We start from the raw sequence: 65,759 nt of genomic DNA, 5'->3' as shown, positions 1-65,759 counted from the left end.
GACATCGCCCGCTCCTCGGATCAGAAACCCTACAAAATCCCCTGAAAATCTCCAGCAAAATTGGGGAGCCATCGATCAGTCCAAGAGAGGAGGATGTATGGAGGTGTTGGTCTGCGCGGAGGGAGGAGGAGGGCTTGGAGTACCTTGCGAGAGGTGGTCGCGGCGGCGTCGGCGGCGGCGGCGGCGGCGACGGCGAGGGGGGAGGAGGGGAGGAGGGAGGGAGAGTGGCGATGGAGTGGGATATGTATTGTTGGTGTTGAATTTGTTGGTGGTATTTTGCACTTTGGTCCTCGGATTACTCTCATTTTGTGCATTCGGGTTTCTGTTTTCTGTTTCTATCTACGTCGAAAAGGCGATTTTGTTTTTCAAGTTTATTTATGATTCAAAGTTGATTTTTGGGGTTCCCTCTGGTGGAACATAATGTGGACTTCTTGATTATAATAATTTGACTGTTGTATGAGAGCGCTCTATCTCAATTTTTCTTAAGAACAGAACATAAACTCACACTATCACAACACGTGTGTACACCTACCCATATGAGCATACACATGTACACCCTACCTCTACTCTAAAAAATTATGCCGGTGTATTATGAGATCGGTGAAGTCATCGTGAATGTATTGTTAACCCTTTCAAACTATTTCATATAAGTATAATTTACCGACAAACTCTCTATTCCTCCAATAATTGATAAATGTATATTATGTAAGTTTAAACTTTGACCGCTTTTATTTTTTAAAAAAATAAATACTTAATATTTTATCTTATTGAAATGTAGTGCTATAAATATAATTATACAACTTTTATTCATCATAATATAATCATTTAGAGGTATTTTGTGGTGATGGTCGTCAATAATTCTAGAAGGGGGAGTAAAATTTTGGAACTAGCCAAATAACCCCTCAACCACAGTCCCAGTCTCCTAGATGAATTTGCCTTTGCCACCCATCATGGTTGTATGACCTAGCATTATACGTCTTCTCTAAACACTACATAGTCCCAATTGCTTACCTTTAATAGGCGAAATTTCATTCTCTTTAATACCCCAAATCCTCTTTACGACTTCATATAATTGTAAAGGCAGGACACCAACTAATATTACCGTAATATGTCATGACAACATGGAGAACCTTAACCAAAACCAATCTGCACTGCAATTGTGTAAATCAAAGTCTCGCTCCTAAATCAGTAGTCATCGTTGGCTTTTATCTCATCTCGTATGACAAGCTTCTTTCAAATTATGGCAACCTTTTAAATAACACGAGCGATTCAATAAAATTGCATGCATTAATTTTTACCAATTAATTTTTTTGGCAACTTTGATTTTTTTAAGATAATGGAATAAACATCTCGGCCTTTGCTCATCAGAGCTATAACTAATTATTACAAAGTATCACTCTAACAAAAAGTGTAGTTCAAACGAAATTAAACACACCTAACAAAATAAAAAGACCAAACCAAGATAAGGAGAACGCATTTATTCAAGTCTGTTTGTGAATCTCCATCCATAGTTTACAAAGAGTTGCATAAACGTCGTCTCAAGCCTACGACATACAACCTTCATAAGCTCTCCATCATCTTCACACTTTTGCAGCTGTGCCCAAAACCGGAGCTAATAAGTTACCCTGAAAATTACCTGCATATATGAGATATATGGTGATTTGTCAAAAGTCATATCATTCCTACTCAGCCACATAGCCCAACATATGGCAGATGCTCCTACAAGTATGAGTTTGGTTGGTTACCAATTTTCGTCCACACTAGTACAAATCCTATGCCACCAAAATTACCGGTGTCAATACTTGCTAGGATTTTGACACAACCAAAATATTGGCAGAACGAAAATTGGCTCCGAACCAAATAAGCCATATAACCTCTATCGACTCTCTTTTGCATAATCCAAGTAGACGGAGATGGTGCGGCGATGGCAGCATGGACTAGTTCTGATTCTCCCCTTCCACTCTCTCGTGCTGCGACGAAAAAATAGGTCATCAATAGAGTTAAAAGTTTAGTCTTCCAGTATTTTTTTTGTGTGTTATTATGTTTTTCATCTGCATGTGGTTTGAAGTCAATAACTCGTGTATCATGGCTGTGGCCGGATTAATTAAGAAACTGTTATTAAGAAAAGGAAAAAAAAAAACCCTACAATGTGCTTGTTACAACTTTGACGGTCAAAACAAAAAGTGGAAGCAAGTTACTTATGGTCGATGTAATTTATCATGCAGGAAGGGGTGCATGTGCAAAAAAATGTAGGCGAGGCGAGAGGGGCTCAAAAATATCTGGGGCGCGACGGCGTGAGGAGCACGTGGTGGGGTGGGGGGGGGGGGGGGGAGGGGGGGGGGGGACAAAGCCGGTCGCGGCGCCGCCGGACTCCACGCCGCGCCATCAAATCCCGCGGAGCGCGCGGGGCTCTCGCGTCCGCCGCCCGATCGGTCGCCGTCCGTCCATCCTGGCCGTCCATCCCTCCTGATTAGGCACGGGTTCCTAGGAAGTGTATACTCCCTTCGTATATGGCCCTGTTCAGATCGCTGGCAAAATTTTTCACACATAGAATATTTGAACACATACATGAAGTATTAAACATAAATAAAAAAATAACTAATTATACAGATTACATGTAAATTGCGAGATAAATCTTTTGAGCCTAATTGCTCCATGATCTGATAATGTGGTGCTACAGTAAAAATTTTGCAAATGACGGATTAATTAAGCTTAATAAATTCATCTCGCAATTTACACGCGGGTTCTATAATTTGTTTTGTTATTAGTCTACGTTTAATACTTCAAATATCTGTCCGTATAGCCGATGTGACACGCCAAAAACTTTACACCCATAGATAAACACAGCCTATGTCCCAAAATATAAAATCAGAGAAAGATTCTATCTTTCTCCCGGCAACTCGCCCGGCCACCACGCGTCACCCCTCCTCACTCACGCAGTCACGCCTAGATAGAGGAGAGGGGATAGAGAGGGATGAATGGAGGGGAGTTGGCCGGGAGAGGGGAGGAAGAAGAGGATGGTGAGAATGACATGTGGGGCTTATATGGGCCTCATCATTTTTAAATTAAATTTTAGTGTAACTGACATGTGGGCCCATAATTTTTATTATTTTCCAAATCAAAATTTCCACGTAAGCATCACGTCCTATGAAGACCGAGTCAAATTAGGTACGTAGGCGCCACGTTAGCGAAACTGCCGTCCAACCTATATTTTACCGGTTTTGACAGTTGAGGGACCCGTTGTATCTGTTTTTTGGTTGAAGGATAAAAATCGGATTTTCGTTGACAAGTTAAGGGATGAACTTATTCCCAACATAAATGTTTCTTCTCTCATCCTCCCGCGCACATCAAGATCGCGTGCCCCTGCCCACGCCGGTCTTATCCCACGTGTGACCTGGTCGACGCCAATCTTCCTCACGCCATCCATGTCCTGAAGTCGATCTCCCCAATCCTCCTTCCCTTTGTCCCCTACACTCGTCTCCCACTTCCGATGCAGCAATAATCATCGACATCATCACCAAGCAGCAGCAGCAGCAGCAACAATAATCAGGATCATCACCAAACCACCGCTAGCAGCACAACCACACAACATCATCAAATTCCAGCAGCAAACCACACCAAAAGGCGGGAATCACCTTGACTCATGACCAAGTCAGCGACTGGAACACTGAAATTGTTTCGATGGTCCAAGTCCTCTTCTTCACCAATAGACCAACCGTGGCTCAAATCGATGTCGAGTGAGTCGAATCCACAGTTGCCATCCCTTGGACATATGGGAGTGGAGTTTCCTGCTCACCTCTTGAAGCTCCCTCGTCTAAAGGTTATCGGCCAACGGCCGGCTCGGACGGGGAGGTGCCAACCCTACATCAGGGCTGGGGAGGGCGGGGGACGCGAGGGAGTGCCGGGCCGATTCAACCTGTACGTGTTGGACCTTGGGGAATCAGCCACGGAAGACCACCGAACTGTGACAAAGACTGTCAGTGGGATCAGCGATGTTGACGAGGGTTGAAGATGCTCCAGATGAATCAGAGTATGTGGAGAAGATGGAACCAACGCCAGAAACCCTCTACATGTCGACATGAGAGACAGTCCGGGTATGGGCGCCAAGAATCACCGTGCAGGAACATTTTCGCCTCTAGCGTGGAAATGAGAGGAGAGAGACGGAGGCGCGAGATTGGGAACGGGAGAGGAGCGTGAGAGCATGATAAGAGAGGTGCAAAACAGATCCCTATCCAAATATTTAGGAATTATGTTAAAAAAATAGATACCATAGTGACCCTAAACAGGAATCTAAAAATCGGCATTCCCTTCACCAGGTTTATCGCTCTCCATAAGTACAGAAGAAGTCTCGCTCCCAATTAGCCTCCTGCGTGCTCATCACGGGGTGCGAACGATTGTGGTGGGAAAGGGAGAAACAACCGAGATTTGTGTGGGTGGATAAACATGTGACCCTACTTTTTAATTGGAGGAACTTGATTTAGGTGATCTCTCGAAGAGATCAATATATTCAACACCTCAAAGCCGATTTACAAATCCCAAAAACAGAGTTTCAGGGATAGAGTTTTAGGCCTCTCTTGGCTCCGAGCGAGACTTATGTTAGCGGAACACACACACATATATATATATATATATGCGCGTGCGCATTAGAACAAAATGAAAACGGAGGTACTACGATGTATGTGCATCTTACATATATTCAAGGGGGAGCAAAAATAGTCTCTCCAATTGTAAAGTATTTAATGATCCGGACAATATTTTGGCCGAATTTCGACCATTAAATTTATGTTAGTGTAAATCATAAAATCCAACAAGCTTATCATATTACGTTATGGTAGTACTGTTTAAAACAAAACCGATATATACCATCATTTTGTTTTTACCGGAACACATTTTACAAACAATTGATTATCAAAGTTATAAAAAAGTCTAACCAAATTTGTCCTTACACATAAAATATTTATAGCTATAGAGATAATACTAAGTCACAGAAGATCATGTTAGCACTCCACATGTATAGCCACAACATCAAGCACCGAAGATAACTTTAATCATAAGTTCAGTTAGTTATGGACACACTAAATGTTAGCTATTGTATCATGCTCCTAACTAGTACTCTCTCTGCTTCATAATATAAGGTGCGATAAAAATTAGCACGGTCTTTAAAACTAATCTTTACCTTATAATTTCTCATATACTATAAGAAAGTCTGTAGTAACAAAATTATAACCATATGAAAGTAAATTTAAATCTCAATCTAATAATATATCTTTTAATAAATAAATTTATTTCATATTATATTAAGTGTTAGTTAAATGTTTTAACGGTTGAATCTTAGGGTGGAGGGAGTACTCCACTAAATAATATATTAGTGGATCACCAATAATGAATTAGTCTATCCAGAGAGTTGATGACACGACGGGGTGGTGGCGCAGTTGGCTAGCGCGTAGGTCTCATAGCTAATATTGTGAGTGATCCTGAGGTCGAGAGTTCGAGCCTCTCTCACCCCAACCGTCCATTCCAGCGATGATGAAATTTGCTCCTGGCAACTTGGGTCGCCAGTGTTCATCTGACTTTGAAATGATGTGAGCATTCCTTGAGCTGGATTTTTTTAAAAATTCTCTTCCCAATATATATAGCTTTTTTTTTGTTATAGTTTTTTAAATTTTTGTTCTCTTCCCACTCTTATATATAGGTTGAGCCATATTACTCTAAAAAGTCTTAGGCTCTTAGCTCGTGCAAAAGTGAAGATTCCAAGGCCTTTAATTCTCTTCTGTTCCTTTGAAAAAAATAATTCAATCCTAGCTGTGAATCATGACACAACACGTGTTTAAGTTCAGTGCTTGTCGACGTTCATAGTTAGAATTGAGTTTTTTATAAAACGGAGGTTACACTTTATCGTTGTATTTATGTCACGTTTATTTAACTTAAGAAACTTTTAATTGTAATTAAAAGACTATTTGTCTCTCCGGCCATGCAACTAGAAAGTTCAAATCCTATTTTTCTCTCTTTTTTTTTGAGCTTACATATATTTTAAAATTCGTTTATCTGTATATGTATATAATCATCCCGTAGCAAAGCACAGGGATATTATCTCTTGTAATTTTACTCTCTTAAAGTAACCATTTTTGTTGTATTAAAGAGTACCAAATTCAAAGCAACTCAGTTTGAAAGGGCAGGAGAATGGAAGCACACTCAGCTGTCGAGAGATTCGGTTCCTTTCTCAAATGGTTCCATTTATTCTGCTGAATACAAAGCAAGAGTACCTCAGGTAGAAAAATGCAATAATTTCGTTTTATTAACCGGTAAGATGCCACAAAAGAATAGTTAGCTACACATTAGCATTATGATTTATGAGGAGCATACATCATTACATCATACAACAGATACATCTTTCTCGTACAAGTAGCGAAAAGTACAGATATGCTTCAACTTTCAACTGCCTGAGGTTTGCAACTGCTACTATTTCACAAGTAACATTTTTATATCTTGAACAAACTGTATGTATTGCCCTTTGAAGTTTTGAGTTCCTCACTTTACCATCATATCAAGGTAAGATCATGTAAATCTTTGTTTTGTTTTTTTATCATGTTGATAGTTCGTCACAGTCGTCGTACGGAGGAGCCAAGGTACTTTCAGCTGGTAAAACTGATCTGAAACAAGTTGTAACTGATAGGTAAGACAACCACGGATAATAGTAAGTCCTTACATTGTAGCCAGTTATAAATATTGCTTGTTGCACCTACAGTTTGTAACCTAAAAGAAAGAGAATTTTCTCTAAAAGAAATTAGTGCCAGACAAGATCACAAGAACACAGGCATAACGAACTGACAACAGTATGTTTATTCAAGATAGAGATAATTCATAGCCATGGAGTTAATGAAATTGTATATGCTCTTCGCTAGATTTCTGAGCAAACCACAAAGCAATTGTTGCTCATGACAATATTCTACCTCTAATTTATAACAGGGAACCAGCATTTTGGTTATAAAATTTGCATCTGGGAGTTCTGTATTATGAATACAAACACACAGAGGGATTCAAACATTCCAATAGAATGTTTTTGAGCGAAGAAAATGGGTAATGTTCAAAGAAATTATCAATTCTTTCCTTAATTAAACAACGAATAGAAGCGGTGTTAAGAAGATACCTCAGCCACCAATGTGAATCATAGGTCTATTTGCTGTCTTAGCAATATCAAACATCCCAGCGTGTTTAGCTTTCTTCCTTTTAACCTGGGTAAAATAAGTTGGCGATTATGCATGATAAAAAGGCTAGTATGCAAACATTGTATCTATAATATAACTAATGATACACTAAGTGACGTCTGTCCCGAAATGTAGCTATTTTTAGCTATGAACATAGACAAAGTTGAGTAACAAATAACAGTAGAACCCTATTTGCTGTCCAAAGGAACAATTGCCGCAGGTGCAGGCAGAGCAAGAGCCACCTGCTGATGGAGGCAAAAGGCACTGGCAAACATTAAAAATATTCCAGCATCTCAGGTCACCTAGTAGAGCAAATTTTCATAGAAACCTAGGATATATTGCACAGTTTCTACCAGGAACAGGATAGTTCGCCTCTGCTTTTCTTATACCTAATGCGGTCCAAACCAACCAAAAATGCATGCTCTTCCTTCCTCAAGGGAAATCCCAGAAGCCAAAAGAGACTACTTCTGTTTTGAACTTATTTTTTTTATGCTGATTTTTTTTTGGGGTCAACAAAAGCAGCCTTTTAACTAGAACAATCATTTTCTTGTAAAACAAATTAATTAAATCCATATGTTCTTAAACTGCTCACGAGAGAGAGAGAGAGAGAGAGAGAGAGAGAGAGAGAGAGAGAGAGAGAGAACAGTTCAAAATCTTTTGGTATCATGTTCTATGAAAGGAAAAGGAGTGTTGAAATAGGTGGTGCAAGATTGTTATTTGACAAAAGGGATAAATGGTCTAGATTACTCCTTTTGTCTTCCATACATAAGGTGTCAACCAAGTGAATTTCTACACTTACCGCAGCGCTTATTATTTCTCTGAGTCCAGCATCATCAACACCAGCTCGGATAGGCTCTCTCAAGCTCACCTGCACAAACCAGAATGTCTGTATTCATTTATTTCCTTTTAGCATTTTGCACAGAGGACTTGTTTCTCCCTTTATTTTATCCATCCTTGTCCAATAGTAAAAATACAACATGTAGAACTGCACAATGAGATTTCACTTTTAAAGAGGCAAATGGAATTAACAACCAAAGTTTCAAATGTACAGTGAATTTAAATAATGAGCAATACTACTTGCAAAAAGTCAGTCAAATTTTACTCTGATTACGGTTTAATATATCATGGACACTAGAACGGCCCCGTACTGAACTTTCACTTTCAGACCTAAGGCACGGCACACCTAATCCTTTACAACAGAAATTCCAAAAGCAAGAGAAGGAAACAAAGCACATGAATACCGTTCAACCATCCAATTACTCATTCAAATTATGTTATGATAAAAAAAAAATGATGATATAACATGTTTGGAACATCATGGGCATTTATAGCTCTATACAGAAATATGTTTTTTTAATCTGTTAAATAGTTCACAATTGCAAAAGAAAATTATTTACTACATATGGTATAATTTTGCATGATTATGCATGACACATTAAAACTAATTGAGTTATTCAAAACCAGTGACCACAACATCAGTGAAAGCACAAAAATTGTCCCTCATAGAATCCAAAGTAGAAAATTTAACATATTGGCTCAAAATATGGTACAGAAATTTGCTGAAATACAAGTCAAAGGATTCACAAAACGTCTGGTTAGCATACCTCAGAGGGGCCAAATAAGCACACTTTCAAGTTGCCATCAGCCAATAATCGTAATCTATTGCAACCAGCACAAAAATGCTGTGTCATCGATGTAATAAACGAAATTGTTCCAGCATGACCATCAATCTTGAAATTCTTCGCCGTCTCTGACGGATGATCTTGAAGTCTTTCTACACCGTTAAAACGTTGGCGCTGATCCACAAGGGTGCAAATTAAATAAATTATTTGTAGCTTGCATAATAAAAATAAATACCACATGCACATACCATGGCTAGGATGCTAGATGCTGTCAGAAGAAAATAAAGGTATAATGTACAAGGAAAGTGAACTTTTCCGAGGTGTACCTTACCACTTTATCCATTATCTCTGCATAAGGAACCAACTTCTTGACATTCCAAACATTACCATCAAACGGCATAAATTCAATAAATCTGACATTGACAGGCTTGTCTCTCGTCATTTCAACAAAATCACAGATCTCATCATCATTCATTCCACGCATGACAACACAGTTGACCTGGCAGCAGAAAAAGGGAAAGAGAACCAATTAAATTAAACTAATGATAAACGCTCATTATGATGTGGATATAGCTCCACTTTGAGGAATGTTGGAAAGAAGGCAAACTGCAGAAATTTTACATATACGAAAATGTGCATACCTTGACAGATTGGAATCCAAGTTCAATAGCAGCATCTATCGATTCCATGACTCTGGAGTGCCCTTTACGCCTTGTCATGAACTCAAACTTTGCAGGGACCAACGTGTCCAAACTAATATTTAGAGCATTGAGCCCACACTCTTTCAATCTTGGGAGCTTCTTAGAAAGAACAAGCCCATTCGTGGTCATCGCAAGAGTTTTCAGTCCCTTCAAGCCAGAAAGATGTAAGCAGATATCTTCAATATCCTTTCTAATGGTTGGTTCTCCACCAGTCAACCGGATCTTATCCACACCAGAAGTAACAAAAAGATCGGCAACTCGAATGATCTCGTCGTGCGACAGGAGCTCTGCGCTTGGCGTGAGCTCAACTCCTTCTGCAGGCATGCAGTACTGGCATCTCAGATTACAGCGCTCTGTCAAGGAGATCCTCAGGTAGTTGTGAAATCTCCCGAATGAATCGACGAGCATGTCTGACAGTGGCGCCTCGCTTGGTGCTACCTCTGGCAAATTAGCACAAGAAGTTGCATATGTGTTGGAGAAACTATGATTATCAGTAGCTTTGGTTGAGGAGCAAGTGCTCATCAAACATTGGAGCCCAGTTCTCATCGCATCAACCTGAAAATTTCAGTTTACTGTTACAGCACAAAAAAAGCAAGCAATTCGTTTTGGACTGAAAATCAAAATCATTCCTCTGATGTGATATGATACTGCATCAATACATTACTTGATAACTACTACTAGTACTACCCAACGCAAAATTACAGAGACCCAATGCATAATTAGTTAATTACAGAGACACAGTGAGGCGCTTAGCTGAATGAATGATTCATCCAAGGAAAGGAAAGGGAGGAGAAGCTCACCGCGTGATCAGGCCGGCAGCAGCCGCGGCGACGGCGGGCCAGCTCGGAGAGGCAACGCAGCGGCATCATCATCGTCTGACACAAACTACCTATCCCCTCTCCTCCTCGTAATCCAGCGACTGGCTTAATAACCAAAATCGTCACTTTCTCCAGGAAGTAGAAACAAGAAACTGCTGCTTTTAGCCCTGCAGGAGGAGGAGGACGCAGGCATCAAAACGGAACAAAAGAAACAAGAAAAAAAAGGTACGAATCCAAGAAAGCTCGAATCTTTTCTGTTCCGCCACCACCATGGAAGAGAGAGAGAGAGAACCTAACCCCAAGTCCAATCCAATGCCCGCCCCCCGGCGGCTCACGCGGCGGCGGCGATGGATGGAGAGGCGGAGGCGGAGGCGGAGTGGCCTTTCCGAGCTGGGCAGGTCAAGGGTTGGTGGTTACTCGGTGCAGCCCACCCGGCGTGGATGTGGGACCCACGGTGCCTCTCTTTTTATATATTATCCAAAATTCTCTCGTATCCTACACCTCAGAAGTCAGAAGAAGTGTAGTAGTACCTCCTCCCTTTCAAGCACTACACTTCTTCCTCTATATTTGCTCTCGTTTAGCTTAGGCTGTGTTTAGTTCACACTAAAATTAAAAACTTAGTTGAAATTGTAACGATGTGACAGAAAAGTTTAAAGTTTATGTGAGTAGAAAAGTTTGATCGTTTAGCTTAGGCTGTGTTTAGTTCACGCTAAAATTGAAAGTTTGATTGAAATTGGAACGATGTGACAGAAAAGTTTGAAGTTTATGTGAGCAGAAAAGTTTGGTGTGATGGAAAAAGTTGGAAGTTTGAAGAAAAATTTGGGATCTAAACACGGTGTTAATGCGGTGGAGCACAAGAAATGTTTATGGGACCACCTATACATTTGTCGACAAATTTTCTCCTAAAAATTTGACAGATGTAATTACAGTACAACCGTAGTGTAATTACACTGTAACTTGTATGTAATTACAGTGTAACTTGTATGTAAGTTTCACGTAATTTTAAATCATTAGATCTATTATAAAGATTTGTTTTGGTGAGGAAGAAAAAAATCACAGTACACACATATGTGAAAAAAATTGTTCCCACAACCTTCATTTTACCAAAATAACATGTTATGGAGAGATTTTTGAAAGTTACATACAAGTTATATTATAGTTACAGTGTACTTACATGTAAGTTACAGTGTAATTACACTATGATTATACTGTAATTACATCTGTTAAATTTTTGGGGGAAAACTTGTCGACAAATATATAGCAAAATTGAATGTTTATTGTTTAGACAAATCTATCTATATTGAAAACTTATCTTAAAAGCTAAAATTTAAATTTCAAGACTTCATTTTAAAGTTGATTTTTCGGTTCTTTTAATTGTAATTTATTTTATAGCATTTGCTTTGTAAAGAACAAAGGCACGTGTACAAAAAATTTCACCCGCAAATTATTTTTTGTTGCTAATAAACAGTACAAACAAAAAAGCATTAGTTAAAAATTTCTATATTTGTTGATCAATTTTAGTTAGCCAGCATTCCTTAACACTTGTTCCATTAGCAACGGAAGAATGTGGTCCATGTAGGTACACTAAGTTTCACTTCTCCTATTTTTCATGTGCACGCTTTCTAAATTGTTGAACATATATTGTTTAAAAAATATATAAAAAAATTGCTCTAAAAATTATATTAATTTATTTTTAAAATTTTTTAAGCTAATACTTAATTAATTATACGTTATGCGTACGTGTTTCGTTTTACATGTCGGAGAAACCCTCCTCCCGAACACATCCTAATACGCCCACTAACTTGCCTCCGAGTGCTTTGTTGTAAAGTGGTAAAGTAAAATAAGTAAAATTTAATTTACTTCATTAATTTCACAGTGATACGTTGGATGGTTCTGAAAATAAAACATTTTTAGTTGGCAAAAAGAAATTAGACACGTGCCTATTCAGCCGTTGGATGGTCGTTGGATGGTTATAGTACGTATAAAAAATGGAAGAGGTTTTATACGTTGGCACGTGAGCAATTGGATGGTAATACGAATTAGGAACATCAATAATATTTTTGGTTGGTACTAGAAGGCGTGAACGTGTTCGTATCATACAAACATGAAATTCCGATTGGAACAAGACGTGCATTGTGTCCGTAAATCTGATTTTTCTTTTTTTTTTCTCGTCTAGTAATATCCACTTTATCCTCTCGTATCTGCCAAATAAATGGCTCACACTTCACATCACACGTGCAGCTGTCAAAGTGTCAAAAATTTTATAAAAACAAACTCCAGTGTCGTGCTCGCTCTTACCTTGATTTTGGATCGAGAACATCGAGTAGCTTTTGATGCCTAGCTACATGCAAATATGGCATATATCTCTAACGTCATTGCATACGTATGTACCTTTGATTGATCCTTTTTGGTCAACCTCTATGAGAAAAGGAGGATCTTCTGCCATGATGGTGCGCCCTCGTCCATGGATTATTTTTTTATATGGTGTGTTTTGATTTTTAATCGTTAAACTTTGTTAGTTTTGACTAACGAAATAATAAGTTAAATTGCACGTATGTTCATAATTGTATGAAAAGTGAACTCATAGTTTCATGCTTTAAAGTGCTCTCGCACATTTTACGAGAAATTAATGGTCTAAATTAAACCTCAAAGACGTTTTAAAATTAAAATACACAGCACAGAAATCTATCTATCTATATATCTATCTATTATATTATTAAAACAGCTTTTAAAGGAGGCACCACGTTCGCCGTGGGGGCTAGAAATTCTCACATTAATCGGAGAAAAAGAAAAAAAAAGAAAAAGAAGAGTCCAAGTAGAAATACAATCTAAAAATTTAGAATAGCTGAAATTCGGAATTAAAATCTTACCCGTTAGATTATAGTGGGTCCAAATTATAATGGTATAGATTAATTGATATAGTTGTATACAAGATACAATTATATCTACATAAATAGAAGTTAAGAGTTATATGTATATTAAAACTAAAAATTGTATAAAATCCAAATACACTTCTACGTATAAGATTCCTATAAAAATAAAATTTTCCAGAGGCACACAGCCTTACAGAATTGAAATTGATATAGGATCTATACGGATGTACGGACTCAATATAAATTATTGTCTGATTTCTATTAGCCAAAAGAAGTTCCGTATGAATTAGATTATACATGTATACTTCTATAAATCAAGCACGTATCACAACAATATTCAGGCTTTGATATGGACAGAAACAGATCAACAAATATTAGGGGGACGAAAGCTACAGCAGCAGGTTAAGCAACGTTAAAAAAAGATTTTTGTAAAAAAAAGGAAAAAAAGATTTCTGTACGGAAAAAAACAAGCGCTAAAAATTTTAGGAATTGCTAACTAGCCGCCTCCGATAAAAAAAAAGTGCGAAAAACGGGTTTCCGCCTTCCGTAATAAAAGGAAAAAATAGTGCGAACAAAATATTCTGTCCAGTTCTTAAAAAAAAAAATCCCGTCCTCCGTGCCAAAAAAAACAAGCGCGAATTTTTTTTCTATCTGATTAAAAAAAAAGTGTGTTCCCATTTTTCCTTTAAAAAGGAAAAAAGTAGTGAGAAAAAAAAATTTCTGTCCGATTCTTAAAAAAAAATAGTACGTGCCAACAAGCGCGAACAAAGGTTCCTGTTTTCCTTTAAAAAAGAAAAAAATAGTGAGAAAAAAGGTTAATGGAAGAAAAAGTTTTCGTGAAACGTTGAAAAAAAATCTGATTCCATAAAAACCTATGCTTTTCCAAAAATTCCTAAAAAAAAGAGGTTGATGGGAAAAAAACGAAGAGTCCATAAAAAATCCAATACGAGATTAGTAAAAGATAGGAATAAAAAAAATTAAAAAATCAAAATTAGAAAAAAGAAAAGAAAAGAAGAGTCAAGTAGAATACAATTTAAAATTAAATATAATCAGTATTGAAATAAGAGTACAAGAACCCAATAGTAGATGAATTAAATTCGGAATAAAAAATAAAACAAAATCTAAAATCAGGCAAATGAAAAAAAGAGTTAAAGTAGGAATACAATTTTGAAACAGCTGATGATATAAAAAATAAAAATAACAAAAGAACACAATAAGAAAAATAAAATAAATTCTGAAATTGGTGATAAAAAAGTAAAGACTATTGAAAGAAAAGACCATCTAAAACATATCACGAGATTAATTAAGTAACAGGCCTATAGAGGAGCAGAGTGGTGGCGGTTGATGGGACATCTACAAACTATTAATAAATCACCAAATAAAATCCTAATGACGATTAAAAGGAAGGACGACGGGCATGTCGTGAAGTAATCGGTCAAGGCGGTTGGCGGAACTTCTAGAAAGTAAAAAAATAAACCCCAATGAAAATCATATTTGATTTTTAAAATCTCAATTACAAAAAAAATGAGAGACAGCGGGCGGGTCGTATAGGAGTACAATGGCAGAGCCACTGATGGTTGGTGGGTCTACTAGAAAGTAAAAAAAAAATGAATTCCAACGATAGTTATGTTCGATTTTACAGTCCCAATGAGAATAAAGAGTATGCGGCGGACGGGTCGTAGAGGAGTATAGTGGCACCGTTTGACGGGATTTCTATAAATTATAAGAAAAAATGAAACCCAACAAGACAATAAACTCTAAAAAGTATAAGGTCCAATTTTTAAAGGTTTGGGCTTCTAAAAAGTAAAAAAAATAAACCCCAATAATAATCATTTTTGATTTTATAATCTCAATGACAATAAAGAAGGGCGACAGCAGGCGAGCCGCGGAGGAGTATAGTGACAAAGTTGCTGACGTTTTGGCGGAATTCTAGAATGTAAAAAAAATAAACCTAAATGATAATTATGTTCGATTTTTAAAATAATACTCCCTTCATCCCATTTTAAATGCAGTCATAGTTTTCGGCACCTAATTTTGACCGTCTATCTTATTTGACAATTTTTTTTAAAAAAAATTAAAAACATTAGTCACGAGTAAAATACTATTCATGTTTATCATCTCATAACAACAAAAATACTAATTATAAAAAAATCAAATAAGACGGACGATCAAAGTTGGGCGCGAAAACTTATGGTTGCAATTAAAATGGGACAGAGGGAGTAATGACAATAAAGAGAAGATGCACTGGACGGTCATAGAGGAGTATAATTGAAGCGTTTGACGGGACTTCTAAAAATTACAAAAAAGAAGCCCAACTGGACAATAAACTCTAAAAACTATAATTTTTTAATCTAATTTTTAAAGGTTTCAAGGAGAATGAATAGAAACAATGGTGGATCGAGCAAGCTAATAAAGAATAATATGACCGAAGTAAGCGGTAGCAATTGGTGTGACTTTTAAAAGCTATAAAATTATAAACACGAGGATGATAAGATTTGGTCTTTCAAAATCTTAAGACAACGAGATAACTATTTAAGAAATTTTAAGTAAAATCATGTTAAAAAAATATAATTTTATATGGGTGCTAGCCGCGCAATTGCGCGGGCCACCCAGCTAGTTTCTTTAAAAAAGTTAGTATCTGTTTTCAACTACCCAAATTCTCAGATGCGTCAACTCTCCTCTCCTAATGGGAAACAATGTGCAGCGTATAATATGGTTGATCAGTTTGTCTGTGACTGTTCAAAATGCTCTGGTCGATAAGCTAACATGCATAATTAATGATGTTTTCAAACAAAAAAGGGAAACATTTGAGGCTGGCCTTTAATAGGATTATTTTCTAGTTCTCATAATAACAATTTGGAACCAGGGTTCTCTTTTAGCTTCTATACTAAATTGATATGATCTAGCACTAAGAACAAAGATTAGTAGGCCAGTTGATGATCTTCAGTTACTTCTAGGAAGTTGATCCTCAGTTGTTTCCAGGTTTCCAGGAGACATGATGCATCTCTGAATAATGTTATGTGTATTACTTGATTGCATGTATAACTCTGCAGATGAAACATGGACTCCATTTCCCAAACAAAACGTAAAGAGGAATGGAAGATCCAGATATGAGCCTTACCAGATGCAGTACAGTTTGATCATAAGCATTGGCATTTGCGCAAAATAGATATGTTGCTGACGAACTTGCAAGAGCCAAATGGCAAATTGGCAAGCAATTGCTACTCCTGTGTTTTCAGTCCAGAAGCTGTCACAAAACACAAGGCACACAATTAGCTGAATATGAACTTCTGAAGTAAACAGGTAAAGGAGCATTGTTGGATCCCTTCAGTATTTCACAATCCATCGGCCTGTGAATTGTGAAATAGGCATACAGCTTATGCAGCCAACAAAATGCCAATTTCGACAAGCAATCTCCTATATCACACTCACTAGTGGGTAAATAAAACGAATCTTGAGGTATCTTTCAAGAGCACTTCATATCAGAAGGTCAAGTCCAAGCCTTATCAGTGCTTTCAAAGATTCAGATTGGGCAGGGTGCTTGAATGACCGAAAATCAATTAGTAGTTCTCTCTGTATTTTGGAACAAATTGTCTCATGGAGCTCATGAAAGCAGCATGCCATGTCAAGTTAAACAGTACAGGACCCTTAGTATTATATACTGAAAAAGGGTGAAGTTATAGATTACCATAAAGCTCAAGTGGGATTTTCAGTCCTACTGCCTGGCCAACCACAGATAGCCATGCCGGTAAGTATTGCACATGTTGATCCTTGTTTTCCACTCCTTCAAGAAGTAACTTCATACAGTCACTGGTTCCACAGGGATGCAAAGTGAACCATGGCCTACTAAAATGGGGATGCTCCTGCAGGGGGTGCAAGCACAGTTCAACTATAGACAACAAGTGTTAGGGAGTATAAAACTTTCCAACAAAAGGTACACAGAATATATCAATCAAGGGAAGTGTATAACCACTTGTACCTCCCGAGTAATAAATGTCCACTTCGATTCACCTAATAATTTAAGTGAGTGAGAAGGAAGGTCCTCTTTTATCTCATCTAGAGTTAGCAGCTGGCCACCTAAGAATAAGTTGGAGATGTCTGTCAACAGAACACTAAAGGAATGACATATTCACTTTTGTTCTGTAATATGCATACCAGCCTGATGACCCTGAAAGTATAGCACTGGAACCTTGTAAGAAAAACTATAGACAACATGGTAATCATAAATATGAACACTCTCACTAGAGCTCTGGGCCTGCAAAGAGAAGGAAATCATAAATGTTAGTATTGAACATATGAGAATTTAGAGATCAAAAGTTATTTCAGTTATTTCTGAGTAAGTTATCAATTCAAATGACTGCGTTATGCCAGCTATTTGGTATCTTCTCTTATAGGAAAAATATTCCGAATATATGCAAATTGCAGAGGGTAAGAGAAAGTACCTAGGCACCATCAATAAGCAGGTAGCAGAAACATAAAATGAACAATGTGTACTGAAAAGTTACCCAAGCATCATCGCTGACAATGTCCGCATCATCGAAATTACTGCTATCCCCAATTTGTTCCTAGAGGAAAATTTCAAGTCAACACTAATTTGGAAGCTCATATTACTTGTAATACATGTAAGTACACGAGGACGATACTAACATGCCTTCCTCCAGGATTGCGGTATACTCCTTCGAGAGCTAGGTAGCCCTCTTCCTGCATAAAGGACAAGCAAGCATATCGGCATTCGCCATCTTTTAAGTAAAATTAATCTGAAAAAAGGAAAAAGAGAGTAATGCTCATGCATCTGATAGCACAACCTCAGATGGAACCCCCGTCTTGCCACACGGTTTCCATTGCCAATCAGGAAGAGAATCTTCTACATCAATCACCTTCCACTTCTCAATCAGGGCCTTTGCAGACGCAACGAAGTCACCGAGGGACAGAGTTCCCTCCCCAATTGAGGAGCCTCCCATCACAAAACCACCAAATCTAATGCCAGTGGCAAACACAGGATTTGATGGCTACGTATTGACAGAAAATATTGTTAGTCATGAGATTAAAAGTTGATAGCACCATGCCGCCAAAAAAAGAAAAAAACAGCACAAATTAATCTGTACAGATTTTAATTGCTTTCCAGATCCAAACCAAAGTACCAAACTAACAATACCATACGCGTACATTGCAGTAGGAGTCCAACCTGAATTTTCTATGGTGAGTTATGAATGCAAGAGTTAAAATATTGTGTTAATCTCCTAAAAAAAAGAAGCACGAACACATTGAAAAATGATCTTGATGAACAGGTCTACTAGTGCCTATTATTAAGTTCAGCTACAGTTGATTGAGTGATCGATTCAGAACAAAAAAAAAATGGGGAACGGATTGGGGGATTTGAGAAGGGGATTCAATCCAGGGATTTATTACCTCGATCTTGACTACCGCCGCGGCCGGCGGCGAGTAGCCGAGCAGGGCGTGCGGAGACGGCGAGAGTTGAGGGAGGCGGCGCGCGGCGCCGAGCAAGCCGAGGGGCGGAGAGCAGTGGAACCTGGAAGGGCACGAGCCACAGAGGCCAAAGCCGGCGTCGGCGCGGGGGGGGGGGGAGCTAACGAGAGGCGGCGATGGCGAGGGGCCGCCGGCGAGCGGCGTGGCGGCGGCGGCGGCGGCGGCGGCGTCGGAGGAGGAGGAAGAACTCGTCAGGGACTAAAACCGTTATTAGCGGTCTAAACAGGGTTCAAACTGAAAAAAGGTAAACCCGTCCAAATTATTAGCGGTCCAACTTGGGGTTCAAACTGCAAAATCCACTCTCGCTACCAATAGTAAATACTACCTGTTGGAGTAAATTAATTTATTTACAAAGACTTCTACTATAATCTCAAACTCTCTCATCTTTCCACTCGGTAATAATCTAGATATAAAATAGTCAAAGACACTAGCACTACTCTGTAAAAATCTAGAGTTTTACGAAGTGAGCGTAGCTCAACTGGTTAAATTCCTTATGGTGAAACCAGCCCACCCGACTTCAACTTACTAGTAGAATCATGAAGTTTCCTCCATATCGGTTTGATAGGCCTATAAATAAGCAACCAAGTGTATGTGTGTATGACGGATACTAGTTTACATTAAAATGAATACAAAGCTAGCTAGCAGCACACAACAACATACACCACACGAGCTCCCTTGTTTAGAAAGACACTAAGTGAAGAACTCCTCTGTTTTCCTTGCTCCCAACATATTTTACAAAATAATTAGTACCAACACTTCCTCCATCCCAATATGATCATCGTATAAGAAAACACACCAAGACCAAGTACAACACGGCCTACTTAATTCTGATATTAAATCATCATCAAATAATTAATTGTCGCTTTGAGTTGCATGTAAATAGTATCTCGCCATCTTCATTGGGTCCCGTAAGATCGATGAAAGTGCATGCAAAGTGCATTGTGGCATGCAACTCCTTGATCCAACGATATCTCCGTGTGCGCTTCGGCTAACCGTGACCCCTGCGACATTGCCTCCCTCTCCGGGCACGGTAACCACGACCCCGTCTCCTACTCCAGCCACAGTGACCATGGTGTTGTGGTCTACTCTATCCATCATGTCCATGCGTTTTGCTCGGTGGGAGAAGAGATGTTGTGGCACTGGTGTTAACTCTTTGGAATTACATACACGCATTAATTCCATCCATGCATGCATGCGATACGAGACGTCGTCCACGAGATTACCAACAACACCTAACTATATGCGATGATTAAAATGGTATTTTTGGTTTTTGTTAGTAGGATGATCATATTAGGATGGAGGGAGTAGAAAGGAAAAGGATAGTAGGGGTACATTAAACTAAGCTCTCACATTAAATAACTAATATTTTTTTCTGCAAAATTAACTATTTTTTTACTCACATTAATTTAATTAAATCCAGTGGTGAGACAGTTCTCCAGTAAACCTTCAATCTATGGTACGTCGTTTATGCAATTGTGTTGTGGTTCTCTTGCAATAGTGAATCTGTGGCGATCGATTCACTACTTTCATAGAACGTTGTATCAACCGGTTTTAGAACAACTCGATGATAAATCAATCAAGATGATGGCGATGGTTGCCCAGGTCTGGCGGTGCTTTCGCATAGGTTATATCTAAGGAGTATTTAGTAAGCTAGATTTTCATCGTCTACTTGTTGGTTTATTAGTCGATTTCGAAATTTCAATTTCAAAACTTAGACTTGATTTTGGAGTTTCTTTATCATTCAACCTATTTTTCAGCATCGGTTCTTTTGAACCGCAAAAGTAATTGACCAGGTTTATATCATTGCAGGCTATACACCCAAAAATATGCACAATAAAGAAAAACTTAAGACTAAACAATCAAAGTAAATAACACATACTACGTTAAAGGTGGCCAAATGGACTGTGCCAGCACAACCGTTTGCATATGCTATGCTGGGGCGACGCCTCATCTTGTGGGCTAGCATGATTGGTTAGGAGGAGGTGGCTACTTGTAGCAAATTCGGCGGCTGGGAGCGGCCGAAGAGGTGGAGACTAGGAAGATGACAATGCGCCGAGGGGGGGTGGTGATAGCTCATCGCTTCCAGCTTAAGGAAAATGAAATGGGGAAAAGAAGAGAGAGGAGGCCTAGCGAGGAGGGATGACAGTAGAGGCGCGACACAATTGATGCTAGTGATAGTGGCGGTGGTGTGAGGTCTGAGGAGGGACTCAGGAGAGGGAGGGATGGAGGGAGGAAATGGTTTTTAGGGTTTGGGTCGAATCTCAAAGCAATCAGATGATCCATAGCTTGCATGATTTTTAGGGTGTATTTCTTTACCGAATGGTGGGTAGACAACCTCATATGAAAAAAAGGATTTGGCTCATCACTCGTAGGTGTATTTTTTTTATCGAATGGTGGGTAGACAGTCTCATATGAGAAAAGAATTTGGCTTATCACGGTGATTTAGTTTTTGCTATTATTAGAGAAAGAGATTGACGAGGGAGATCATAGATGGATAGATTGACGAGGAATGGGAAGAAACAGTGTCCTGTGGCTAAGCTAGAACGCGGTGCATTGAAGATGAACCAACAAAGCAGAAAACGGCATCTATCGGCGACGTGGCAGTTGGAGGATGATGATGCCAACGTAAGCAGAGAAAAGAGATCGATATAGGGTGTGTTTAGCTGAAATTTTGGTTGAAATTGGAACGATGTAACGGAAATGTTGAAAGTTTGTGCGAGTAGGAAAGTTTTGATGTGATGGAAAAGTTGAAAGTTCGAAGGAAAATTTTGTAACTAAACACCGCGATAGAGACTGAAATTTAGAGGGGATTCATTACACACCCCTCCAGTCCTTTCGTACAGATGCTTATTTTCAGTATCATCATGTAATAATTTTAAGTTCATAGTGAGGCAAACTCAAAACTACCTGTAGAACTCCATGACAGGAACTGGTCAGTATGTCCAGAAGAAATTAAACAGAACAAGAACCGTCTCTCCATACAAACTACATAGGCAGATGCAGTGTACTCTACTGATTGATAAACAGTCTCGATCGACTGTCTTGGATGTACAGAGAATTGTTAAACTGTATGATATGCATCCATATATGTATAATCAAAACCAAAAACGTCCTGATTGATCGCCCTCGAGATAATTCAATCAACACCAACGATTGATTTCAACAGCCGGAGTTTTGCATTGATCTCCATTAGGTCAGAGGCATTCCTCGAGCTGACAGGGGGCTCCACTCCGATGAACAGGTAAAGGGCAGCCAGCTCACCTTCGAGTGTCGAAGAAAATGGAGATCTGTACCCTGTTATTGTTCTTAATGTTTCGAGCTGTTGCCTTACGTGTTCTTCGGTGTAGAGATCCTGGTAGAAAACAAAGAATTATCATGACATCTCAATGAAGAAACATCGCAAAAGTATGGATAATACTAGACGGAAGCCAAAGTTTATTGAATTTAGTTAATTATGAATAGTGCAATAATCAGTTCCTGCACATTACACACAATGATAGAAAACTAGTTCAGTTTAGCATTTCGAGTCGTTACTTTGCATGTGATTTTACTGCTTGACTTATTTGCAAAGAATGTTCCTTCTAAGAGTTTTGCTCCAATCCAGCAGGTACCATCGGTACTGTCTGGTACCAAATCTCAGCCATTCAATCAGCGAAATCGGGCGGTGGAAAATAAGTGGTACCTCCAGGTACAAATTTGCCCATGAGGAGGTACCAGAATATTTCGAGTGGTGGAAGGGTAAATTTGTTTTTTCGCGTAGGAGTGTGAGTGTCCAGGGGAGGGAAATAGGGTTTTCTACCAAATCTCAGCCATTCCTTTCTGATCCGATCTGTGGGAGGCGGCGGCGAGTTGCTTCGTGCTTTGTCGGCAGCGAGTTGCTTCGTCGGCGGCGACTTGCTCGTGGGAGGAGGCGGTGTGGCGGCGGCTGATCCGTTTGAGGCGGCGGCGAGATGCTCCGTGGGAAGCGAGGCGGTGGCGGCGGCTGATCTGTAGGAGGCGGCCGGCGGCGAAGTGCTTCGTGGGAGGCGAGGCGGCGGTGGCGGCATCTGATCCGTTTGAGGCGGAGTGAGGAAACGAAAAAAGAGCGAAAAGGAGCGGCGCTGCGCGGAGGGAGGAAACAGAGAAAGAGCGAAAAGGAGAAAGCGAGGGCGCGACTCCTTTCTGTATTTCCCGATCATACCCTTCTAACATGGACGGATGGATTTATCTTTGTACCTGCCGGTACAAGTTGCTGGATGGGAGCAACGCTCTCCTTCTAATCCGATCCAAAATTCGACACTACTATGTCTGCAAGTGTACTAAAGCAAAAACTTGGTTTTAGTTTTATACGTATATTCAGTACAATTCAAAGTCTTGAAACTAATAGCTGTAGATTTTCCACTTGTTATGCAACATGTTGGTATATGACCTGCCATCATTGGCATACAACAAGCAGCAGTTACTAGTTTACTACTGCTAACAATAAAAATAAATTACTTCATTGAAGAATGGAAGGAGATACAATGCCTACCATGCCACTGCCGATGTTCCTATTGGACTATCAATTGTTTGTAGTTAAAACCATGAACATAAGCAGCAAGGACTGTACATTCAGTTACTATCAATTATTTGCAATTGATATTGTTACTCACAGACAAGTTTGTGTGTTCTGCCATTCATGTTTATGAGACCATTTAATTTACACTGGAACAAGTTTTATTTTACCCAAGACACTGTAGGAGATAATCATAGTAAGCAGTTCACATGGTACCCATAATTTATCTTTCCGGTACCTTCATAGAAACTGTAAAAAAGCTCAAGATGTAATAATGTGTCAATGCCATGTTCCATTGTCCTGGAGCAAGCTATTTAGATAAATTGTAGCATATTTTGCATGTAAACAGTTCATGTTCCAACCATTTTCATCTGCCATTGTTAGTTTTTTTTTTCTGGAGGGAAATGTCCTATTGCCAACTGACTCAACATGTTTGTAAGGAATCTTTTTATGAGGCCAGCCCTTGGTAACAAACAGGCAGATGTAGTGATCATACTCATATGCAATATATTTTTTCCCTCAAAAAAATATGCAATATATTTTAGAGTGACAAAAATTTTAAGTGTCATGTACAATGTGTGTTATGTCTAATTAGCTAGAAAGAAGTTTATATTAACATTCTTGATCCAAGTGATCAGTTAACTATGGAAATAATTGGAGTATATATGTATAATCGACTCACCTTGTCCCCAGAAATTACTTTTGCCTCAAACCCATCAGACTGATCATGCTCCTGACCAGGCTGGGATGTCTCATCACAAACTTCAGGGGTGTCTTGTGTGCTCCCGCTGGACATTACATCCTCATAATCACCAACAGCCAATGGAGAAGCCATCAAGACAGAACTACAAACAACTCTTTGATCATGGTGTTGCACATCTTCATCCATGTTTGCATCACTTAGTTCCCTCATGGTATCATCCACCACAGCGGTTTCTTGCATCTCACCATCACATGAACTTCCCACAACTTCCTCTGACACGCGAGCGACAAGGTCACTCGTCGGTGTCGTCGCCTCGTTTTCGGGCGCTGAAATAGCAACAATCGCCACGTTCGTGTCGACCAACTCCTGCGCGACGATACCCGCATTGCTTGCCAATTGTTCCACTACCGCGGCCTCGACGACTACTGTGTCTTCGACCACTCCCTTCTCCACATTGTCTTTGTCAGTGAATATTTCAACTGGTGTTCCGGAAACACTGGAAATGGTAGACTCCTCTGCTTTATCCCCTGTGTCCAATACATGAGTATGATGATGATCTTGGCCTAATTGCTGGACAGGAATAACTCCATCTTCTTCCCTTGTCTCAACCACAGGCAATTCAGGAAATTCAGGAACATCAGTGGTCAGTGACACTGTCTCCTTGGTTGTGCCGTCCTCGATTTTTCCCCCATTTCTTGATACAGATGATTCTTGGAAGGAAACTGGTTCATCCACCGATGGCGGCGGCGATGCCAATCCGATTCCGACGCCGCCGCCGCCGCCGTCTTCCTCCTGATCTGTTGTGCTGAAATGGTAGAACGCGTCGAGGAGTTCTTGTTCGACGGCGGCGCCGTCGAGGCCGGATTCGTGGGGTGGGAGGAGGGCGGCCATGAGGCGGTGGGTGGCGGCGAGGGTGGCGAGGTAGGCGGCGAAGGGGAGGGACAGCGCGAGGCCGGCGGCGGTGAGGAGCATGACGGGCGGGACGACGACCGGAGCGGCCGTCGCGGCGGCGCCGGCGACGGCGGCCTTCCCTGCCAGCTCCCACCCGCGCCGGAGCAGCGCGCGAGGCCAGCCGCCGCCGCCGACTTCTTCCGATGCCGTGGCAGCATCGGTGTCGTCAGTGACATGGTACTGGTGGGCAGCTCGCTCGCCGCCGCCGCCGCCGGTGGCGGCGACGACGTGGTCGGGATCCATGTCGGGGTGATGGTGATGCTCTCAGCTGGTCCAGGCGGCGCCGAGCGCAGAGGGGAAAAGGAAGATGATCCATGCACACGCATGTCGAACACATGGCGACGTGCATGTCGACCACGTAAGGCTGGCTTCGGACGATGAGCTGACACGTAGAGAAGATGAAAGAGAGCGCAGAGCCATGGAAACTGACCGCCGCTCTGCTTGCTGCCGCGTAGGGATACTTAAAATTAGGGATCAGGTTGCTCTACCATCGAAGCATGTGCCATATAGGTCTAGACCATATGTAAGTGATAAAGGTATGGTGTCTTTAAAGGCAGATGATCTTAATCCTAAAATTAGTGGGTTATTGTACATGGATTAATTCATGGGTTACCTACTAATTTAGTTTATAAATGGCTTCACAGGTCGATTTACTCGTATATCTAGGTGTGGCAAGCCAGGTCACGACACGACCAATTAGTGGGTTCGCGGGTCGACCACTTGCATTTCTAATGTTGTGCACTAGTGCTTACCATCACCACGGACCTCCGACGTCTGTGTCGAGTAGGGGTGAAAACAGAGCGAATATGAACGGATAATGCTCTTACCGTATTCGTTTTTATATTCTTAGAAGGATACAGAAACGAATATGAATAACCCGGATACGGAAACAAATACGAATTATTGCGGATACGAATAAGGATCGAATATGGTCGGACACGAATATGAAAACGAATATTTCTCGGAATATAGAGACCACTCAAATTGCTCGTAGATACAAATACACCACATATATTTATCTAATTTAATATAAATATCATCGTTGTAGGATGCAATATAGATTAAACAAAGTGCATCGTGTTCAATAGGAAACACATTGAAAAGTTCAACACATATTAAGTTCAAGTTTTATTGGTAACACAGATAAGATCAACATAGTAATTAACCTAAAAGCAATTTTCAGTAGACTTGCAGTCCGATGCATGAAGGCTGCAACATCATCATTCATCCATCAAAATATCATCCTGCTCCATATCATCATTATTCTCCTCTTTTTCCTACAAGAGTCGAACAATATTATTTGTTATATTAAGAAAAATATTCATATAGGTAAAATAAGAAAATAGCTCACCACTATTAATAAGAGACCTTGCCATCGGTGGTGGTGATGGCTCCTACTGTTCCACGATTTGGGGAGTCAGGAAGCACAAACAAGCAGTGGGGGGATTGAAGACCAACGCCCGGCTATGAGATCTAAGACAGCCGTCGCCACTGTCGTCGTCGCCGCGCTGCTGCCGTTGCCCGTCGTTGAGATGCCAACTCGGCTTTCTGGTGGCTAGGGTTTAGATAGCTATAAGAACAGATGTATATACCAAGAGACAACTATGGGCTAAAATTGAAGAAATGGGCCAGAGGCTATAGAGACATCGTGTGTTACTTGGATATCCACGCATCATAATCTATGGATATCTGTCTCCGTATTCGTGTCCGTCGGAAACTGCGATACCATATTCGTATTCGTATCCAGAGACAAATATCTGTATCCGAACTATCCGAGAAAAATCCGCTCTGAACACTATCCGTATTCGTTTTTGACCGGAGCGGACGGAAACTGTCCGCTTCGTTTTCACCCCTAGTGTCGAGGGCGGAGATACTATTATATGTTTTTTTGCAATCCATTGTTCTGTTATGTTTGTACTTACAATTCTGTCAAATGCTTGTGTTATTTCTATTTCATACTTTTTTTTTCGATCCCACGTTTCGAAGAATACCTTATTTATCGTTTCGGTGGAGTATGGAGGTTGGATTGAACTGAACTGAAATCTCCCAATGGAATCCTCCCCTACTGTTGTCATGCTTATATTGGTTCTTTTGTTTTCCTTTTGTCAATAAGGCCTGTACTTATTTTACTCTTGTTGTGATTTTATCTCTATTTTTTTTCTATTTTTGTGATTTTGCAACGTTTTTTAACTGAAGTTTTTGTTTGCCCTCATTCCGTTAAGAGGACTTAACAAGATGAAATTTGTATACATGGGCAAAATTCATGTCAAATGTTTTGTTTGCCCTTATTTTTTTAACCGAATTAGTGAAATTTCATGCTAAAATAGGACCAAAATCCTTGTCAAAACGCTTAATGTCAAGAGGGGTAAAATCACAAAGTCCTGAGAAAAGTAGCGCAATCTAATAAGGGCATATTTGAATTTAACACTATTACAAAGTCCTCAACATATTTTTCTGATACGTATATCACACTTTCAGGAATATATCATTGATATCATACAAAGATATTATCAATTTTCATGTGTGAATCATGAGAATCATAATACATCATGGAGTATCAGATATTCAAGACAAATCTCCAAGAGTTTCAAATGAAATAAGAGTTACCCATTTTCATGCGTGATTAATGACAATCATCGTATATCACGTAGTATTAGATATTCAAGAAAAATCTTGGAGAGTTTCAACTGAAATAGGAATTATTAATTTTCATGTGCGAACCATGAGAATCATTGTATATCAGGGAGTATCAGATATTCGAGAAAATTCTCTGAGAGTTTCAAATGAAATAGGAATGATCAATTTTTATGTGCGAATCATGAGAATCATAATACATCATGGAGCATCAGATATTCAAGAAAAATCTCCAAGAGTTTCAAATGAAATAAGAGTTATCCATTTTCATGCGTGATTAATGACAATCATCGTATATAACGTAGTATTAGATATTCAAGAAAAATCTTGAAGAGTTTCAACTGAAATAAGAATTATTAATTTTTATGTGCGAACCATGAGAATCATTGTATATCAGGGAGTATCAGATATTCGAGAAAATTCTCTGAGAGTTTCAAATGAAATAGGAATGATCAATTTTTATGTGCGAATCATGAGAATCATTGTATATCAGGAAGTATCAGACATTTGAGAAAAATCTTGGAGAGTTTTAAATGAAATAGGAAATGATAAAATAAGATTTATAAAAAAAATATAAAAATACCAATACAATCTTACGGTCTTCCTCTAAAAAGTGTATTCAGTTGGGCTGTACTGGACGTCTTGACCATATGCAGAATCTTTTCTTCAAAATATGACAAATAAAATTATACGGCAGCAAGCCACAAGTCGATCGCATATATATATATATATATATATATATATATATATATATATATATATATATACATATATATATATATATATATAGGACACCTATTTCCTACTACCAGGAGTAGTTACTCCCTCCTCTTAATGGGTCAGGTTATGATCCAATAACCGGTCCTTAGCTTGGTTATTTTATTTAAACAATTAACTAAATTATTTATTTGTTGAAATTATTTATTATTCGTTAGTTGCATGCAAACGAACTTAGTTAATTGACATTAACATGCTAGCAAAAGAAACATGCAAGCGATATACTAATTTTAGTTAGTTGATGATGACATCTTCTGCTCGTTTTTAATTAGCTAGTTTAAGTAGCATGCATTCAAAAAGGTTTGTATCCCACGAAAATACCGGACGGCACCTAAACTCTGAATTAGTGAGCTGGATAAGGTGGGAGTAGTTACTCCCGGTAGTAGCATATAATTTTCCTATATATATATATATATATATATATATATATATATGAACTGATGAAAAATAAAAGCACTCAAACTAAGGCATAATCATAATCTGATATGACATCTAATCTTTATTTTTTGCGAGGGAATTTGGAGGTTGGGTTGGAATCCCCTACGAAATCCGGCCGCCGCCTCTGACCTTACGTATAATTTTTCTTTCCTGTTTCTCCCTTGTGGTTTTTGATTAGTTAATTAATCAATTTGAGATGGCATGCTGATACCATGAAATTGACAGATAAATTTAATAATTAACACAATTAGTTAATCAATTTGAGAAGGCATGCTGATACCATGAAATTGACAGATAAATTCAATAATTAACATATGAGAAATAAATTAAGATGAGGATAGGAACATCAAACAAGAACCGGCCAAAGTCCCTCAAGTTCAATTTTGGGACACACATCAACTACTTTCATGCTCTCCAGTCATCATCATCAGAAAAAAAAAAAGATGCGACAGCTTAGACCTCAGTGCAAACTACAAACATATTAAATAGAAAAATCAAAAAACACTGCAATCCTATTTTTAAACTGATCATAAATTCCACTCAAATCAACAGCATTTGAACCCGGGTGTGCGACGTGTGAACTTCTGCAACCCTCTCAACCAACTCACTGTACAGTGGGCCCACCTAAAGTCGCCCAGCCGGTGACACTGCAGGTAGGCCCAGACGACCGGTCAAAGAGACGCAAACCCACCAAACCCCCCGCCGCATTTGACCGCCCTTCTCCGAAGAAGCTTTCTCCACAATTCCTCCCGCCAAATTTAATTTCTAGAAAAAGAAAGAAAATATTTGCCTCTCTTGACCCGATCGTCTCCTCTCCTACCCCGCGCTCGCCAATGGCGATCGATCGAGCTCCGCTCCGTCCTTCTCAGTCAGCGCCCATGACCTGACCTGACCCGATCACCCATGGAGATATATAGGTGTGTGCACACACGCCAGCAGCTCTGACCAGCTCGAGCTCTAGCTCCAACTCCAAGCTCGTCTTCTAGCTCCGGCCATGGCGCGCGGCGAGTGACGCGGCGCGGCGTGTTCGTGCGTGCATCCCGGCCTGCTCTTGCGCTTTGACTTTTTGTAGAGTTTTCTGTCACTCTCGTCTGAATCAAGAAGGTTTGATCAGATCGTGATTTGATCTCTCCGATGGAGGAGATCGCCGGAGGGGCCGGGAGCAGCGAGGGGCGCCGCCGTCCGCGTCACCGCGGCGAGGCGAAGGCCAGCGCCGTCCCTGCTTGCTACCACCGGCCGTCGGCTGGGTCCTGCCACCACGCCTGCAAGTACGGCGGCGCGCACGCCTTCGAGGAGCGGGAGTCTCGCCGGCCGGCGGCGGCCCAGCCGAGGCCCCGGAAGACGCCGCCGCCACCGCCGCTCGCGGCGGCGACGGCGATGGCTAAGCTGCGGTCGGCGTCGTCGCGGAGACGGGTCGGGGATCTCACCAAGCCCATGAAGGCCGGGAAGAAAGCGGCGGCCACCGCCGTTGACGACACGGGGAAGAAGGGCGACGCCGGCGTGGTGGTGTGGAAGGACATCGTGGCGTACGAGTCAACCCCACTGCCGCCGGAGAAGACCACCATCGCCGCCGGCGGCGGCGACGCCAGGAAGAAGAAGGATGTGAGGGTGACCAAGGGGAAGAAACCAATCAAATCATCTCCACATGTAAAGAGCAAGATCGTCGCTGAATCAACCGATGACGTCATCGATGGATCATCATCGAAGAAGAAGCTGGTCAAATCCGTCGGGTCGAAGCTAACCGGCAAGCCGCCTCCATCGCCGGAGCTCAAAGCCGGCGAGAAATCGACTCCACCTTCTTCTCACAAGAGCAAGAAGAAGATGACCACGACTAGGACGAACAGCTTGAAGCCTCCCAAACCGAAGAGAAATCTCGTCGAAATTAGCCAACAAATTTCTCACCAAGATCCATCATCATCATCATCAGCAGCAGCAAATGATATCAAAGAAGAGAAGCCACACAACCCTCCTTGCCAAGAAGAGAAGAAATCCGGCATGGCGCCGCCGCCGCGACCGTCGCACCGGCGAGCGAGGAGCATGAGCATCACCGGCAGCGCCAAATCAGTCCGCTTCCCGTTCACGCGGCAGGCGAGCAGGTCCACCACCACCACCGCCTTCAAGGTCATCCGCTCCAGGAGCAGCCGCGCCGCCGCGACGGCGGCGCCACCAGAAGACGCGCCGGCGACGACACGGCTCAGATTCTTCAGGAGGGGCGACGCCGGCGGCAGCAGCAGCGGCGGTGGCGGCGGCAGCGGATTTCATCTCAGGATGAGGAGCCTCAGGAGGCGAGGCAGCATCGGCGGGACGGCGGCGGCGGGCGGCGGCGGGGGGTTCGTGGTGCCGGCGGTGGCGCTCCGGCACCAGAAGACGCTGGAGAAGAAGCGGAGCCGGCGGCTGTACAACAGCGTGATCGAGGAGACCGCCGGGAAGCTCGCCATTGCCAGGAAGAGCAAGGTGAAGGCGCTCGTCGGTGCCTTCGAATCGCTCATCTCCAAGATTGGAAAGTAGTAGCAGACTAGCAGTAGTACAAGCTGAAGAAATTTCTCAATTTCATGTGGAGGATTTGCTGTTCTTGGTAATTGCGATGATGATTCAGTGATGAACTGTTGGTGCAAGCTCAAGAAAAATTTCATGGAGAATTTGCTGTTCTTGGCAACTGTGCTGATTGATGAGTAGTGCTTTGTTTGGTTGTGTAGATATAACTCTGATGGAATTCTGTATAATTTGGTGAGTTTTTCACTTTGTGAATCATGCACAATTATGTTTGGAGCTGTAACTTGAGTATTGGGCATACTGTTTCTTGTGCCTGAAAATTGATTGGGAAGTAGTAGTAGCTCAAGGCTAATAGGAGCTCAAGAAATTTTCATGGAGAATTTGCTCTCCTTGGCAAGAGTGATGATGCTCCAGTGATGATTGATGAATGTTTGTTTGGTTCTGTAGATAGATATAGCCCTGATGGAATTTGTATAATTTGGTCTCGTTCTTCACTTTGTGAATCATGCACAATCATGTAGGGAGCTTCAGTGATACTTCAGTGAAATTAGTTTTCTTGTGCCTGAAATTGAATTCCAGGTCAGTGTTTCTGAATTCAGAGTTTCAGACAACTTGAAATAGCAGCACATCCAGTCTAGCAGATTTGGTCAGACAAAGGCTGGTTTGTTTAGGTGAAAAATACATATGGCATAATGAAGAACATTGTCGGATCATCATGATGATGGTGAGGTTCCCCTGCGAATGTGATACAAAACAACATCCATATATGAGCCAGTTTTATAGACAATTCAGTGTTGAATTGAGTACAACAGCATTACTTGGATGCAGGTATGAATCAGTGATTGCCAAAAGTTGCATCAATCGCCTACCAAATTTAGACAGATGTCATCGAGCACACTCAAAACGCATAAAACTACATTGTACAGCTGACTTGCCAATTCTTGTTTATGGTTAAAATGATAATGCTGAGATGCTAGATTCAGTACCCCGGCTAGGGAGTTGAATCTTCTTTCTCTGAAAGCCAGAGCGATGTACTGAATTCTTCTCTCAGAGGCTGGCAGTGTTGGTTTGCTGTTCAATGATGCACACCACAAGCTTTACTTCACTGCATCTTACACATTTTCCTTGCAAAAGAAAAGCAGGACCAAAGTCAGTTACCGAACAGGTATCTCCGCAAAAAAGAAAGTGATACATGACAAGTTCTGAGACTGAAATACCTAGCCATCTGTGTGTGAAAAGTTGGTAGCAAACTCTAAATAGTTCTAGTGTCAACCAGATTTGCATCCTCATCAATGAATAACGTCACAGCCGTCATCACAAGCCTGTCAGATGGAACGAATATGCAAATAGTAGCTTATGCAATAGCGACTTAGCATGATACTGGAAGGGACTACATTCTTGGATGAGAACTAATTGAAGTTATCATATCCGCAGAAAAACAAAATCCACCACGGCACAATCAGTAACAAGGAAGAGAACAGGTCATGATAGGGTCGTTGCTTGCCTTTATAATACTGAATAAATTTGCATATTTCAATGGCTCCTTATGATGGTTTGTGTGTTTGAAACCAATTGCATAAAACAACCACCTATTTGGTTTGATGCTACGTAAGATGCCAGAGTCACATGAACAAGGAAAACCGATAACGAGATCATTCCTTTGTGCCACCAGAAGGTGGTTCAGTATTAGAGCATCTTGAATGAGGGCCAAATCAACAAACTTATGTAAAATATTTAAAAGTTTTAAATACGAACAATTTATATCCTACTGCATGAAAGGTTCGGTATTAATTGCATTACCTTTCATCTATAGATATGCAAGGTTCAATGTTATATTGATGAAACAAGGATTTTCCATAAGTTATGTGGCATACAATGATGTAGCACCCTTTCAATTACATGTGGCCCCATAACATTACTCACACTCGAGGTGAAATTCAATGACAAATTCTGAAATGCTATTGAATGAAGTTGCACATCCACAAAATTCCCTATTTAGAAGGCACACATAAGGTCATATGATATGTTTGACTGAGGAGATAAGAACTATCTTTAGGACTAACAAATGAATATTCCATTTTAGGATAAGCATATGCAATGATAAAAAAATGATGAATGAAAAAAGAACTAAAGTCAAACCTGTAGATCGTTATAATAAACAAACTAAAGTAGAATGCAAGCTTGATCATCCTGTATTTTTTCTCCCAATTGAGCTGCCGGAATATCTCGGTAACATCTACAAGGTGTTTCCGATCCATATACCTGATAAAAAAAAGATTTTTTATATAATCATCATAATGGTACAAACAAATAAGGACATGTACTAAAAACATTACATGATTAACATCTTAGTACGAACTTTATGGCATTAAAATTCTATATCCAAACATCTTTGCTACAAAAAATATGCAAACTAATGGTTACTAGCCCAAGAAAATAACTATTCTGGACATACATGTAGGTGAAAAGGTTATCAGTTATACTTGATTTTAGCCACATTAAAAAACAATACCTCTAACATTTGGCCAAAATTATTCTACTCAATTTTCAATGAGAACTAGCTCAATTTTCAACTTTATTTCAATCAGCAACTGAGAACAAAAATCCAAAATCCAAACACTAGAGAGTCACAGTATAAGCACAATTATAATATCATTAACTTGAATAGACAAAATCATAGACAGTTGTTTCTTGCAGTTTTCTAGATCACTTCAAACCATATTTATCCTTTCAAAGAGCATTTCATAATATGTTATGTCCCTCCTATGTCCATAAGTTGAATGGATATGTAGTGGACAACACTTATGATGCTTAGTGAAATCCATATCCACTGAGAGATTTATCATTTAATAGATGATTTTATTATGAGACCAACTGATCTAGCACATCAATCTATCCATACAAACAAATATATCAACATGGTAGGCACTGACAACAAAAGAATGAATGTTTAGATGGATTAACTTCAGGGCAACAGCAAGAAATACGTACAATTTGCCATGGTAGTATGCTACTGGTGCCATAACTAGAAACGGGAACCAATGCAGTGTCAAGAGGAAAGAAGCGCACAAGGCCCCTTGGAGTGCGTATTCTATAAGGACCACTGAGTTGATGCGAGATGAAGAATCGTATGGGTTGATATAGTCAAACTCCAAATCAGATAAACATATAAGCTGGTACAGAACAAGGAGAAAACAAAATCAGTGAAATAAAAATGAGAAAAAAGAGAGTACAGCCTATCTTGCAAGAAGATAGGAAGAATGTAAATTTTATTTGCAAATTCAACTTGCTCATAGTTGAAACATATATCTCCAAGATCAATTCTTCAAACGACCACAAATGTACAATTCTTAAACCAAAGTATGTTCTGTAATGGAATTCCAATAATGTTGGATTTGTTAGTGCATGGCAACTAACATTGGTTGCAAAAACACAACCAACAAAACCAATATGGCTATTTTGAATTGGACTGAGATGTGGTGAGCATCAACTATGAACCATCTATGTAATCTGAAAACACACTGTGGAAAAGGATATGTTTTTCCACCTAACATGGCAGCAAGCAAACAAAATCTGCTACTGCACAAACTTAGGACAAATTGAATAAAATAAACCGTGCAAAATTTATACAAAGATTATTATTTTTCTCCCTTAAGTTCAACAAACTAGTATAAATCTGCTACTGCACAAACTTAGGACCAATTTAATGAAATATACAGTTCAAATTTATACAAAGATTATTAACTTTCCCTCAAGTTAAACACATTAGTTACATGAATACGGAAAATCAGAGAGGGAAAACAAGTATAAATCGCAGTTAACGCTACCTAAACCTGTCCTGTTTGACCAGCTAATGAGGCAAGGAGCAACACCAAGAACCGCACCCGTTGACCCAACACGGCACCAATTCGTGCGAAAATTCCGACAAAAAAAACCTAAAACATCCCAAACCCAAAACTACCAGGAGATCCACTGTTTCGCCCGACGGATCTTGGAACTAAATAGGCGTGGTTCAGAAGCGAAACGGGAGGAGGTGAGGTGAGGGGAGCTTGCCTGGTAGGCGGTGAGGCCGATGAGGACCATGATGGAGGCGAAGGAGAAGAGCCACAGGATGAGCTCGATGGACATGGCTGCTGCCTCACTTTTGCCTCTCTGCTCCCAAGAATTCAAGAAACCCCCGGAGTGGATTTGACCGACGACCTCCGCTCCGGTCACACCCCCGCTTCTGCGGTCGACTAGGCCGGCCGGTGCCGAGAGGAGACCGGCGCGTCTGGGTGTAATGGCGCGGCGGCGGTCGCCGGAGACGGGAGGAGGAGGTGGTGGATCGCGGATGGACGCGAGGAGGGCGAGCTGGAGAGGAAAAGAGCTTTTTTTTTTCCCCCTTTTTTTTTTCGGAGAGCAAGCAAAGTAGGATTCCCTTGTGGGCTTCCGTGGTATGAAGTTCTGAAGTATGAAGTCTGAACTCTCGTTTTTTTTTTTCTGCCAGAACAAAACCTTTTATTAATACTAGCAAAATTCTAAACCTTTTATTTGAATAGATTTTATTCACTGATTCAAATAAATATTAGACTATTACATAGTATAAAAACTATTAGAGACTAATTTATAAAACATGCAAAAGTAGTGATTGTGGGTTGGTGGCATAATCACCACCAGCATTATTACTATATTTTATATTAGTATAGATATGTGTATCTAGGGAGAAATTGTATATAATCTTGATTATAACAATATGCATGTCTAGTTGTCTATACCCATAGACTAAGACTCATTAATTGGGAAATATTCATCGTTTACTCATTGGCTTATCAATTATAACTAAATTATAATTTTGAAAATTTTTGAATTGATTGGTATTTTTTTATTAAACTCTAGACTTGACTTTTTAAGCCTCTAGTAATAAATATGTAAAGTGCTTACCTGCATACCATTTTAACTATTTCTTTTACCTTTCTACGGTCTATTAGCCATATCCATTTATGTCAACCGATGAGAGCACTAGCTAGCCTAGCCTAGTTTAGGGTAGTACTTACCTCATAAAAACAAAAGAAAATAAAAAAAAAGAAATTAGAGGATTTTCCCTTAGCCATAGTTGGGATCCATAGGATGTACAGGGTGGCGTCATCGTGACTGTGTGGCTCGTCGCCGTCATCTCGCTGCTTGAGCGGCTCAACTGAGCGGTGGAGTAGGCCTAGGCATCACTTGTGGCGGCCATGAAGAGCCTGCACACATCGCCTCTCGGGCTTGCTGGAGTAGCTCGAGGCCACAATAGAGGTGCCCTAGTTGGAGGCCTGTCGTAGCTGCTTAACCATGTTGAAGAATCTTCGTGAATTCTTGGTGTAGCTAGCACGTCTAGATTCAAGTTTGTTTATTAATTGTTGAAATTGTCACTTTGAAATTGATTGGACAACATCGGAAAAAATAACAATCTTTTATTGAATGGTTATTCAAAAGAGTGTTTCATATGCTTTAAATAAAGATGTGTATATAGTATATACATAAACATACAATTTCCAATTATCTAAACAAAACAAATAAATAGGAGATACACTTTTCCAATTATCTCATGTAAGGGTCAGCTATGCACGCACATACTCCTGCACAGTGTTGTCAACCCTAGACACAAGCAATAATCCAATCTAGAAACAAGACATAGGGTATTACCTCCTCGTGAGGGCCTAAACCTATATAAAAATTCCCTATGTGTCACCATTAGTTCTTAGGTCTTGCGCAACCTCATAAGTTTATCGCCAATTTCTAGAATTGATATATTGTATTTAACATCATTGTCATAGTCTAATTTCAACGGATGCAGTTATGAGATTATCTTCGTACACCCATCCTGTTATAAGAGCTGAGGGAACTTCTTGCTGTGAAAGGCCAACATGGGAGATAGGTATAGATATTGTAGATGCCAATCCTGTTGGGGTGGTGGTGGAGCCAGGATTTCTCCAAGCCTAGGGCTCAAAACCGAAGACTAAAGCTATCCAAAAGACCCATGTTAAGGTCCATAAAACTCCTCTCTACATTTGATGGTCCATTCTATCCTCGCCCTTACAATTTACCCAATAAATTGTAGCGCTTCTATAGATGGAAATAAGCATATCTATTACTTAGTAAAGTCAAATTTTTTGAAAAAAAATAACATAAGAAAATAAAGCCAGTTTGTTGCTTTCGCTGGTGTGGGTGTGGTGCCGCATGTATAGTGATGCGTGTGTGTTTGCCGTGTATTTGAAAATAAGTCAGTTTCAGTGAGAATTGAAAATTGGAACTTGAAGCCAAGGTGAGGATGCACCGCCGCTACTATGTCACAGTGATTCTAGCCTTCTAGGAGTTGGAGGACAAGACGCTAAAGCATAGGGTTTTGTTTGTAGGATTGTTGGGCTATATGTTTATACTTACTAGTCCAGACAAACAGTGAGTTTGGCAATTAAAATAGGCTTCTAAAAGGCTTCTAAATAATCGTTCAGTGAAGGAGCTAAATCAGTCTAAGCCTAGGGCTGAGACATGGAATGATAGAAATATCTGATCAATTTCTAGGTATAAGACCAACAAATTTTTTTCCATGCCTGGGGCATGAGTCCAAGCTGCCCTAGGCGTGGTTCCGCCCCTATGTGGCGGTAGTGTAAAACAATTATCATGCACTATGCAGGCCACTTGAGGAGGCTGCAGTGACGTCTCCACCATGAGCACATTTGCCTCTTTGTGTAGTTAAATAGTAGAAGGTTTCTCGCATGTGAAAGTGCATATTTAGGCCCTCCAAATGGGGGTTGTAGGCCTGCAGAAATTCGCTTAAGTGTAAAGGTGGCCTCCCTGTGAAGAACGATTTTCATGGACAACGGAAGAAAGACACCTGCATGTGAACACTGTTTTATACGGGCTGTACAGTGTTTGGAGTAAAACTGTCCGGATAAAATCTTTATAGTGGTGGATCACATAAGTTACTATCTAGGTTTTATGTTTTACACGGGTTGGTACATACAGAGGACCCCTGATCGGAATATGGAGTGTCTGATTTTTGATCGAACAATCTGATAAATATTGGAACATCCGATAGTTTGGGCTATATCCAACTTACTTCTGCATTACATTTTCACATTAAGTTTAAAAGAGCATATCCACTCCCTCCCTCTAGGAATCTCACAATCCTTTCAACATGGAGTGCGTCCACAATTGAATGCCGGCCGCTTGCCATTCATGGCGTCTTCGATGTTACAAGTGCAAATGTTTTTTTAGGCGTTTGGTACCAAGCTTGATGCAGTACATCACCATACCATTTGACTGGCCCACCAGGGTGCAGATAACCACATATGGTGAGCCGTTTAATTACCAGTGGCGCATCATCGACGAAGACAACAGTTGTTCTGTCACTTCAATTTCCACTAGATCATGTGCCTTTTGCTCATCAAGAGCAGCTTGGGGGAGTTCATGGATGATGCCTGTCAACCGGTTGATCAAAAGGAAGATCTCATCAGTCCTAGTGGCAGCCGCGAGTGTCAGAGCTAGCAAGGCAGCAGGCTGCACACGAGCAAACCACGCGCGCTCAATTTGCCACTCGGTATTCAGGGAAAGAAGACATGAGTAGTTTATGTGGCCGCATGATGCAGCTAGAGAGAACAAAATTTCTTGCCGATTCTATATTGATTTTGCCGTTACTGAAATTTTCTGGCTTGCCTTTTCTTTGTGTTTTGCCCAGCTATCATTTAAACCCTAATTTCTCTTGGAATGTTACCATTGCTCAATTATCTAACTATTATTCCATGATTTGCTACACTAAGTTTGCAAACTAATGTCATTTTAGCACAACACCCAGATTTTGCTATATATATAATTCACCACGAAAATCCAATCTGAAAAACATATCTGGAACTTCGCCCATCCGGTGAAACAACTAACCTTTTTAAAAGACAAATCTCTCTATAGGCATCGGATTTCCGTAAACATTGCTTTGTATTAATGCTTAAAACATTGTGTCTGCAAATTCTATATTGAAGTTTTCCCCAAAATCATCCTATCTAGGACCATTAAAAAATGATCCAAATTAAATACAAACCGTACTACTTCTTCTTGGACTGAACAGACCCAAAACCTGGACTGAATATTCAGAAATTAAACAAGGGGTAAAAGGCTCTAAAATTCAGTCTATTGTACGACAGAATCTAGGTAAACCATCAAAGAAGATCTTCATATCCTACAAGAGAGTTCCCTAGCTATTGAATTAGGGCCAGGTGCCGGTCATGCCGCGAGGCGCTAATTAGAATGGAACACCGCAAAGTAAAATTAACCACCATATATACAAAGAATTAAAATTAAAATATACCATTTATTTTTTATTTCTCAGAAATATACTGGATACAATTTTATTGACACAAATATACCATTGCTATTACGGTATCGCGTTGAGAGAGCGAGACCGCTCGGTGTCGCATGTGGAGGCCGCGAGACCAAGCGGTCCGTATGCTATATGCTCAGTGAGCGAAACCGCTTGGTCTCGCACGCTCGTTGCGCGACAATGTTCAAATGTGTATTACCCTTTAACTGCATTAATTTTTTTCAATAGCAACCGACATGTGGACCATCTCCGTACTACTTTGTAGCTTCTAGCGAACGTCTAGCGCAGAAAAATAAACACGGGAACTTTAGCTCCGTTAGGTGTGAACGGAAGTTCCACTGCTGGCCAATGGAATAGAGCAGAATATGAGCACGTGCCATGGAGGTTGCCGTGTTCTTACACGCTACACATGGTAAGTTTAAAGTTACCGTGTGCTCAACCTAGCACCCGGTATTTTTTCTTGGGTTACCGAGTTCATAGTGGTACGCCCGGTAAGTTACCATGCGTTTTTGAAAAACACCCGGTAACACTCTGCAGCACATGGGAGCTTCCTAGTCTTTGATAGTGGCGCTCTCGCACCGTCCCTCCACGAGACCGTTCGCATCGTCAACCTACTTCACTTTCGCGCAGCGGTTCAGCGACACCGACGGTATATTTGTATCAAAAAATGTGCATCTATGATATTTCTAAGAAAAAATAGATATTAACAGTATATTTTTAAATTTAATTCTATATACAAACGGCTCAGAAGCCTGCATGGCTGGTATTGGATGGTCAAACAATAGCTTAGGCAAAGAGAATCACGTGTGTAGCATTATGAGGTTGCCTGTAAACCTTTTTCTTTAAACAAAAATCAGGGTACCAGAACGCCACCATTAGGTGATGAGTTATATTTATATATTTTTATAATAGATATAAATCCGGTTTCTATATCAATATGAGGATATACACAAAAGGTGATGAGGATAATATATAACCCTCTAGGAGCATCCAGATTGACATGCTAGCTGAGTGATTCATAATCTACTAGCTTCTATTTCCCATGTATCTAGAATAAATTAATGGAAGTGTTCTGCTTCTCTGTTTAATTTGGCTGAGAATTTCAATCATAGAGTTATCTTTAGTTTTATACAACTACACAGTGCAGACATGAAGGACAACTTAATTGCTGCCTTAGACCATTAGTGTTCATTCCTTGAAGGCTTTCTGAGCTGGACTTTCTTGGTAGAAACTGGGACCTTTAAAAAAAAAGGTAGAAATTGGAGATCATATATACACAATTATATATAAAAGTGCATATATATGGAAGTTACCTGGCCTTTTGCGGTGTCATCGTCATTGACATTGACTGCCTGACTGGTAAATTAATACTGAACATTAATCATCTGTAAACTTTACCAGTGTCATTAGTCTGCACTTATGAGTATAATAATGCACAAAATTGCACTTGATTGGCGGTAACATGAAGCATTCTTATGAATATGATATTTATATAGCAGTAATAATAAAATTCAAGAATTATATGTATTCTTAAATTAATTAAAACAGAGATCAAATAAAAAAAAGACTTGCATGTTATTTGAAATGTTGATAAAAAAAGAACTTTGCAACAAGTTATTTGAAATGTTGATAAAATATAAGTTTGTCTAGAAATTCGGTAAACAATGGTTTCACCAAACTAATGTACAATATATCAAGTTAGCTATAGCAGTCAAAATTACTCTAAGCTACTAGCTCAAGTCACACAGGGGATATTGCTCTTCTCTTACATTTTCAATATCTATTTCATGAGATGTCCTTGACACTTTAATTTGCCAGCAAAAGATAAATTGATGTACAAAATGAAAATATATTAGCCCATTTCAGATATGTACGCATGAATCAAATAGAATTGTAACCTTATTTACGTGCATAAACGACCTGTGCTCTAAAGCCACATTATCCACACAGAAGCAATTTCAACTTAAAACCATGGAAATCAGCTTGTTCATATAGTTCATACTAGATTCATTGATAAAGGTTACTGTATGTGGATGCCATCATCAATATATAGCTGGGAACTGCAAAAGAAATTTCTTGGCATGCAGCCAAACAAAAGTAACTTCTGAAAGTGCTTGTTTTTCTTTATACCGTATGATATTTTCTGAATGGTGAAATAAACATAATCTACGAAACAGAAAATCCATCAGATATGTAGAGTTGTTCCACAACCAAACATGTCATGCATATATATGAGTTAGTGAGCTGCATCAACATAAATTGGGTGAGGTTCTTTTTAATCCCCGATATGATTTTCTTTAAACTAAACCGGTTAAATTTTTTGTATATCATGATAGTAATGCAGAACAAAGATGATTAGGCTCACTGCTCCCTGCTGCCATTAATTTGTTTGTGATCGAGCCATGCCATGAATAATTCTCCTGATGAAAGTTCAGCCAATTGATCCGCAGGTTCCTACTTGAGCAATGTTTCAAGACAGTGGTATAGTGATAAGTAATGAATTAAAAAAAATCAAAAGCAGAATGATAAAAAAAAGTTACTGAATATATGATATATTTTCTGGAAATGTACAGCTATTTCATATCTTATTTTTTGATGTACCATGAAAAACGATATATAGATAGATCTACCCCGGACAAACAAGCATTAATTCATTAACAAGACAAGATGGATATATATACCAATTGAAGTTAAATATCAGATCTGAAGCAAGTCAATTGCCCGGCAAAATGAAGGAAATCCTCATGTATATGCACATGTATTTCAGATGACTAAACTCTGCAGGAGAAATCAATTTATGTAAATGTCGAAATGGCAACAGATACAGCGCTAATGGTTTGGGATTTTGAATCTGTCAGTGAAAATGTATATGTCCTAGGTAACACAAATTATGATCAGTAGCACAAAACCGGCCCCCAGCATTCAATTACTTGAGAGAAATTAAATCAATCAAATGGACAAACAAACTAGCATGCAGAAGCAACAGCAAAAAAGTGAAATTGATGTAGCAAAAATACAAAATGCATGAAAGTATAGCCATTTCGCACACTTGTGCTCTAAAATAACATTATCAATACAGAAGCAGTTTTAACTTTAAAACATATAGAAATTACATTATAAATACATAAACAGTTTCAACTTTAAAACATATAGAAATTAGTTTGTTCATACTAAATTCATTGATAACGGTTACTGTATGTGGATGTCATCAATATATAGCAGAGAACAGCCAAATAAACTTGTTGGTGCAGCCCAAGAAAAGTAACTTCTGAACATGGTCCTTGTTTCTCTAAACCATATGATATCTTCTTTTTTATAATTTTTCTGAAAGGTGAAATAAAAATACTGAACAGGAAAATCCATCATATATGAACATATAAAGGATTGTTCCCAATCAAACAGGTCTTATATAGTAAGTATGCACTAGCTAGTGAGCTACATCAACATAAATTGGGAGAGGTTGATCTTAACCCCCTATCAAAATTTTACATTCACATATAATTTGAAATATAGTATTGCCTTAATTAATTTAATAGCATGTCAGTGGTGGCAGCACAGCTCTTTGTGCAAATCAGAGCCAACATGTTCCATATCAACTGAATCAAATCCACTCATTAAACCCTGCAACTTAATTTTAACTTGCTGTTCAGCATCATATGGATGTTTTTAACGACAATGCTGTTACATAGTACTAAATGAAGTCCCTAAGGAAATTAATTTTGTATTTCTTCTATGTTTTCTTTGAATAATGATGTACATAGATATAATTCTTTGGATAATGATGTGCATAGATATAATTCTGGTGAGAAGTTTGTTATCCAAATTTAATATCAATTAACTGGTATCTCGATCTTCCCTCTAACTAACCATGCGCGCGTATCGTGCTAGCTACTACATCTAGGTATCAGCAGATGTTCAAGAAATTTTGTATACCATGACAGTAATGCAAAACAAATATGCACGATTGTGCTCACTGCTCACACTGCTGCCATTAATTTGTTTATGAACGAGGCTAATGCCATGAATAATTCGTTGATGAAAATTCAGCAAATCTGGCTCTTAATTGATAATGTTTGAAACCATAATCATAAAGGTACTGAATGTATGTTCTATTTTCTAGAAACAACTATTCCATATCTTATTAAAATGTTCTGTGAAAAATGATATCTACCCTAACTACCCTGAACGAACATTAATTAATTCAGTACTATGATGTGCCATGAAGTTAAATAAGATCTAACGCAAGTCAATTGGCTTGCGAAATAATGGAAGTCATCATGAACTCAGATGTACTGCATTTGTCCCATAATAGTATAGGATTTTTGGTAGTTTGTTGCTAGTCGTCTGGATGTTTGTTGGATGGTTTGTGTGCCCCTATGTTGTGCCGATGAAATGTATGCCGTCAACTGGAAAACACCTTTGCTTTCAATACTAAAAGCAAAGTATTGTGCCTTTTATCTTTAAAAAATAATAATATAAACGATTTTGGGATCCCGAGACAATACTTTAGTCTCTCTACCTATCAACTTTTATATTACTTTATTCTCCACCTACCTACACTTTTTTAAGTTTATTCTCCAATCTAAGTACTTTTGGACCATTTTATTCCCTCACGTATTACCATTTGTATGTTATTTTACTAATTTATTTGTTGCAAAAGCGTATAATCTTTTTTTATGGGACGAAGAAATTATGCTTGGAATTTGGATGGCAGTTTAACTACCTCTGGTGTCTCGGATATATAGCGGTAGCTTGTCTATTTATTTTTTTTTTTTTAGAATTACACAGTACAACGCAGACACTCACAACGCACGCGCACTCACCCCTATGAACATACGCACGCAAACCTTACCTCTACGAGCATCTTCGAAGACTGGGCTGGCAAATCCTAGAGAAATTGACGAAGTCACCACAGGCGCCTCGCTGTCGATGGGTACGTCGCCTACCACTGAAAGCACAACGCCGTTAAATCCTGGAAAATCCGCTCCCATAGGGAGTCGAACCCAGGACCTCAGGTGCTACTGAGGCTCTTGTAACCACTAGGCTACTAGCCCCTTTCGCGTCTATTTATTTCTAGTTGTTATAATCATATTACTCATTATATTACTAAAAATTACACTATAATTATGTTGAGGATCGATCCCTCGTATTATTTTTCTGGGTTCGTCAATGTCCTGTATATGTCGTCCTAGGTATACAAATTATGATCAGTTGGAGCCCCTGCGTTCTATTACTTGTTAGAAATTAAATTAAATGCGAAAGGGCCTGTAGCCTAGTGGTTACAAGAGCCTCAGTAGCACCTGAGGTCCTGGGTTCGACTCCCCGTGGGAGCGAATTTTCCATTTGTGCTTTCAGTGGTAGGCGACGTACCCGTCGACAGCGAGGCGCATGTGGTGACTTCGTCAATCTCTCCAGGATTTGCCGGCCCAGTCTTCGAAGATGCTCATAGGGGTAGGGTTTGCGTGCGTGTGTTCATAGGGGTGAGTGCGCGTGCGTTGTGAGTGTCTGCGTTGTACTGTGTAATTCTCAAAAAAACAAAAGAAATTAAATTAAATAAAATGGTCAAACACTACTGCCTGTATCAGCAACACGTTGTACTGTGTAATTCTCAAAAAAACAAAAGAAATTAAATTAAATAAAATGGTCAAACACTACTGCCTGTATCAGCAACAGAAAAACATTTCGCCTAAATGATCACGTGACAAGTTTTTGATGTTTAAGGTACCCCATATAGATTAATCTGACTGTTCGTGATCAATTTATCCTGGCATAGACACCAGGGGACCCTGAAGTCTGAAGTTATGGATTGCCATATGTTCTTTGATCTTGTGTATTATACCTCGCCTCATATTCTACAGAAAGATGAAGCATATCATATTAATTTGAAAAGATGAAAGAGATTAAAGCACAGAGAAAACCTTATTATTAATTATCATTCTCTAATTTTTAACCCGGCCCCAAACCAGAGAAAAGTACACGATTATTTCCTGCAACTGAGAGAGAGAGAGAGTAAAGTAAAAGTGTAAAACGTACGAACAGACAGACACACAAGTGCAATTGAACATGATCGATCAGAGATCGATCGAGCTCAGCTGATAGCCGGCCGGCCGCCGGACTTGCGTCGTCATCCCCCCGTCCCATCAATTCCACCGTTTCCGGCCATCCCGCCGCCACCGGCCGGCCACGGCGGCGGCGACGACATGTGATGGTAACGGAGATAGCTGGATCGAAACCGGAGTAACGTTGCCAGCCTGGTGCAGTGGTAACGCTCGAGAATTGGAGGCAGAGATCGATCGATGGAGATAGATAGAAGATCGAAGAAAAACTGAAGAAGAGAGGAGAGGTAGAAGACGACGACCTCTGCACGCAGTGTAGCACGAATCGCAACGCAAGATCGTACGGCTGACCTACGATGATGGAAAGCGAAAACCGACCAAAACGTGAAAAATCCCGCCCGCGCGCGCGCGCCGCGCTACTGAGCTGGCATCGATCATCTCTGACACACCCCTCGCTTTCCGTGTCCTCCCCGCTTTAAATTCCCTCCTCCCCACACCACTCCATTCCCCATTCCCCAAACCCTAGCCCCGCATGCATCTCGTCCTTCCGCCGCCGCCGCCGACGCCGCTAGCTTCTCCCTTCTGCACCTCCGGCCGCCGGCGACGACCTAGGTACGTCGTCCTCTCATCTCGATCGGCTTCGATTTTTCTTTGGAAGTGAATAAGTGATCGATTTACTCCATCCGATCTTGCTGATTTCTTGCTTCAAGCTCTAGCTAGGCTGTTGTCTCGAACTCTAGTCTCGATCTCGCGATCTCCGACGATACGATCCATGGCGGCGCCAGCTTCACCCGTGATTCGCCTGGACGCGGCGGCGGTCGACCCGGCGACGGTGGCTTACCTGCGGGATCTCGTGGAGCGGCTCGAGGGGAAGTGCTACCACCTCGCCTGCGACGTGCAGATCGCCGCCGCCGCCAACGCCGACGCCGACCTGTTCCGCCTCCGCCCCGAGCCCTTCCTGCTCGCCGGCGTCCCCGAGGTGGTCGTGTCGGCGATCGACACCCTGGAGGAGCTCCTCCGCAAGGGGAGCCCGGCGCTGGCGGCGTACGGGCGGTACGTGACACGGGTGAGGCGCATCGAGCTTCAGGATGCCGTGGACGCCGCCATGGACGAGGTGATGTCGGTGAACGACGTCATCACCAACCTCCGCCTCGAGTTCGAGGCCAAGAGGGCGCAGCTGGACGCCGCGGTGCAAGCCAAGCGGCAGATCGCCGCCGAGATCGTCGCCGTGGTGTGCGCTCCGGCGGACACCCACGAGAGCCTCTCCCGCGCCGCCGCCGCGCTCTCCTCGCTGATCCCGCGGCTCGGGAGCGCGCGCGAGAGCGAGAACGAGCTGGAGATGGCGCTGGCCAGGATGGTGCCGTCCTTCGCCACCCTCAACTGGAACCTCGAGGTGGCCAAGCAACGCGTCGAGGCCGCGGACGCCGCGGTCGAGGCCATCCCCGACGTCGCCGGCAGCTGGCGCGACGACGTGCAGGTCGTCCACGACGGAGGCGACCGCTTCGAGGAGAGCGCGAGCGTGCTCCGTGAGTACATGGCGTAGCACGCCTGGACTCTCGGACATTGCAATGTCATTAGAATGTTTCAATTTACTTCGTTTGTTGTCGCTAATTTGCTGTTATCTTTTAAACTTTGAAATGTATCAGTTGGTATGTGACAATGGGAAAAATCCTTCCTTGACGGCTTTGTTAAGATGAGCGAAGTATAGTCTTTTTATGTTTTTCCCCTAGTTAGTGATGTGCAATATTTACCTCAGGTTGATAATAGTTGTCCTTTTAAATAACATGTTATTGTTAAACTTTAGAAACATTAACTATAAATAACATCTATAATATTTATCTTAGAAATATAGAGACTATATGTATATGTATAGATTAGTCTTAAAATGTATTTCAATAAAATCATATATTTATTGTTATTTCTATATATATTGTAATAAAAATATTGATCAAAAATTATTTTTTAGACCATGTCCTTGAATTAATGTTTGCTTTTTGATTACTTGTTGATGGTGTGTCGCTTTGTAATTATCTTAACTTCAAAATTGATTGGACAACATCGGTGGAAAAATAACAATCCTTTATTGTACAATTATACAGAAAAGTGCTTCATACAATTTAAATAAAGAAATGCATGTACATAAACAAGGATACAGTTTCCAATTATCTAAACAAAACAAGTAAATAGGAGATACAGTTTTCCAATTATTTGTAAAAACATAAATACAAGACACACATTTTCATTATCTAAACAAAAAACACAAATATGTGAGATACACATTTCCTCGTGATCCCCAAACCATGAAAGTGGCTGTTGAGACCAAACATCAAATTGAATAAACACCAAATCCTCTAAAGCTCACGCTTCTTTCCATTTCTACAACCATGCATGCACCCACTGTCTTCTCCATTCCCCAGTCCCCCAAACCCTAGGAACTCGACTCCTAAGAGCAAGTTTAATAGTATAGCCAACTACTAGCTCCAATTCATCTATAGCCAATTTAATAGCTCTCTCATACAATAGTTATATATTACACTATTAATACCTGGTCCCACATGTTATACACACACTTCGTCTTGGAGTCCGTGCTACAGCTGGCTACAAATCTGTAGCCCGCTGCTCTTCTCTCTCCTTATTTATCTCTTTAAAATATGTTTGCAGCTAGCTTATAGCCTGCTATTGTACCTGCCATAATGAGGGCTTGCACCAGCAGATGACATGATGTACAGTGTAGCACAATCATGACCATGCCCGTCTCACTGCCACCGTCTCACAGCTTGAGCAGCTCAACCGAGCAGAGGAGGAGGCCTTGCTTGTGGTGGCTGTGAAGAGCCTGCATATATACATCGTCTCCTCGGCTTGCTGGAGCAGCTCAAGGTCAGCATGGAGGAGGCCGAGGAGGAGAGGACCTAGTTGGAGGCCATGCCGTAGCTGCCTGCCCACCTTGAAGAATTTTCATATCATCTCTTCTTCGATGCAGAGAAGGCTTCCTTAAGAATCTTCGTGTGCTTCTTAAATTCATAGCATTTTGCAAATTGCCATGCATATAGTTCCTTAAGTTTGCTGGGTTAAAAATTTCAAAAAGCTGAAAATATTTTGGGTGATCGATAAATCCACAATTAAGATCAAAATTTTGGTCCAAAATAATTTTGAATTTTGAATAATTTTGCTAAATTCGCAAACACTGTTTGTGCGGAGAAGTAGTGATGATATGTTCCTGCTCCCAAGGCTTGGCCAAGCACCAAATTCTGGCACCCTGAGTACACCAATACCCGAGTTCATGCCATCCCAGAGCTGCCCGGCCGGCAACAGGAGAGACGACGCGCGCAAGTCATCTGTGATGGAAGCATCCTCCATGAATTCTTGGCATAGTTAGTGTGTCTAGATTTGATAGTATTGATGTTTTGCTTGTTGAATATTTGTTGAATTTAGCTTTACAATTATCTTGACTTTGAAAATGTTTGGACAAAATCAGTGGGCAAATAACAATCCTTTCTAGAAGGGTTATGAGAAGAGTGCTTCATAAGCTATAAATAAAGATGTGTATATACATAAACAGGAGATACATTTTCCCATTAAGTAAACGAAACACATTACTAGGATATACACTTTTTCCTATTATCTTAAGAAACAAATATGATACACACATTTCAATTATCTAAAAAAACACATAAATAGGAGCAATATTCTTTTTGCCACTATCTGAAAAAAAACATAAACACATGACAGAGACTTTATCTAAAAAAAATTAACATGATAATTTGACAGGGTAACATTATTGCATTAGCACGTAGAAAACATTATGTAAGAAATACAAATACATTATTAATAAAAAAAATGGGATATTTGAAATATTCGTTATTGGTCAACATGATTTCTCAAGTGGCTATTTGAAATAATTATCAGAACATCCAATACCCTTATCCCCACTTGTTGCACAACCAATAATAAATCACCAGAATGATATGTTTCACATGGTTGGATTTTGTCTAATACAAACATAAGTATTTCAGCTCAGGCATAGAAGTAAAATATTCTAATGGGACCAATGTTGCAAAAAAAAAAAAACAACTCAAGGTAATATTAGAGAAAATTAACACACCGGCCATTGATATAAGCCAAATTACTAAGACGAGAAACCTCCAGGGTGCAATATTAACAAAATCAATATGCAATATGGTATCCATAAAAATATATATGATTTGGTTTTCAAAAGATATCAAAGACGCAAGAACCAAATCATACTCAAACAAATTATTTGGCAATTTGCCAATTCTACCACTCAGAAAAAACTTGATGTTGTAGAAGATGACATCTATGATCTACCACGGTATTAAAAGAAATGAGATCATTGGATTTACTGCCTGAAGCTTTCCAAAGCTTGGAGGTACTGTTGGCATCTTTTCCGACCAATACGAGACTAACCTAAAGATTTTCATTGTTAACAGAGTCATCAACCACCTCTAATATGCTGATACGCTGATACGTTGTAACTCTGGTACGCTGTAATATGCTGGATCGGGTAGGAGCGCCCATAATCAGTGCCCCAGAGATGTAGGCCTTGCCTGAACTTCGTTATCAAATATCGTGCCTTAGTGTCGTCATCATGTTTGGATCTCTTATGGCGTTTCTTCCGCGTTTCGTTACCGATGTGACTGCGGGGCTGGTTTTTCTAACAAGTGGTATCAGAGCCTACGGGAGATTCTGGTATAGGTACGAGGGAGGTGTTTTACACCGCGACGACCGCACATGATGTCTAGGGACATGGACGTAAGGTGGAGAATGGCGGCGATCAACGGAATTTGATCAGTGAATCGGACACTTCAAACGGCGGTCTGAACCGTTCGATGCCTGCAATCAACAGGGAGACGACCAGACGTGGTGCTCGGGTTGATGGCGGCGGAAGCGATTGGCGATCCAATCGGTGGATCGGACATTTCGGTTGGTGGCCCGGACTTTCCGGTGAGCTACTCTCAACAGGGAGACGTGCGGCCGCACGCTTGGGTTTGATTGAAGCTGGAGGAAATCGGCGTTCTCGATCGGTGGAATCAAACACTCTGGGCGTGGTGGCCCGGGCCTTTCGGTGAGCTGCTTTCGATAGGGAGATGGCTAGACGTAGCGCTTGGGTCGTTCGGCGGCTGGGAAGACAGCATGGTGATTTGCCGGCTTCAGTTCATGGCTAGATTGACGGGCGGTTGATCGAAAGTCGGAGCGGGTTTGCCGGCTTGAGGTGGAGCAGCAACGGTGGCATTAAAACTCCGGGCGGCTGGAGCACGGCCTTGGTGCGGTCACGTGCAGGTGTTTGTGGGGTCTGAGGCGGGCCGACTTCGGTGAAGAAGGCATCAGTTCCAGGTGGAAGCGGCATTGATCTCGGAGGATGAGACAGTGTTTGTTTTGTGTAGGGCAGCTATTCGTGAACCAAGCGGAGCGCAAGCAATGCAGAGATGGTTCGGTGTGTGCCCAAGGCCGAAGCAGTTGGAGCAGATCGTGGCTGTCCGAGGTGATGTCGCACACACATTGGGACGCATGGTTGTGCGTGAGATGGTCTACTGGGGCCGTTGTAGTCTAAGTAGGCAATGTCAAGCTGGTGAATCGAGAAGGAATTTTTTTTTCTTTGATCGGATGCAAGACGGAGTACTAGTCAGACCAGTTTTGTTTCTTCTGGCTGGCTTGTTGAGTCAAAGAGTTTGCACGTCAAAAAGCTATGGGCTGCATGGAACATTAATCGTGGTGCATTGGAGTTTGGTCAGTACAAGCTTTTGTTCTGAGGTGGCCTCGTGCATACAGGGAAGGACATGCATGTTTGTCTATGAACATGCTTGAATCTTGTGGAACCATGACATATGTGAGATTGATGCATGTAGCAACTAGCAAGGCAATGATGCGCTATGTTTTGGTATGACTCGGTAAAGGCAGTCATGGGAGGACAAGTGAGAGTTCCCAGGCAATAGTGGGTGAAAATCGTTGAGGGCGTCAACGGGCTGTCTGGCAGTACATGATATGTCCATGATCTGCGGGGTTTGCATGATGGGGATATATGAAATCTTTGTCATTGAAGAGGAAGAGTAAGTGCTATGGTGATAATTTCTTCGGATGATTCAAGGCAATGGTGAATTTTCTCAAATTATCAGTAATTCAGTTTATGGATGCGGAAAAGTGTGGATGTTGGATTTATTAGCTTGGTTCATAAGATGACAAGGAAGAAAGAGTTCTCTTCATGTCTGGTGAGTTTGATTTACCTATTTGGCGATGACATCGGTTATCTAGCCATGGATTAGATCGAATCAAATTTAAGATGGTAGATGGAGTTGAACATGGTCCTCGGAAAGTCTATGATGTGACAGCTATAAAATATCCAATTTAGCTTGGCAAGACGACTGTGGTGATATGAGAGAAGGTGGAGCACTATTGCAGGTGAAGTCAAGAGGAAGAAGTTACGGGGATAGTGTGAGTCTCTTGTTACGGTAAGCCTGGAGAGGGCTTGTTAGGGCGGCTCGGTGTGAGCAGCGAAAAGATCCAACTCAAGTCCAGGTACACGGAGGTACAAGCAAGTAACATACTCAGGCTGGCGTGGCATATTCGCCAAGGTGGAGTTGGTTAGAGTTTGTGTCGAATATGTGTACATAGTCGGTTACAGTTTAGGATTTGGAGTTCCTAGGTGTTAGGACTAGAGTAAGAGTTGGACTCTGTCCTAGGCTCTCTCATAAATAGAGGGGCGTGCTTGCTGTAACCGCATGGTGACTTAGCATAGCGAGAGGGAGCGACTGCCGGCGGCGTCTAGCCGTTAGTCATTGTAATATGCTGGATCGGGGAGGAGCGCCCGTAATCAGTGCCCGGGAGATGTAGGCCTTGGCTGAACTCTGTTATCAAATATCGTGCCTCGGTGTCGTCATCATGTTTGGATCTCCTATGGCGTCTCTTCCGCATTTAGTTACCAATATGACTTCAGGTCTGGTTTTTCTAACATTTGGTGCCAAATTTGAGTGTTAACACATACCTTGCGCGCAGCCACCTGGTGATATGATGCAGGGGGTGGCGATGATATGATGCAGGGTGTGGTGGTGGCAGTTGGGACGGGAGACCGGCTGGCTAGGGTTTGGGGGGAAATGGGGAATGAAGAGGGCTTGAGGTGTTGGAGGAGCAAGTGGGGTTTCGCATCGTAGAAACAGAAAGAAGCTAAGCTAGAGCTATTTTGTTCCATTCCAATTTAACTATTGGATCTTAATTATATTTCTACCTGGAGAACTTCTACAACTTTTTGTCTCCTATTCTGTTTCCGTTTCCTATGCTGCCACTGCGACCGGAAAGTGTGTTTCCCTTTTTTTTAGGGAAATTGTGTTTCCCATTCATCCCTGTCATTTTCTCCACAAAATCAAATAGAGGCATGCAGATGGTCAGCAGTCAGCTGTCGAGCTGCTCCTCCGATCCTCGACATGCCTTTGAATCTGAGACGTTTTTTTTCGTAGTTTGCTTATTCAATATTTTGTATTTCTTACCATAGCATCAAAGAAAGAATTTTGCAATGTGTCACAGATGGTCCATGACCATGAGCAGCCTTAGCCATCTTCACAGGCGGCTCGAAATTGGAGCCCATGCTGACGGCGTACAGGCTGCACGTGTCCCGGCTGAAGCGCATGCATCGAGCTGCAGGATGCCGTCGATGCCGCCGTGGACGAGGTTACATCGGTCAACAACGTCATCACCAACCTCCACCTTGCTTTCCAAGCCAAGTGGGCCCAGCTGGCTTCCTCGCAGCTTGCCAAGTAGCAGATCACCAGCCAGATCATGGCAATGGTGTGCGCCCCGGTGACCACCACGAGAGCCTCACCAGCGTCGCCGCTATGCTGACCTTGCTGCTCCCGCGGCTCGGGCGCGTGCGCGAGAGGGAGGTCGAGCTGGAGATGGTACTGGGCAGGATGATGCCATCCTCGCCCTCGACTGGAACCTCGAGGTAGCTAAGCAACATGATGAGCCCACGGACACCACGGTCCACGCCATCCCTGACGTCGCCGACAGCTGGCATGATGACGTGCAGGTCTCGTCTGCGACAGAGGGGACCACTTCGAGCAGAGCGTGAGCGTGCTCCGTGAGTACATGGCGTAGCGCATCTGGACTCGGACAATGTAGTACCATCAAAATATTTTAATTACTTCGCTTTTTATCGCTTAATTTGCATTTATCTTAATTAGACTTTGAAATGTATCAGCTGATATATGTCGATGGAAATGGAATAATAAAAATCGTTCCTTGAAGGCTTTGTTCAGAAGAGTGATGTATAGTGTTTGTTATTTTTTCCCTTGTTAGAGATTTGCAATATTCCCTCTGGGTTGATAATAAAAGGACAAAGCTATTGTTATCCTTTTAAAAACTTTCACTATAAATAACATCTAAAATATTTGTCGTAGAAATATGGAGAATATGTGTATAAATTAATAAAATCATATATTTATTGATATTTCTATATATATTGGAATAAAAATATTGATCAAAATTATTTTTTAGACCATGTCCTTGTATTAATGTTTGTTTTTTGCTTACTTGTTGAAGGTATGTCGCTTTGTAATTATCTTAACTTCGAAATTGATTGGACAACATCGGTGGAAAAATAACTATCCTTTATTGAACAATTATACAGAAAAGTGCTTCATACACTTTAAATAAAGATATGTATATACATAAACAGGAGATATAGTTTCTAATTATCTAAACAAAACAGATAAATAGGAGATACACTTTTCCAATTATCTTTAAAAACATAAATGCAAGATACACATTTTCATTATCTAAACAAAAAACACAAATATGTGTGATACACATTTCCTCGTGGTCCCCAAGCCATGGAAGTGGCGGTTGGGACCAGACATCAAATTGAATAAACATAAAATCCTATAAAGCTCAGCGATCAACAGCTTGGAGGAGCTCCTCCGCAAGGGGAGCCTGGCGCTGGTGGCGTACAGGCGGCACGTGACCCGGCTGAAGTGCATCGATCTTCAGGAAGCCATCAACGCCGCCATGTACGAGGTGATGTCAGCGAACAACGTCATCACCAACCTCCACCTCACCTTCAAGGCCATTGGGCGTAGCTGGTCGCCGCGTAGCAAGCCAAGCAGCAGATCGCCGCTCAGATTGTCGCCGTGGTGTGCAAATCGAGAAGGATAGACGGACTAATGTTAGGTAGAAGATAAAGTAGAAAACATGGCTGAAGGTAAATGTAAAAGAACAATTTGTTTGATTGTGTAAGGGTTGTGAACGGGGTTTGAATTGAATCGGCCATAGCCCTTATAAAGGGGTTGGTTTTGCCTCCAAAGGGCCTTCTCCACATCCTATTAGATTCAGAGATCAATTAGGACTCAAGATACTTCGGACCGACAAATTAGACTCGGAATCGGACTCTGTCGGTTTGACCGGCTACATGTTACTGGTCAAACCGGCCCTACATGGCAAGTTCGGATCTCTTCCAAATCTGGCCGTGTTTCCCTATTTTCCATCTTTATTGCCAAATTTGGGTGTTAACACATACCTTGCATGCAGCTGCCAGCGATTATATGATTCAGGGGGTGGTGGTGGCAGTTGGGAGGGGAGACCGGCTGGCTAGGGTTTGTGAGGGGGGGGGGGGGGGGAGGGAATGGGGAATGAAGAGGGGTTGAGCAAGTGGGGTTTTGCATCGCAAAAATGAAAAAAAGCTAAGCTCGAGCTATTTTGTTCCATTCCAATTTAAGTTTTGGGTCTTAATTATTATTTAATTTCTACCTGGAGAACATCTACGTCCTTTTGTCTCCTTCTATTCTGCTTCCGTTTCCTATGCTGCCACTGCGACCAGAAAGTGTGTTTCCCATTTTTTGAGGGAAAGTGTGTTTCGCATTCATCCTTGTCATTTTCTTCGCAAAAATCAAATAGAAGCATGCAGTTGATCAGCAGTCAGCTGCCGAGATGCTCCTCCGATCCTCGGCTTGCCTTTGAATCAGACACGTATTTTTTTTGTTGTTTGCTTATTTGATATTCAGTATTTCTTTCCATAGCATCAAAGAAAGAATTTTGCAATTTGTCACTCTCACCAATCCATGATTGATGTACACAAAATCTACCACATTGAAGATGACATGTATGCATGCAAACATCACACATTTTCACTAGTACATAAAATGCGATCCCTGCCATTTCATAAAGATAACTGCTTGAGAAAATGGGATGATTTCTGCACAAAACCGTCTACAAAATATGTCTTCACAGATGGTCCATGATCAATGATGCAGCCTTAGCCATCTTCACAGGCGTCTCGAAATTGGAGCCCGTCACTTGTGGGTGAAGCGCATCGAGCTACAGGATGCCGCCATAGAAGAGGTGACGTCGGTCAACGACGTCATCACCGACCTCCACCTCGCCTTCGAAGCCAAAAGGGCCCAGCTGGCTGCCTTGCAGCTCGCCAAACGGCAGATCGCCGTCCAGATCGTGGCCATGGTGTGCGCCCTGGTGACCAACCACAAGAGCCTTGCTTGCGCTGTCGCCGTGTTAAACTCGCCGCTCCCGCGGCTCGAGCGTGCGCACGAGAGGGAGGCCGAGCTTGAGATGGCATTGGGCAGGATGGTGCCGTCCTTCCTCGCCCTCAACTGGAGCCTCATGGTGGCCAAGCAACGCGATGAGTACTCTGTGGATGCCGCGGTCCACGCTATCCCTAACGTCGCCGGCAGCTAGCACGACGACGTGCAGGTCATACTTGACGGAGGCGACTGCTTTGAGAAGACCGTGAGCGTGCTCCATGAATACATGCCATAGCGCACTCGTCTGGACTCGGACAATGCAGTATCAACAAAATGTTTCAATTACTTCGCTTGTTGTTGCTTAATTTGCCTTTATCTTAGACTTTGAAATGTATGAGCTGCTGTATGTTGATAGAAATGGAATAATAAAAATCGAGTAAATTTCATAAAACTACAGATACTTTGGTTAAATTATCACAAAACTACAGATTTAAGAAGATGTATCACAAAACTACAGATTTAGCACTAAATTTCTCAGAGAACTACAGATTTAAGATAGAATATCGCAAAACTACAGATTTAGTAACAAAATTATCACAAAATTACAGGTTTAGTGTTAATTCAATCATAAAACTTAGACGTTTATAACTCAAATATAACACTAGTGCTAAGGATTTAAACTCCAATATCTGTAGTTTTGTGATAACTTTGTTACTAAATCTGTAGTTCTGCGATACTCCACCTTAAATATGTAGTTATCTGAGAATTTTAGTGTTAAATATGTAGTTTTATGAAACATCTCCTTAAATCTGTAGTTTTGTGATAATTTAACCAAAGTATTTGTAGTTTTGTGAAATTTACTCATAAAAATCCTTCCTTGAAGGCTTTGTTAAGAAGACTGATGTGTATAGCCTTTTTTATTTTTTTTTTGCCTTAGTTAGAGATGTCCAATATTCCCACCGGGTTGATAATAAAAGGACGATGCTAATGTTAAACTTTAAAAACTTTGACTATAAATAACATCTAAAATATTTGTCTTAGTATATGGAAACTATATGTATATATTAGTCTTAAAAATATTTCAATAAAATCATATATTTATTGATATTTCTATATATATTGTAATAAAAATATTTATCAAAATTAATTTTTAGACCATGTCCTTGTATTAATGTTTTTTTTCAATTACTTGTTGAAGGTGTGTCACTTTGTAATTATCCTAACTTCGAAATTGATTGGACAATATCAGTGGTAAAATAACAATCATTTATTGAATGGTTATTCAGAAAAGTGCTTCATACACTTTAAATAATAATGTATATATACATAAACAGGACATACAGTTTCCAATTATCTAAACAAAACAAATATATAGGAGATACACTTTTCCAATTATCTTTAAAAACATAAATATGAGATACACATTTTCATTATCTAAACAAAAAACACAAATATGCGAGATACAAATTTCCTCGTAGTCCCCAAGCCATGGAGGAGACCGTTGAGACCAAACATTAAATTGAAACAACACAAAATCCTATATAGCTCGCGCTTCTTTCCATTTCTACAAACATGCACCCACTTGCTTCTCCATTCCCCACTCTCCAAAACCCTAGCACACTACAAGAAAACATGCATTTAAAGACATCTTATCTCCAAAACCCTAGCACACTACAAGAAAACATGCATTTAAAGACATCTTATTTAGGTCCTAGAGACGCTTTATACCGTCCTTGCACATATACAGAGTCGTTTCTTCAAAGCGTCTCGGAAGCGTCTCCGTTGAGACCGTCTCAAAATTGTAGTCATTTTGTAAAGCATCTCTAGCAGATTTGAGACATCAAAATAGCATCTCTACATTGGTTGAGACACTTTTATTGATGGATCCAATAACGTCTCTACGACTATCCCTGTGTCTCATGATGTGTCGTTATGAATAATTGAGGCGTGTCACATATACATATATCGTACGATAACATCGTACTGTAATATTGCCATCAACATAATGCCACAAAAGAGTAACACACTCCAATCTAAGACGTTATTTAGAACGTCTCTCAAAACGACTTCGTTCTCGGGTGGGTTCCAAATACAGAGACGACAAAAATCCCATCTCTAGGTAAACGTCCTTTTCCATTGCTTTTGTCGTAGTGGCAGCCGTTAGCCAGTCCTACCAGTGCAGCTTAACACTTGATGTGGGCTCACACCCGCAGATGACATGATGTACAGGGGAGTACCATCGTGACCATGCCCATCTCGCTGCCGCTGTCTCGCTGCTTGAGGAGCTCAACCGAGCCGAGGAGGAGGCCATGCGTGCGGTGGCTGTGGAGAGCCTGCATACATTGCCTCCTAGGCTTGGCGGAGCAGCTCGGTCACCATGGAGGAGGCCGAGGAAGAGGGGCCTAGCTGGAGGCCATGCCGTAGCTGGAGGCTTGTTTGTTGAATACTTGCTTAATGTATAGCTTTACAATTATCTTGACTTTGAAATTGATTGGATAAAATCGGTGGGCAAATAACAATGCTTTCTAGGAGGGTTATGAGAAGAGTGCTTCTTAAGCTATAAATAATTAAAGATGTGTATGCACATAAACATGAGATACATTTTCCCATTATATAAGCAAAACACTTTAATAGGATATACACTTTTCCCTATTATCTTAAAAGACAAATATGATACACACATTTCCATTATCTAAACAAAAAAACATTAATTGGAGAGACACTTTTTTGCCACTATCTAAAGAATAAACATAAACACATGACATAGACTTTATCTAAAAAATTTAACATGATAATTTGACAAGGTAGCATTACTGCATTAGCATGCGGAAAACATATTGTAAGCAATACGACTACATTATTAATAAATAAAATGGGTTATTAAACCTATATATATAATTCAATGATAACTCAAACATTTTAAAATAGTACTCTAGAGTTTAAACGAATTTATCAAATGGACTGTGTGAAATACACGGGACTGAGTACCACCATGATGGGCCAAGCCGATTGGGCCAAAGCAGTGGGTTTGTGTACCCGGGTATAGAGAGTTAACTTGTAATCCAAGATGATGGGAAGATAAGATATAAATCTCCATCCTGAGTATCTAGCATGTATGGATGGCAAGTGATCCGACTAAGCTTGTTAAACCAAATCCTTGTAACCTGGTTCCTTATGTCTATATAAAGGGATCCGGATATCTCATGTAAGGGTTAGCTATACACGCGCATACTCCTGCCGTGTTGTCAACCCTAGATATAAGCAATAATCCAATCTAGAAACATGATGTAGGGTATTACCTCCTCGTGAAGGCCTAGCCCTATATAAAAATTCCTTCTGTAAAATTCTTTCTGTGTCACCATTAGTTCTTAGGTCTTGCGTTCCCTCATAAATTTATCTCCAATTTCCAGAATCGACATATTGCATTTAACATCATTGTCTGAGTCTAACTTCAACGGATATAGTTCTGACATTATCTTTGTACACCCATTCTGCCATGAGAGCTGAGGGAACTTCTTGCTACAGAGGGCCAACATGGGAGATAGGTAGATATTGTGGATGCCAAACTTGTGCGGTATTGTAAAGATTTAGTCCCATTTGGTGTTACCAACCGGTGCTAAAGATGTCTTCAAGGTTAGTTCAAAAAGAAAGCATCTCTATCCAAGTCAGATGTGTGTAGTAGGTGGGATGGTAACGCACATGAGGGCTGAGGTGACAGATCTTAAGTTCAAATCCCACATTCCACATATTTTTTGATTTAGTATATATCTTTAGTACCGGTTCCTTCAACTGGTACTAAAAATCAAAAACTTTAGTCTCGGTTGCTACAACCGGAATTAATAGGGGTTGAATTGGTACTAAAAATCAAGAACTTTAGTCTCGGTTGCTACAACCGGAATTAATAGGGGTTGAGAACCGGTACTAAAGATCATATCTCTCCTAGTGCTAGTTAAACATGCATTCTCAGTGGTAGAGCCTGATTATTGGAGTATTAGTTCATTATATATATACAACATTATATTATATGGGACACCAGGTAATTTTTGTTTTAATTCGCCACTGGCAGCAAAGGCCATGAAAAATAAGCATTGCTATGATATATACCGATGGACCTAGTATAGCCACATGGGTTTGTAATGGTCTGGAAACATAATCGTGTACAGGAGTATTGCAACGTTGGGACAGATAATTGTGTTTTTGGCGTATCAGGCGTTTTAATTTCCGTTCCGCCTACAACCTGCCTGCAATCAAGGGGGTTGCAGGCCTGCAGAAATCGCTTTTTCCGCAGGTGTAAATTTCTCCCCTTCCCGGTGAAGAACGATTTCATGGGCGGTGAAAGAAAGACACCCGCTTGCGAAAACTGTTTTATACGGGTCGTAAGGAGTTTGGAGTAAAATTGGCTGGATAAAAACTTTATACTGGCAGATCACATAAGTTACCACCTAGATTTTATGCGTTTTACACAGACTGTCCGGTACAGAGGACCGCTGATCAGAGTATGGAGTGTCCTACCGTCGATCGAACAATCTTATAAATATCGAAACATCCAATACTTAGTTCGGACTATCCAACTTACTTCCGCTTTACGTTTTCGAATTAAGTTTAATAGAGTATATCCAGCCACTCTCCCTAGGCATCTCATGATCCCTTCTCAGCATGGACAGTCTGCCACTGAATGCTGGCCACCTGCCATCCATGTCATCTTCAATGTTGCAAGTGTAAATGTTTCCCTAGACGACGTTTGGCACCGAGCTTGATGCAGAAGTACATCAACATGCCATTAGCCTCACCATGACACAGAAAACCACAGTTGGTGAGCTATTTGCTAGTGACGCATCAATGACGATGGTCCCAATTAATGTCCGTCACTTCCACTTCTGCTAGATCATGTGCCTCATTGGTCATCAAGAGTAGTAAGGAGAGTTCATGAATGTGTTAACGGCCCAATGCACCGACTTAACAAGAGACAAGTTCCAGTACAAATTAAAGGAGTTGTATGTGGACTAGAGATGCAATTGCTAGTTACAACTCAAAGTTTGGTGGTAGCAACAAGAATAGGACTAGGGGATACAAGCAACTATCAGCAAGGAATGAAGAAGAAGAGAGAAAATGTCTTCCCGATTCTATATTAATTTTGCCGTTACTCAAATTTTCTGGTTTGTCTTTTCTTTATGTTTTGCCCTGTTATCATTTAAACCCAATTTCTCTTGGAATGTTACCATTGCTCAATTATCTAACTATTAATCCATGATTTGCTACACTAAGTTTGCAAACTAATATCACTTTAGCACAACACCCAGATCTGCTATATATATATATATATATATATATATATATATATATATATATATATATATATATATATATGACATATATATATATATATGTATATGTATGTATATATATATATGTATGTATATATATATATATATGTATGTGTATATATATATGTATGTGTATATATATATATATATATGTATGTATGTATGTATGTATGTATATACACATATGTATATGTAATACATATGTATATGTGTATATATACATATGTATATGTATATATATATATATTCACCACGAGAATCCAATCTGAAAAACACAATTGGAATTCCGCCCGTCCGTAGAACAACCAACCTTCAAAAGACAAATCTCTCTATAGGCATCGGATTTCCATAAGCATTGCTTTGTATTAAAGCTTAAAACATTGTGTCTACAAATATTGCAGTTTCCCCCAAAATCATCCTCCCTATGACAATTAAAGAAATGATCCAAAATACAAATATACCACTACTACTTCTTGGACTGAGAACAGACCCAAACCTGGACTGAATATTGAGCAATTAAACAAGGGGTAAAAGGATCTAAATCCAATCTGTTGCACAATAGAATCTAGGTAAACCATCAAAGAAGATCTTCATCTCCTACAAGAGTTCCCAAGCTATTGAATCAGGGCCACTTCTATGGCGCCGGTCATGCTGCGGTGCCGATCAGAATGGAACACCTTGCACACACTTAAATTAATAACCATATATACGAATGGCTCGGCTGCCCGCATGGCTGGTACATATTGGATGGTCAAACAATAACCGGTGCAGAGAAAATCACGCGTGTAACATTATGAGGTTGGCCTGTAAACTATTTTTAAAAAAATCAGGGTAACCAGAATGCTACCCCTAGGTGATGAGTTATGTTTGTTTAGATAATGGATAGAAATCCGGTCTCTATATCCGTATTCGGATATACACACATGGTGGTTAGTTATGATATATAAACCTATAGGATCATCCAGATTGAGATGCTAGCTGAGTGATTATTCTATTTCTGTCATCATCTGCTAGCTTCTAATATCCCATGTATCTACAACAAATTAATGGAAATGTTCTGTTTCTGTGTTCAATTTGGCTGAGAATTTCAGTCGGAGTTATTTTTAGTTTTATACAAGTGCACAGTGCAGACATGAAGGACAAGTTGCTTCCTTAGACCATTAGTGTTTCCTTGACATTTCTAGATGACTTTAATTCTTGGTAGAAACTGGGGTCTTAAAAAAAGTAGTAGAAACTGCAACTGTTGCTGATTTCTTTTGGCACGTAGCACTGCCATGAAATTATTGTTATATAATTAAGCTTTTATAACTGTAGTCAATGAATTATGTAGCAAAAGTGAAATTGATGTAGCAAAATGAAAGTATATTAGACCATTTCAGATATGTATATGAATCAAATAGAATTTGCATAACATTATTTATGTGCATACACCTGTGATCTAAAGCCACATTATCCACACAGAAACAATTTCAACTTAGAACCATGGAAATCGGCTTGTTCATATAGTTCATACTAAATTCATTGATAAAGGTTACTGTATGTGGATGTCATCATCAAAATATATAGCAGGGAACAGCCAAATTAAGAAATTTCTTGGCACGCAGCCAAAAAGAAGTAACTAAAGGAATTAAACAAGGGGTAAAAAGCAATAAAATTCAGTCTGTTGCACAACAGAATCTAGGTAAACCATCACAGAAGATCTTCATCTCCTACAAGAGAGTTCCCAAGCTATTCAATCAGGGCTATTGCTATATATGGTGCCAGTCATGGCAAGGCACCAGTCAGAATAATGGAACACCATGCACACAATGAAATTAATAATCATATATACGAACGGCTCAGCAGCCTGCACATCTGCTATTAGTTGGTCAAACAATAACCAAGGCAGAGAAAATCGCGTGTGTAGCATTACGAGGTTGCCTGTAAACTTTTAAAAAAAGTCAGGGTAACTATAACGCCACCCCTAGTTATGGTTTTTTTTATAATAGATAGAAATCTGGTCTCTATATCCAAATCCAACCTCGATATCCATATGAGGATACACACACAAGGTGATGAATTATGATATATATAAACCTGTAGGAGCATGCAGATTGACATGCTAGGCTGCTAGCTGAGTGATTCTGTTTCTGTCATTATCTGATAGCCTCTATATCCCATGTATCTACCACAAATTATTGAAAGTGTTATGTTTCTCTGTTTAATTTGGCTGAGAATTTTAATCATAGAGTTATTTTTAGTTCTACACAACTGCATAGTGCAGACATGAAGGACAACTTGCTGCCTTAGACCAGTAGTGTTCATTCCTTAAAGGCTTTTCTAGCTGACTTTCTTCATAGAAACTAGGGTCTTAAAATAATGTAGTAGAAATTGCAGGTATGCTGTTGCTGATTTTTGTCCTATGGTATGTAGCACTTTCATGAAACTATTAATAGTTATATATATAATTAAGATTTTATATAACTGTAGTCAATTACTTATATCTCTACTATGATAAAAATTAAAGATGTTTTTGCTGGTACTTTGGTACATCATCTGTGTATGAGTCGGTTTTTAAGTTCGTTCGTTTTTGGAAATACAGATCCGTATTTGAGTCATGTTTTAATTTTATTCACTCTTGGAAACAAAGGAGTCGTATAAGAAATCCCTTCAAGAAAACTCGCATGCTAATATGAGATAATAGGACTCCTAATTGTAGCTTATGATTTTCTAAAAAATATATATCCAAGCTAATTCTGACAGTGAATTTCACCTTAACTAAAACGTATAACAATAATAAGATTAAAATAGCTTTCACCCGTTGCAACGCTCGGCCATATTTTCTAGTATATACATAATTATAATTATAAGAGTGTATTTGGAAGTTATCTGGCCTTTTGCATGCGGTGTAATCGTCATTGACATCGACTGGTAAATTAATAGTAAACATTAATCATTTCTAAACTTTCCCAGTGTCATTAGTCTGCACTTATGAGTACAATAGTGCACAACGTTTGCCATGATGTCGGTAACATGAAGCATTCTTATGAATATGATATTATTATATAGCAGTAAATTAAATTCAAGAATTATATGTGTTCTTGTATTAATTAAACAAAGATCAAATAAAAAAAGACTTGCATGTTCTCACTTTGCAACAAGTTATTTAATTTGAAATGTTAATAAAATATAAGTTTGTCTAGAAATTCGGTACAGAATGGTTTCGCTAAAGTAATGTACAATATCAGGTTAGCTATAGCAGCAAAGATGATATTGTTCTCACTGTAGGATCGTAAAGGGCGCATTTCCCACCCCAAAAGCTAGCCGTTGAGGTGAGGGGCTCCCCACTTATATTTTAGGTCATTTTCCCTTCCACAACCAATGTGGGACTATTCAACAATCTCACCCTTCACACATTGGTGTCGCTCAGCCCTTCACCGCCCCTTCATCGTATCCGGGCCAGAGATGTTAACCTACGGCTCCCCCACTTAATTATATCTTAGGTCCTTTGTCCTTCCGCAACCAATATGTGACGACTATTCAACAATCTCCCTCTTCACACATGGGTGTCCCTCAGCCCTTCACCGCCCCTTCACCGTATCGGGGCCAGAGATGCTAACCTAGCCTAGCTCTGATACCAATTGTAGGATCGTAAAGGGTCTTTCCCACCCCAAAAGCTAGCCGTTGAGGTGAGGTGCTCCCCCACTTATATCTTAGGTCCTTTGCCCTCCAGAACCAATGTGGGACTATTCAACACTCACTCCCTGCTGCCATTAATTTGTTTGTTATCGTAGCCATGCCATGAATAATTCTCTTGACGAAAATTCAGCCAATTGATCTGCAGGTTCCAACTTGAGCAATGTTTCAAGACAGTGGTATAGTGATAAGTAAGGAAGAATTAATAAAAATCAAAAGGAGAAAGATAAAAAGAAGGTACTGAATATATGATATATTTTCTGGAAACAGCTATTTCTTATCTTATCATGATGCACCGTGAAAAACGATATATAGATCTACCCCGGACGAACATGCTATTTAATTACTAAAACATGATGGATATTTATACCAGTTGAAGTTAGATATCAGATCTGAAGCAAACCAATTGCCCAGCAAAATGTTGGAAATCCTCATTTATATGCACATGTATTTCAGATGACTAAACAAATGGCAGGAGAAATCAATTTATGTAAATGTGGAAATGGCAACAGAGATACAGCTAACGGTTAGCTTGTTTGGGATTTATTTGGATCTGTCAGTGAACTGTATATGTCCTAGGTAACACAAATAATAATCAGCAGCACAAAACCTGCCCCCAGCATTCAATTTTCTTGAGAGAAATTAAATCAATAAAATG

At 40.3% G+C, this 65,759-nt stretch overlaps 7 protein-coding genes, 1 non-coding gene and 2 pseudogenes across 11 annotated transcripts in view; 5 read left to right on the top strand and 5 right to left on the bottom strand.

The window, feature by feature from the left end:
* Positions 1-258, bottom strand: part of LOC127757516 (eukaryotic translation initiation factor 5A-2) — a 2,876-nt gene extending 2,618 nt beyond the window's left edge. Inside the window, exons 1-2 of the mRNA XM_052283041.1 lie at positions 144-258; positions 1-41 (exon numbers count right to left, since the gene is read on the bottom strand). The exon at positions 1-41 is cut by the window's left edge and continues 121 nt beyond it. Coding sequence (XP_052139001.1) covers positions 1-5 — 5 coding nt within the window. The 5' untranslated portion in view covers positions 6-41; positions 144-258. The remainder of the gene's footprint in view (positions 42-143) is intronic.
* A 5,159-nt stretch (positions 259-5,417) lies between these two features.
* TRNAM-CAU (transfer RNA methionine (anticodon CAU)) lies at positions 5,418-5,507 on the top strand. The gene is given in 2 exon segments: positions 5,418-5,455; positions 5,472-5,507. It is a non-coding gene; the product is annotated as a tRNA-Met (tRNA).
* A 762-nt stretch (positions 5,508-6,269) lies between these two features.
* On the bottom strand, positions 6,270-10,797 carry LOC127758179 (GTP 3',8-cyclase, mitochondrial-like). Of its 2 annotated transcripts, none has more exons than XM_052283798.1 (8): positions 10,644-10,797; positions 10,329-10,513; positions 9,469-10,083; positions 9,159-9,326; positions 8,810-9,001; positions 8,005-8,073; positions 7,148-7,232; positions 6,270-6,650 (listed from the first exon to the last, which is right to left on the bottom strand). In XM_052283798.1, exons 2-7 carry the CDS (start codon positions 10,398-10,400, stop codon positions 7,149-7,151), a joined length of 1,200 nt encoding a protein of 399 aa, XP_052139758.1. In that variant the 5' UTR covers positions 10,401-10,513; positions 10,644-10,797; the 3' UTR covers positions 6,270-6,650; position 7,148. The 2 variants fall into 2 exon arrangements, with proteins under 2 accessions (XP_052139758.1, XP_052139759.1); XM_052283799.1 differs by having other exon boundaries at positions 10,639-10,790.
* A 5,373-nt stretch (positions 10,798-16,170) lies between these two features.
* Positions 16,171-18,914, bottom strand: LOC127756739 (ubiquitin-like-conjugating enzyme ATG10). Of its 3 annotated transcripts, XR_008013296.1 has the most exons (9): positions 18,629-18,914; positions 18,025-18,228; positions 17,867-17,920; positions 17,725-17,784; positions 17,375-17,474; positions 17,199-17,296; positions 16,908-17,082; positions 16,341-16,466; positions 16,171-16,225 (listed from the first exon to the last, which is right to left on the bottom strand). XR_008013296.1 is itself a non-coding variant. In XM_052282118.1 (8 exons), exons 2-8 carry the CDS (start codon positions 18,178-18,180, stop codon positions 16,441-16,443), a joined length of 669 nt encoding a protein of 222 aa, XP_052138078.1. In that variant the 5' UTR covers positions 18,181-18,228; positions 18,629-18,914; the 3' UTR covers positions 16,171-16,440. The 3 variants fall into 3 exon arrangements, 1 of the variants encoding a protein (XP_052138078.1); XR_008013297.1 differs by having other exon boundaries at positions 16,171-16,466; positions 16,908-17,108; XM_052282118.1 differs by having other exon boundaries at positions 16,171-16,466.
* A 2,797-nt stretch (positions 18,915-21,711) lies between these two features.
* Positions 21,712-25,137, bottom strand: LOC127756462 (uncharacterized). Its single transcript, XM_052281790.1, has 2 exons — positions 23,923-25,137; positions 21,712-22,058 (listed from the first exon to the last, which is right to left on the bottom strand). The coding sequence occupies exons 1-2, from the start codon at positions 25,135-25,137 to the stop codon at positions 21,843-21,845; spliced, it is 1,431 nt and encodes a 476-aa protein (XP_052137750.1). The 3' UTR covers positions 21,712-21,842.
* A 4,235-nt stretch (positions 25,138-29,372) lies between these two features.
* On the top strand, positions 29,373-31,869 carry LOC127757633 (uncharacterized). The gene has a single exon (XM_052283197.1). The coding sequence runs from the start codon at positions 29,878-29,880 to the stop codon at positions 31,249-31,251; it is 1,374 nt and encodes a 457-aa protein (XP_052139157.1). The 5' UTR covers positions 29,373-29,877; the 3' UTR covers positions 31,252-31,869.
* A 111-nt stretch (positions 31,870-31,980) lies between these two features.
* LOC127757634 (protein cornichon homolog 2) lies at positions 31,981-35,651 on the bottom strand. The gene is made up of 5 exons (XM_052283198.1): positions 35,290-35,651; positions 34,228-34,409; positions 33,376-33,498; positions 32,454-32,558; positions 31,981-32,360 (listed from the first exon to the last, which is right to left on the bottom strand). The coding sequence occupies exons 1-4, from the start codon at positions 35,362-35,364 to the stop codon at positions 32,489-32,491; spliced, it is 450 nt and encodes a 149-aa protein (XP_052139158.1). The 5' UTR covers positions 35,365-35,651; the 3' UTR covers positions 31,981-32,360; positions 32,454-32,488.
* Positions 35,652-46,396: 10,745 nt separating this feature from the next.
* Positions 46,397-47,167, top strand: LOC127756989 (uncharacterized). The gene has a single exon (XM_052282375.1). It carries the CDS (start codon positions 46,397-46,399, stop codon positions 47,165-47,167), a length of 771 nt encoding a protein of 256 aa, XP_052138335.1.
* Positions 47,168-53,216: 6,049 nt separating this feature from the next.
* LOC127756342 (uncharacterized) lies at positions 53,217-53,727 on the top strand (annotated as a pseudogene).
* A 699-nt stretch (positions 53,728-54,426) lies between these two features.
* LOC127756341 (uncharacterized) lies at positions 54,427-56,397 on the top strand (annotated as a pseudogene).
* The last annotated feature ends 9,362 nt before the right edge of the window (positions 56,398-65,759 follow it).

This window comes from Oryza glaberrima, chromosome 12 (assembly GCF_000147395.1).
Source record: "Oryza glaberrima chromosome 12, OglaRS2, whole genome shotgun sequence".
Taxonomy (NCBI): domain Eukaryota; kingdom Viridiplantae; phylum Streptophyta; class Magnoliopsida; order Poales; family Poaceae; genus Oryza; species Oryza glaberrima.
Note: the sequence above shows the minus strand (reverse complement) of the source record. Positions and strands in the feature narration are given on the sequence as shown.

Excerpts from the sequence above, each read along its gene's own strand:
- LOC127756739 (XM_052282118.1), bottom strand. The coding sequence starts at position 18,180 with ATGGGAGGCTCCTCAATTGGGGAGGGAACTCTGTCCCTCGGTGACTTC. Across the intron at positions 17,475-17,724 it reads TTGTCAGCGATGATGCTTGG|GCCCAGAGCTCTAGTGAGAG; the intron begins GTAACTTTTCAG and ends TTCTCTTTGCAG. Across the intron at positions 17,297-17,374 it reads CTTTCAGGGTCATCAGGCTG|GTGGCCAGCTGCTAACTCTA; the intron begins GTATGCATATTA and ends ACTTATTCTTAG.
- LOC127758179 (XM_052283798.1), bottom strand. The coding sequence starts at position 10,400 with ATGATGATGCCGCTGCGTTGCCTCTCCGAGCTGGCCCGCCGTCGCCGC. Across the intron at positions 10,084-10,328 it reads GCTGCCGGCCTGATCACGCG|GTTGATGCGATGAGAACTGG; the intron begins GTGAGCTTCTCC and ends TGAAATTTTCAG. Across the intron at positions 9,327-9,468 it reads TTGGATTCCAATCTGTCAAG|GTCAACTGTGTTGTCATGCG; the intron begins GTATGCACATTT and ends TTCTGCTGCCAG.
- LOC127757633 (XM_052283197.1), top strand. The coding sequence starts at position 29,878 with ATGGAGGAGATCGCCGGAGGGGCCGGGAGCAGCGAGGGGCGCCGCCGT.
- LOC127756989 (XM_052282375.1), top strand. The coding sequence starts at position 46,397 with ATGGCGGCGCCAGCTTCACCCGTGATTCGCCTGGACGCGGCGGCGGTC.
- LOC127756462 (XM_052281790.1), bottom strand. The coding sequence starts at position 25,137 with ATGGATCCCGACCACGTCGTCGCCGCCACCGGCGGCGGCGGCGGCGAG. Across the intron at positions 22,059-23,922 it reads AAGTAATTTCTGGGGACAAG|GATCTCTACACCGAAGAACA; the intron begins GTGAGTCGATTA and ends GTTTTCTACCAG.
- LOC127757634 (XM_052283198.1), bottom strand. The coding sequence starts at position 35,364 with ATGTCCATCGAGCTCATCCTGTGGCTCTTCTCCTTCGCCTCCATCATG. Across the intron at positions 34,410-35,289 it reads TCGGCCTCACCGCCTACCAG|CTTATATGTTTATCTGATTT; the intron begins GCAAGCTCCCCT and ends GTTCTGTACCAG. Across the intron at positions 33,499-34,227 it reads GCATACTACCATGGCAAATT|GTATATGGATCGGAAACACC; the intron begins GTACGTATTTCT and ends TTTTTTTATCAG.